The sequence below is a fragment of the Daldinia caldariorum genome (assembly GCF_022478825.1).
Source record: "Daldinia caldariorum strain CBS 122874 unplaced genomic scaffold F4812scaffold_28, whole genome shotgun sequence".
Classification (NCBI taxonomy): domain Eukaryota; kingdom Fungi; phylum Ascomycota; class Sordariomycetes; order Xylariales; family Hypoxylaceae; genus Daldinia; species Daldinia caldariorum.
The window spans coordinates 46,583-115,248 of NW_025953064.1; the positions used below are offsets into that span (position 1 = coordinate 46,583).

Genomic DNA, 68,666 nt, shown 5'->3' on the forward strand with positions numbered 1-68,666 from the left:
GTACCTCTTAATCTACCTCCTAAGTGCCCATAACGGAGATACCTAAAAACGTGCTAGATCTAGATCTGTACATGTACTTGGTAATGTATGCACTACCCTACTCAGTTACAAGTATCGTTACAGCTGCCCGTTAGCTCCAGATTTTTAAACACTGAACTACGACCCATTCGGTAGCCGTCTCCGGGCTCCAACTCGAGACCTTGTGGGACTTTTCTATCATCTTTCCTCCCTCCCTAGTTGAGGTCGCGTGTTCGTTACCTGAGCGCTAGATTTCGATTCAGAGTTGGATTCCGATCAAGCTCACATCTGGGTAGATAGCCCGAATAGTCATATGATGAAAGGATTTATTATACAAATTAACCAACTCGATAGGCTATCCCCATGTCTCCATATCTTACCTGAGATACCTCCTAAGGTAAGGTATGTAATACTTACATTATGTATGTATTATATACATAGTAGTTGGTTTCCAACGTCCAACCTCGGTTCCTCGCTTGGTGTCTGGTTGTGTTACCCTCGCTGCTTATAGATACAAGGGTATACCAGGTAGCTTGGTGCTTTAACCTACTATATCAAGTATATCTAGGTAGGTATCTATGTAAGACATGGTCTTTTGAGGGCGGAAATAAATGAATTCCCCAGACTCGAGAGATAAGATGCTGCTGCTGCAGCATTATTGTCTGCGCTCAGAGGGTCCGTCAAGGCGCTTGGACCCTCTAGTATATTGTACCTTTGGAGTTTTACCTATTAGACGGTACGGTGTAAGTTGGGCTGCACTACGGATGCATTGTAGGTACTACGGTAAGCCGAGGCGGTTGGGAAATACGTACATTAAACAACCAGCCGGAAGTTATCCGCATCAAAGTCGTGCACATCCAATTTCTATCGCAAACGTCAAATATTTATGCGTAAGAATGGCGATAGAGGTATGGATGTATCTCAAATGTAATTGTGGTGTACCGTCGTATACCGAATCACTAAATTGGGTCATTGTCCGCTGCATGTTTTCCTTGCCATTCTTGTTCACGCGATCGATTTGGAGACAAACCCTCTAACCAAGTGAAGCAGTCAGACCTGGAGACTGGAAGTCGAATATAACGTGCAACCCCACTCGGCCCTATTAATATAGCAGGTCTGGCAGGTAAGCTGGGTAAGCCAGTAAGCCTCTTGAATTCATTTACTTGTGCAGATAAGCTGATGGTACAACTATAGACAACCATCCAATCAGAAACGAAGGCTTTCCCTTAACAAAGTACTATACTAATAGTAGGGCGGCACAGCTGGTCTAACAGACAAGATAGGTAGCTGGAGCTCAGCCCTCACTTGATTTTCCTAACGTTCCGGTTCATTGGACCCCTTAAAACCGAAGATTAGGTATTCTTTCTTCTTCCCTGCGAATTTATAAGCACGCAATCGTGGGTCTCAAAGGTTAAATCATCGCCCCTTGCCTTACAAGGTAGGTACTTAAGAGGTAATTGTAGGTACGCATCACATCATTAGTTGTCCCTGGCATGATAGTTATCCGATATATCAGTGGCAAGATATCTAACCTAGCCCTGATACCATCTCAAGAGTTGGATCCTAAACGTCGCATGTTCTCCTACATATCATCGACGATGTCGATGTCGTCTATTACATCATAACTCATAGGCGTATCTGTGCGCATAGATCTTGGGACCATCTATCATCACAGATATCATTTTTTGAAGATCGCTTCAGCGTAAATCATGTAAGGTCTACCTGATATCAATCCATTTATCTAGATGTACCCCTAGATTCTCGCTGGTTAACCACGCCAGTCTGGTGTAGGTAAGAGCATCGCCAGAGATATCATGTCAACCCCAATCTCTACCCGCAGTCTTTTCGCCTCCTTCCGTCACTCAACAGGCCGAACTTTCTACTAGATATGTGATAGGCTCCGCTCTGATGTATTCTCATTGTATCATTCGCCTCATGGTTCACCTTATCGTCCCAAGGGTACGGTTCAAGCTTTGATCGGCTTGTCCCAATTGGTTGAGAAGCACGGTGCTTTCCTAGCGTCGACGCGTAGCGTGTACGTCGACAAATAACTGCACGATACAAACAAGAACAATGAAGCTTAAGTTGACATATTGGCAAGCCTTCAGCCCTGTCGCCAAGATTCATCCGTCCAAATATCAACAATGATAGGTATTAAACTACCCCTTAATTCAACTAGTATCCCCAAGGTTAACTGGCTATCATCATAATGCTATCACCACGTAACTAGCACGAAAAATATTGCGTCGGGAAATTTAAGGATTAAACTCCGAGATAGCCACCGGATTTCTGCTGGAAGAGGGAATGATTAAGTATGAGGTGATTCGCACTATCACGGCAGTCCCACATGTTGCTCGGAGCATACCAGCCACCTGGATATATAGTAATTCGAAAAATTCCCACACGTTTGACCGCCAACGTACGATTGCCGAGGCCAGATAAACTGATGGATAAGTGCAGATACACCGCGTCGGCGGAGACTTCTTAGCGTCGGGCTTCGAGGCCGGAAACGGATATTGGAGATTGCGTTCAATGGCTAGCGCGCCGGTTCCCGCATCTCCAGTTGTTTAACATCGAACTAGGTCAAAAATTTAGCAATTGCAAAAGAATTTGCAGCTAGGGCAAAGTAACTGTCAAAATCAGCAGAGACCATATACCGAACACTCCGAGGTTCCGAGCTTGAGAAAACCTTATATGACTATCCAGCGAATTCGGCTTGAGATGATTCAGACGATATAACAAATCGAATTGGCCTTCGCCGAGCTTCCCTTGCGGCATTTAAATGTGTTTTTCGCTCTTGGGCCTCTGATGCGATCCATCGTTGAGAAAATACCCGAAACGTCGTCTAGAGCGCATAAATCTCTTCTGGGACGCGTATTACCATCTATACTCTACCTAAAAAGAGAAGTCTATAATCTTGTTCAAAGTCCGAGTTGTTATAGACAATCAGACTCCAGAGGCAGGTTTTAAGTTAAAGCTTAACACTTTAACCAAGTACCTAGGTAGGTACCTAATAAGAGACATATTTTGTGAGTAATAATATACGAAAAACACTTCTAATGTATATGCACTTTTTGATGGTGAAAATAAACTCTTGGATATACGTGCGCTTAAGAGTTGGTGATTGCAAGAAGCTCAAACTACATGAAGTCGAGTACCCAACAAGTCTCCAGATTTTTAAAAACAGCCTTCAAACTATATCTCAAATACCTACATGTTAGTTACACTTTTTCCTCTCATATGGCATATCTTTCGAGGATGTAACCGGCCGCAGGTCCTGCGAACACGATAGTCGTGGTATTATTTCAAGACTCCTTCAAAATTAGTGAATGTCACGTCGCAGAGCATGCAGTAGGTAAAACAACTTCGTTGTTCCGCGAGGAACTCTAACTACAGTTGCTTTGAAGCCAAAGCTATATACAGAATAACTCCTTTGTTCCAAGGGGTCTCAAGTGAAGACTCCTGACAGTGAATGAGCTGAACCAAGCCTCGCGTGTTGCGCACACTGCTGTCGCAGTAATATTATTCGCTGATTGCCTAGGTGTCAGGTACCTACCTGTAGGTAGAGGTAGTCAGTTACTAGAACTGCCGAACATATCGACAGAATTTAAGCATAACTGATCCGGAGCCGGACGCTAAGGGCTAGAGCGGCATTAGCTTCAGGAGAAATACTCTAGGCCATGCGCCCCGATTACGGTCGACGAAGGAGAGACTATTACCAATGATGGGGTCTAGGATTTTTATGTTAGATTGCCTGTTGGAAATGGCTGGTCCCTGAGTCATAGGTAGACATGGCGGAGTTCGAGGAACTCATGAGCACGAAGATTCCGTGATCTTAAGGGTGAATATCATGAATGTTGACTCGAAACGTCGAGCCATGGCATTATACATTGTGCGTTATCGGTCAATAACTCCACTGGGTTCATGAGCAACATCGAGGCGAAAATATCGTACAATCGTGCTCTGCGATCTTGTAGGTTAACCATAGTAAACGAAATTTCTCGACCCAAAAATGAGTTCTCGGGGTGTCTCCCGAATAAAGCAAACCTAGCATAGAATAATCATGTGAAGGAATCAAAATCAACAAGATCACCAAAACTAAAATAAGTCGTTTACCATAGGAAGTGCAATATAAATGGCCATATAGGTAGGTAGGTAGTTTTCCAGATATGGGGTATTTTGTAAGACATGTAATGAGGCACACCGATTAACATAAAGCACTTGATAGACACTTGTACAATGTTGAGTTTACTGCATAGAAAGAGACACATCAAGCTTTGATTAGAGGTAGTTTAGTTGAAACAAGACTTAGACAGGGGTATATCACTACGTAATGAAATATATATCTTGAATAAGCTAATTAGTGAAAAAACTCTCTGTATCTATACTAAGACCTGTTTTGTAAACCTTGGTGAAAAGGGGAACAGGTAGCCTGGTGAAGATGAAGGATGTTTTGGGCCCGAAAATACTATTGATAATATTGGAAAATACTTGAATACCTCTCAAGTTCGGAAGTCGTTTTGATGGGACTGTGCTACTTGCAAAAAGGTCATGTCTAAAGCAACTGAAACTGGGTGGTGTTATATAAGTTGACATCTAACTGTAATTTATTGATTATTATCAGGGGCAGGTTTCATAAGTGTAGGACCAGTTGGATTTAAGTAGGTTTCCAGCATTCATTTAATGATATCTGTAGCAGCTGTCCTTGATGACATTTTTATAAGATCGTCAAACCGTATAGATTCCAAGAATACCTAGACCTGATAACTCTTTGCAGTTTCCTATGGTTGATGGTTGGTGGTAAACTGGATTCAAGTTATTAACAAATGGGAATCCATTGTGACAGCGAATCATGTAGTTTATGCATCTTACATTCTCCTCAATACACTTACTCGTGGAAGAAGATGCTTGTTGTACAGTGATTTTACGTTCAAGAAACTCATAAAGCATCGCTTTTAGTTAGATTAGATACCTACCTCATAGATAATTACCTACCTACCTACCTCGGGTTTCTTACAACTGATTCAGGAATATTTTCTTATAAAACTCAAAGTTCAAGATCCACATGCTTACTCTTGTGTTAGCTCCGTAAGGCCATCGCGGTCCGTTCCTTCATGCAGGCCGCAACTTGGGGGTTTGTGGCGTCCACCCATGATGCAAGATCCCGAGAATGAAACATGGTAAGAGTCCCCGCTGCAATTCATACTGATTACGATCTCCGAACGGAAGGCAACCTTAAAAGAACCTCCGAGGGAAAAGATATTGGGTTAATTAATGGATGCATGAGATGAAGGATAACGGACATAGCGAACATGCCGTGCTTTGAGAAACAACTCAGCAACCCCGCACCGACAACAGGACGAATTGCCGAGGCGTTGCCTAGCAACCAGCTCATAGGCTTGAATTGTTCATTGTCTTACAAACTTGGGACAAGGCATCAACTTACACTATCAAAACCACACAAGTTACTTGGCTGCTTGGACATCAGCAAATAGCATCGTAGATATTCTAGAACTGACAGCAATTAACAGCCTAACGCTTAGTAATCAGACGAAAAACAATTGACTCGGTAAGATCCAATGTGACGGACAACCATAAACACGGAAGCGGGGGAGTCCTCCGGTGATGGTCGTTCAGTTCAGGGGATATACGGTCTGTTTACAAGTGGCTTGCACACAATTCACCTGTGATTCGTTATGGAGGTTGACAGCGGGAGTGGGGACTCTTGTGATGCTGTGATGAAAATTCGACGTTATCAGACTGAAGAGATTGGGCAATTTGGCCTGGCGCTTTGCTGACCGTTGTGGTGCTACGCGAGCCAATTGACAGCATGTACCATGTAGAAGCGAGGTCTTGGAGCGCCGTTTCAACGTCGTTTATTTTTTTTCTTTATTTTTTTGAGAGGTGAGCGGTTGACCGTTGCGGAGCAGCGGGTGGGCAAGTGAGGGAGATACAAGTAAATAAGGGGAGGGGGGTTAACTATTTTAGCTTTATCGCTCCGCCATATTAATAAGTTATCAAATACCTACTTGCTTTCCTTGACTTCGACTTCGACTTCGATTTCGATTTCAAATTCTGTAATATAATAAGGAGTTGAATTGGATAAGTCAAACATGAAAAGTGAATCATGATAAAAAAAAAGTAAGAATGTCCTTGCACAGTTGTACAAAGTTAATAAGGATGAAATAATTGTGCATTTGCGGGGGACGCTTAAGGTACGCTTAATAACAAAACATACAAACACTATACCTATTGTAGTTATACGCTATGCCTATAATTAACATAGCTACGCCGCGCTCAGACCTTCTTCTGAGAAAGCGCGTAATATCATTGGTTAAAGTATCCTTTAGTACGACGCAACCATTTTCACAAAATTGTGATCTGTCAAACTAGGTCTAGTATTACTTTAGTACCTGCAGATGGTATTCTAGCTGTCTACCTAGAGCTAGAGGTAGTCTCCCCTCTCTGTGCATCAACAATTCACAAGTAAACAGTGAACGCCAAGGATAAGGACAAAAAAAAAGAGGACTTGCCTGCTTGCACAAACGCTTCATGAATTTCATGACCGCCACTTTGTTCCACTCCTCTTTTTTTCTTTTTTCTAATTAATGACATCCTACATACATGGTGAGAAAGCTACCTAATCCTGTCTTTGCATTTTTTATGCGATTGATTTGCGATAGGGTAGATACCCGAAAGTGCTTTCTATTGTCGTTGTTTGCTTCTTCATCTACGTGCATGGAGCTCGGACGTTGCGCTGTTTGACATCTGCCTTCCAAAGTTCTTTTCTCTTCTGTCAACGGTACGTACGTCACTTTATATCCATTATAATCTGTCTCCCCTGGTCCGTCTTATATGAGCTTTGGGACTTGGCAGAGTCTTTTTTTCTTTCTTTTTTTACCTCACAACTTTTCGTCCCATATCTTTTTTTATGATACCTGTCCTTCTTATCACCCTCACTCCCCCTTCAATGTAACGATGGCAATAACCTAATCTATAATAGCGACAGCACCTTTTACGACGTCACGATCCTTAATGGCCTTTCCAAGATACCCTCGCTTTTCACCTACGTATTCTTTATAATCCTAAGTCTTCTATTTTCTCAACTGTATTCCACGTCAACCTTCCTTTTGGTCGCGATTCCAACAGGTTTACCGCCTGGCGGGTAGACCGTCGTCGCGATGGATCAACCTCCTCCGCCGCCGCCGCCGCATGGCAACATTCCCCGTCCCCCGAATCCTAACCTACCACCTGGCAAATATGACATATTCATCATACCGCCGCACTCTTCGGGATCGGGGTTTCTCTACCTCCCTTCCTTGAAGCCGAATCTGAACAGCTTTGCCGCGGGATTCGCTAGTGCTCTGGTCCTGGTTGTTCTAGGTCAGACCATGGCACCGGTATTCCATGTGTGGTGGGGTGGTTTCCAAGGAATGGGGAATATGGGCATGTTGTTATTGGTGATCGCAGTTGGGGTTGGAGCATGGTCTCTGGGAAGAACGCAACAAGGTGGCGGTCCAGCGCCGGGGGGGAATAACGGAAATTCTTGGGGATATGGTCCCGGAACAGGAGGCTACCCGGGCGGCCCGAACCCAACCCCCGGACCAGCCCCCAACGATGATACTCCTCCGCCTCCTCCACCTCACGCCTCACCGCCACCGCCTCCTCGTCATGGGCAAACACCTGGGACGCCGGGTGGAGAGCGCCCTAAACAGTCATGGCAACAACATCATGCGCGAGGTAAGGGACCGGAAGATGCACCGCCGGAACCACCCCCGGAGCCTCGACGACGACCACCGCAGCAACCACCACAGGAACCAGCGCGTGAGCAACCGCGAGAGCAACCGCGAGAACAGCCGCGAGAGTCGCCACGGGAACCGAAGCGAGAGCCAAAACGACAGCCGAAAAGACAGCCACACCCAGAGCCGCGACCTGAGTCACCTCGCGAACCACACCAGGCTCGATCTCCGGAACCTCCAAAAGAGGCCCCTCAGGAGCCTCCCAAGCCAAAGTCGAAGCCAAAGCCTAGGGATCTACCTAGGGAAGCTCCCAAGGAAGCTCCCAAAGAAGTTCTCAAAGAAGCTCCCAGGGAAGTCCCTCGAGAAGTACCCAAGGAAGCCCCTAAAGAGGTTCGCAAAGAAGTCCTGAAGGAACCTTCCAAGGAATCCCCGAAGAAGCCATCTAGAGGGCCCAAAGAGGCTCCCTCAGAACCCCCCAAAGAGACCCCAAGGGAGCCCCCTAAAGAGACTCCTAGAGAAACTCCTAGGGAAACCCCTAGTGAGATCCCTAGAGAGACCCCTCAAGAGCCTCCTAAAGACCCCCCTAGAGAACCTCCCAAAGAGCCTTCTAGGGACCCTCCCAAAGGGGCGTGGGAAAAGGCCAGAGAAGAGACACGACGAAAGGAAGAGGAACGTAAAGCTAGAGAGGAGGAGCAAAAAGTCAAGGAAGCTGAAAGGCGCAAAAAGGAAGAGTTGGCGAAACGTCTAAAGGAACTGCGTGAAAAGGATGCTCGTGAGAAGGCCAAACGTCAGCAAGAAGCGAAGGAGAAGCAGGAACGCGAGGCTCGCGAAAAGGAAGAACGAGAAAGAGAGCAGCGTGAAAGGGAGCAGCAAGAAAAAGAGCGACGCGAAAAGGAGCTACGAGAGGCCAGAATAAGAGAAGCGAGGGAACGTATCCTGCACGAGCGGTTGAACCAGGAGAGGGCTCTAAGGGAGAAGCTTGAGAGAGAAGTTAAGGAAAAGGAAGAGATCCGAATCAAGGAGGCAATTGAAGCGGCTAGGCTGAAGGCAATAGCAGAGGAGGCTCGATTAAGAGAAGAAGAAGCTGCTACGTTAAGAGCAAAGCTGAAAGAAGCAGAGGCTGCCATGCAGAGAGAAGCAGAAGCTGCTGCTAAGCTGAGAGAAGCAGAGGCTGCTAAGCGGAAAGAAGAAGAGGCGGCTAGGGAAAGAGAAGCCGAGAGACAGCGAGAGGCCGAAAGACAGAGGGAAGCTGAAAGGCTGAGGGAATTGGAGGCGGCCAGACAAAGGGAGCAGGCTGCTAGGTTGAGAGAGGCCGAAGAAGCCAGGGTAAGGGAAGCGGAAGCAGCCAGACTGAGGGAAGCTGAGAGTAGGCGAGGGGCATATGCTTACTCGTCGGTCGGGGAGAAGACAAACCCTTGGCCAAATGGAAAGCCACCAGTTAGGCCTCCATCCCCTGCTAGGTCAAGTCCCGCCCAGCCAAGTTCTCCTAGACCAAGCCCCAGTACTACATCCAGCAGGCCCAGCAGTACTTCTACCAAACGACCGCCTCCAGCGGCCAGTGCAACATCAAAGACTTCGAGCGGCGTTAGTGAAGAAACTTACTCGTTCCGACCATACGACCAGCCTAAGAGTCATGCTCGAAGAAGATCGGGCGAGACAACTTTCACAGAGTCATCTTACGCGCCATCCCATTCAACGGCGAGGACAACACCTCCGCCCTCTGAGCATCCGCCTTATCAGACCAATGACCCAGACAAGATCGTTATCAAGGCCGTTTATAGCTTCCTGAACCAATTCTCTAAAACCCCAGCTTCTCAACTCATTAATGGTATAGCACCAGTCACAGACGGTTTGATCCTTCGCATCTCGTCAGCCGGTATGTTCATTGATGATGATGTTCGTAACGAGCCGCAACGAGATTGGGACGTCAAAGCCTGGACACTCAAGACGATGGAAATATGGTGTCCGGCGCATTGCGTTGCCGAGTCTAATATCACTCCCAAAGCACCACCGCCTAGGGGTCGATTCCGATCTTCAATTCGTGGTGACCCGAAAACCCTAACAGGTGAAGATGCCGAGACGTGTGTTGACGAACTTCTGCATTCATGCGGGGACATTTGCCGCCATGCAGCCCATAGGAGACGGGATGCAGCGTCGTCAAATATTAGCAGCTCACGGCGCAACGGCCTCCATATCCTTCGCGCCACGATTCGGGACCAAGATGGGAGAAGGCACTTGTTCATCATCGACGAGGAAGAGGGTTGGAAAGTTGCGCAGGGCCTGCGAAAGCTCTTCCAGGGCACTCAACATAGGCAACTGGGTATCCAATGCATGTCGAAGACAGAAGCACAAGGTATTCTCAACATGTTTGGATGGTGATTCCCGGCAGCATCGATTCAGCTCCAAGTATTTATGGGATATCCTACGGGCGTGCGTAACTAAGCAGACGCTGGAATGTGAAAGATTTGCAGCATTCCACCGATACCCCATCTCCACACTAGTCTAATTACCTACCATGCCTCTGGCGTGGGCCTCGATTATTTACTTTTGTTATGCATGGCGATGCGCGCGGTGTGGCGTACATAGGGGGGTGAATAAGTGAATTTGGAAAGCATCACAATTCATGTCGGTTGAACAAAAGGGTCTGCATGTAGAGTTGGAAATTGCCACCAGTTGGTCAGATAGCCCTGAATATACCACCACTGTAAAACACGAGTCTTCTAACGCGTTGCTACATATAACTTGTGTGAGTTTGTCCCTAGTGAAAATATGATCACCGCCTTTGTACCTCCCCAAAGAGGTATTCAAAGTATGCAAGGGGGTAAGCTTCTCCAACTAGCCGTATAAGCTGACAGGGCTATGGTAGACAGTATGGTCCCAGCCTTTAGTTTATTAAATCTGCTTAGGTACCTCCTGTCATACAGAAGTTGTTTGGATAAGAATGTATGGTGAATGTGAGGTTTAGTGTAGCTTTTCATAAATAAGGATCCACTTCCTAAGTGTATTACAAAAGACAAGTCTCCGAGTTGATTGCAGTAAGGTGAGCTTATAGAGTTGTGATAATGGTGATAGGTTGGTTCTTCAGTCATCGGATCTTCACGCTATCATTTAGGTCGGACGTCTGAGCATAAAAAAACAATATCCCGAACAAGTTCGGGCACAGGTTCGGGCACGGGTTCGGGCATTGAGAAGTGGGGCCGAAATTCTGAGAAGTGCGAACAAACCCACAGCCCCTGAGCCCCTGTCTGTCCTATGCCTGACAAACCCAAATGGATAGAACCATCAGCAATCGCGTCTTGAAATTAAACACATAGTGCAGACATCGGAACGTGCCGGAAGACGTGCTGAAGGTAATATGACCCAACCTAAGTTAGGAGACGCGTTACGGGGCTTGGGTACAAGAAACGGCCCTAAGCGGGCGTAGGCGGATATGGACGGAGGTAATAGACGGCATTGCACGATCAAGTGAATTTCATTCGGTGATACTCGCTTTTATATAATGTAGAGTAATTAACCTCGACTATATAATGCTCGGCTTCTGATGGACTTAGATAGTTCGACTGAGGTTCGATTTTGTGATAGTAAGCAACATTTGCCTACACTCCTAAAATCTGGGCTTATTGATAGTCAACGACATGAATAGTTTCCTCCCAAATCCATCCATCCTCATCAGGGTCACAAGGGGAAGAAGAGTACTCATCCCAAGCCGACACCTTAGCCAACACATCCTGCAGTATACCGTTCGATCCTTCGCCACGAACGGTTCTCAGTACAGTTCCAGCTACAAATATAACAAGACACTACACTCGTCAGTCGGGATGTCTCTAAACATCTTGATCGTAGGCGCAGGTGTCGCCGGTCCAGCCCTCGCACTTCTCCTACAGAAATCTGATCCTAATTACAACATCACCATAGTAGAGCGGTTTCCCTCGCTACGCGTGGCGGGGCAGCAAATCGACATCAAAAACCAAGGCGTCGACGTCTTGAAGAAGATGGGACTTCTAGACGCGATCAAAGAAGCCTGCGTCAACGAAACCGGTCTCGAGGTTGTAGACTCGGCCGGGCGGCGAAAGGCACTCATGGGCATTAACCCCGCCGGCCAAAGGCGCATAACTTTGACGTCGGAGTTCGAGATCATGCGCGGCGACATGGTTAAGGTGCTCTACGACGCGAGCGTCAAGCAAGACCAACAATTGAAGCAGCTCGGGGGGAAAGGGGGGTTGACATATGAATTCAGCAAGGAGCTCACAGAGCTCACCCAGACCGATAAGGGGGTAGAAGTCACCTTCTCCGACGGGAAGAAGCAAAGCTACGACTTGGTCGTAGCGGCAGATGGCCAGGCATCGCGTACTAGGCGCATGGCTTTCGGCCAGGAGGCCAACGACGAAGCCTTCAAGTCCATCGGAGTCCACGCCGCCTACTATGACATCCCCCGCGCCGAAGACGAGGAGACCCTTGCGAGGGTCTACATGGCCCCGGGAAAAAGAATGCTGCTCACGAGAACCAGCGGCCGCCCGGCCACGCAGGTGCTGCTCTTCACCATGGCGGGCGCGGAAGACCTGAGGATGTCGTACAAGGAGTCGGTCGAGAAGCAGAAGGAAGCGTTTGACAAGGCATTCCGAGGCGCCGGTTGGCAGACCGAGCGGCTGCTAGACGGGATGAAGACGACGGGCAACTTCTGGGCGCACGAGCTCGCGCAGATCAAGATGAAGCAGCTGTACGCGGGGCGGGTCGCGCTGCTCGGGGACGCGGGCTACTGCCCGACGCCGTTCACGGGGATGGGGGCGACGGGGTGTCTGATCGGCGCGTACGTGCTGGCGGGGGAGCTGGCGCGGCACAAGAACGACGTGCCTAGCGCGCTGCGGGGGTACGACCGCGTGGTGCGGCCCGGCGTCGACGAGATCCAGAAGCTGCCCACGGAGCTGATGGGCGTCTTCTTCCCGTCGTCCAAGCTGGGCGTCTGGATCCTGCAGAACGTGATGTGGGCCGTGTCCAAGATCGAGCCGCTGACCTACCGACCAAAGCCGGACGGCGCATACGTGTGGCATCTGCCGGAGTATCCCGAGCTTAAGCTGTAACGCGTTGCCTGCCTCGTGGGTTGGACTAGGGCTGGAGCGAGAAGTAGGCATAATTTAAGGGAATGTGTGCGCCGGTGGGCTCCGATGGCATAAAGAAAAGGGTCCTAAGACTGGATGAAGGGGTTCAGATTGCCTACCTATTCTATGAGAATACCCCAGCTGTATATTTTCAGTAGGCATTAGGTATTTTCTGACACTAATTTACCATTTCTACTCTGCGTTTCTGAGTATCGTTTTAATCCACATCTAACCTTGGCCTTTACGTGGTTTAACTGTATCGTATCGGGTCCTTCTAGGTGCTAAGGCGTCCTTCTGGACGCATCGTCGTCGTGTAGAGACGGTAGTTACAGTCACGGGTTTACCTATCAAGTCAATACAGTTGCAAAAGCAATGGGCTCGACCCTAACCTTGCTCTCAATATTTGCAGACTCATATTAAGTTCGTAAATTGCATGTCATGCTCTGGTATATTTATTACCTATTGCCATCTCGTGATCTGTGTCTTCATAATAGTGTTTTATGATCATACATCCAGGATTAGACTAGACTTAAGACTAGTACCTACCTCGCAATAAACCCAACGGCTAGACCATCTCCTATTCGTCAAACGAATTTGTCATGCTATATGAAGCGGTGGCAGGGTTCTCGACCATTTAGGGGTATAGGGGCAGCTAAGGGAGGGATGTCATAAATGAGGTACCTAACCTAAAGTTAGGTATGTACAATACCTATCCATATTGGTGTACAAAATATTAAAAATTTCCTGATCCGGCAGATTTATAATGGCTTATAACAGGTCTCAAGTGATATTAAATTGTATATGCGTTCTACACGTGCGCGGCTCTCCTGTCTCGATACCGCTACCCAAGAGAATATCTGGTCTAGGTGGTTGCACTTCTGTTTCTGCTCTTAGGGTGATATACCTAAATAATTTTGGGAAAGGGTTCTCGGCACGTAATCGTATCCGCCTGCTCTCGTATGTGCTAAGGAAGCCCAGCTCCGTATCATCCAGAAGCGGGTTTTGCGCGGTGCTGAGCTGATGTTCAATGACGTTGGGCTACAAGGAGAAAGACTTGATTCGGCCGCTGGAACACTACCGAGCCCTCTATCCCCGCTTAATATGTCGGAATGGGAATGAGTCTGTGATAGGTAATTTGAGCTTCGCATCAGATTTGCTGTCCGGCCCTGCCCCCCAGATTCTAGGATTATATTACCCGGCAAGGCTACGTCGAGCGGCAGTTGGATTGCTGTACTTGCTGTACCCGGATAAGCACAGATTCCGCCGTCTCGGCGAAGAATATAAGATTGGTGACCTGCCCTGACCCTTCGGCCTTCCCTAAGCACCTTTTCGGCCTCAAGCAACTTTTTCATATTCCGAGGCAACATGCTGATGAAATCTCTTCTGACAGCGGCGGCAGCCGTCCACATCGCTGCTGCCCAAGAACTTATGCGTTTCGGATGTTCCCAGCTTACCATTGACCGAATCGACCCCCTCGTGGAGCCGGGTAGTGCGCCCTCCGCACACATGCACCAAATCATCGGAGGAAACTCCCTCAACGCTTCCATGAAACCCGTCGACCACGACCCGCCTACCGTCTCTACTTGCACCAGTTGCACCTATTCCGAAGACTTCTCAAACTACTGGACCGCCAACTTATACTTCCGCGCCCGGAACGGCACATATAAGAGGGTCCCCCAATTTGCCAACCTAGGATTGAACGTCAAGGCCGGCATGACCGTCTATTACATCCGCGGCTATCAGGCCAACGCTAAAGTTACCGCTTTCCCGCCGGTGAGTGTGTCCAAAACGCCGTGAAAAGTTCCCGCTTATTTTTTTCTTTCTTTTCGTGATATTCTAGGGTTTCCGCATGCTAGTTGGCGACCCGATGAACAGACAAGCCAGCACGATGCAGCGGGGCCTCTGCTATAGATGTGAGGCAAATATGGCCCAGAACCCGTTTGGCGGGCAAGTTACATCCATCCGAATAACCTTATTCATGTCGACCCAGACTGACCGTATATACCCAGAGCACCTTGCACGGGATCCGACACACAGGCATTCCCTAAAGGTGCCTGCGGGGGAGGCTGGCGTGTCACTGTACATTTTCCAAGTTGCTGGTAACGTGGCCTGTTCCTTTCGTGCTGATAAACAAAGATTCGAAGAAACGATAATAAACATAGCCGTGTTATGGATTGTCTCTTACTGACGCGTTTATTAGGGACGGCAAGAACTTAGATTCGCCCGACCACAAGAGCCACATCGCGTACCCTGCTTCAGGAACGTTTGAGAGCGGTGGTGCTTGTCCTTCGACTCACCCGGTCAAGATCCCGCAGATCATGTACGAGATTATGTTTGACACGCGGGCCTTCAACAACAAGGCCGACTGGCCGGCGGATGGCTCCCAGCCGTTCGTCTGGAGCATGAACGACACCACGGGGTACGGTCTTCACGGAGACTACCTGTTCGGCTGGAAGGGCGACGCCCTGCAGCGAGCCATGGACGGGAAATGTTCGGGGGACCGTTGCTCACCGCTAAAGAGACAGACAGACCAGGCTGCTATAGACTGCGTCAAGTCACAGAGCGTTAAGGAAGACATTGGCGACGACTGTAAGTGGTTTTACATATTCTCGCCCATATGAGATATTATGAGACAAATACTGATTCTTCTACCTATCTAGGGCTTCCTACCCTCCCGGGCTGGTAAACAGCCTCCGCCTCGCCCTCTCCCGCTCTCCCTCCAATTTGGAGGGAGGCATTTGGTGCGAGAAGAGATATTATGGTATAAGTCTGGCAGTTATTATATACACGGAACGAGGTACCTGTGTACCTAGTGAATTGAAGATGAGACGTTGTGGTACCTGTATTAGGTTACGGGGGTGGATCTACGCTAGCGTCCCCAGAAACCTTAAGTTTAATTTGGCTTCATACCCAGGTATACAACGTTTGTCAGCAGCTACTTTAATCAAAGGTACCTTCCAAGATTCTAGAGACCGCAAGTGCTACCTATAAAGTGCTACTCATAATTTTACATCTTAAGAACCGTCTCTCGTCAACAGGTATCTATGTACCTACCTTCCCAATTACACCCTTCACGCCATCACATTCAATGTCAATCTCTGGGTTTCGACATCAACTTGCACCAGGGATTTACCTGCTAAGAGACACTTTTTATACGTTGCAGTCCAAGAATTAGTATTATAGATTATATATACAAGACTTATTTTTGTGTCACCATTGCTACAGATAACCAGCAGTTCTGCTAACTATTATATGGTGATATTTGATATTTGATATTTGATATTTGATATTTGATATTCTAATGTAGCGGGGCGCTTAGTGGCAACTTGCGACTGCTGGGACCGACAAACACCGTCTTGGGGGAACTAGTGATAACCCAGTTCTGGTATTCAACATCCCAATTGCTGACGTCCCGTCGCGTCAAAGTCGCCGAAAAGACCGCCGTACAGCCGGGTTCGATCCGAAAGCGATCGAAGCCACGAAGAACCACCGGCGGATCATCCTTTCCGCCCAAAGACACGTAGAGCTGCGGGATCTCGTCACCAACCACGTCGCCGGTGTTGGTAATTTTAGCGGTCACCGTATATAACTTGTCGAATAGTTGGGGGTTGCCGCCCGGTTGATCCGTGAGACCCGGTCCGGCAGGCCCGAGATTTTGCGCGCCGGAGTCCAGAGCCCCGGGAGGAAGGAAATCTTTCGCAGTCTTGCCGAACTCGGGGTCCATGGACGCGTCTTCGAGAGAGGAAGTAGTGTTCACGTACGGATAAATGTACTGCCAGATGTAGGGGAAAGAGGATTTCGGGAAGAGGTAATCGTCAAGCTCTGTCGAGTAGTTGCCGAATGTTGGGGCTTCTGCTCCTTTGCCGGTAGTGGGCTTATAAATCTCGGCATTGATCTTCTCAACTCGGATGTCCGAGTACTTGAAGGTTGTGTACGACAACCCGAATCCGAATTCGAATATGGGATCAATATTGGCACGATCCAACGCCCGGTAGTCGATGAAGACACCTTCAGTAAAATCCTGCTGCGGCGCACCGTGGCCGTTATTGGGCTCGTACAGAACGTCGGCGCCGTAGTCTTCTCGCTTCTTCGCCCACGTGAAGGGGGTTCGGGCAGCGGGATTAACCTTGCCGTATAGCACGTCTACGATCGAACGGCCGCTTTCTTGGCCGGGCAGACCAGCCCATAGGATAGCAGTAACGTTTGGCGAATCGTACCATTCCGATACGAGCGTTGGTCCGACCGAGTGGATCACAACAATCGTGTTGTTGCACAAGGCGGAAACGTTCTTGATGAGCTCGTCGCCGTTGCCCCAAAGCGTCAAGTTGCGACGGTCGCCTTCGTTGCCGTCTACATCAATATAGCCTTCACCGGAGTCGGCATTGACGAAGACCAGGGCAGTTGCTCCCTCTTGCTTGACCAACGTTTCGATCGTCGACGACGCGGAATTATTCAAAACGGCTTCGATACGGGTGCGGTCCTCGAGTGCTTGCACCTGTAACGCGTCGATAGGAGTGACGAGGTAGGGGAAGTCGGCAGTTCCGGAGCCCCATCCCATCGCAAGAGTTCCCAGATTACAACCTCGGTCCGCACATCCGTTCGGGCCTAGCGGGCTAGGACCGGCGTCCTCTCCGATGACTGCGAGGAACTTAGGCTTCTTCAGCGGGAGGGCGCCGTTATTCTTGAGCAGCACAGTTGACTTAGCGGCTATCTCCCGGATAAGATCGCCATGATCCTCTTGGGCATCCACATGCCAGTTTATCTGTTGATGTCCCTCGTTGGCGGCGAAATGGATAGGCCCAAAGGTATCCCGAGTCCACGAATCGAAATTAATTGGGGTCTGGTCCAAGGTCCTACCGACTTTGAAATACGCCGCCATTATTCTCATTGCCATATCGTCAACTCGGTACTGGGGGACTGTTCCATTTAGCACCGCAAGAGTAAGATTTGTGCCCCAGAAACTAAACCCGGAGTTGAATACGGTATCTCCGGGCATCGCCATATCCAGACCGGCGACAGCGCTGGCCGCGCCAGAATGTTGGGCTTGCCAATCGCTCATTACAAATCCCTGGAAACCCAATTCACCCTTTAGGAGGTTGTTTATGGCCTTGGAGCTATGAGATGCTCATGTCAGCAAGGAGATACAGCCTCAATCAACGACTTAGGACTTACTTCTGACAAGAATACGAATTGTTAATTTGCGTGTACGCGCACATGATAGAACCGACACCTGCACGGACCGCATCGGCGAATGGCCATAAATACAGTTCATGCATCGTCTTGTCGTCAATGTTTGATGAGAGGGCTTCGGTGATGTTGTAGCCACGGCCCTGAGATTCGCCGACTTGTCTGAAATGTTCTGCACTTGTGTTAGCAATTCTTCTTCAGGGCCCTTGCTTGTTTCTTACCTTGCTCGTTACCGACGAAGTGCTTAGCGCAAGCAACCACGCCCGCGTCTTGGATTCCCTTGACCGTTTCTGCTATAGCCACGCCGGTTAGGTACGGGTCGGGAGAAAATCCTTCCCAGTTACGTCCGCCGACCGGGGCGCGCCCGATAGGCCCTGCTACTGGCCCTAGAAGGACGTCGACACCTTTAATCTTATTCTCCTCGCCCATAGCCTTTCCTCGTTTATACATAAGGTCCCTGTCGAACGAAGCTGCTACGGTTTGACCAGATGTGAAAGCTGAGACGTAGTCCGCAAAACGTATGCCCAACGGGGAGTCCTGCATACAAAGACTCCGAAAACCTAGCCGGGGAATAGAACCGACTTGGCCGACACATTGTTCTCCTTGCCAGCTAGATTTTGTCAGCCGATATAATTTTATAACTGTCAGGGACACAACTACTCACCCGACACCGGTTGTCAAATTGACCTTCTCTGCTAGTGTAAGCTGGGAAACAAATTCCTTAGCTTTGGCGTAGGCCTCTTCCCATCCTAGAGCAGTAGGGTTCATCCAAGGTGAAGGATAGTGCGGCTCCGAGAAGGCGAGATCTCGCTTTTCGACCTGAGAATTATCAGATATTACGAACTGCGAAATCGGCAGTATTTGCGCCCAAGATCTATGAAGCTGCATGATGGAAAAAGCAATGACTGGGCTGTAATCGATTTACAACGTAAAAACACACACAAAAAGAAATGAATCCGAGCCGCTAGGCTTCAGATGAGATGCGGCCGGCGCGAACGAAAGATTAATTGATTTCAGCGCAAATTTGAGGGTAATTGATGACAGTTTACATTATACTATGGGAGACATGAAGAATAGGCTTCGAAGACACCCGAAGGAGATACAGGAGAATGCATGGATGGGGTAACTAACCGGATTCGCTTCTGCATACCTGGTCACTGCCAATAAGGCGACCCACGGAGTAAACTGCATCGCGGCTATCATACGGTGGTAACGGCGCTAGGAAGTTCGCTCGTAGGACCTGTGTTCGAGTCAACGGACCGTAGTGAGACGGCGGGAGCGGCCGCAAGTCTCTGGCTGTCCGATGGGAAGACAAGGTGATGTCCAAGAGGGATAGACCATCAAAGGATGATAGGATCGAGCACAGGTCTCCCTATTAATAACTTCCAAAAGCTATCCCCTTCCCCTGTAAGCCTGCGGATCAAGTGATCAACAGGTTTGTATGCGACTAGTCAAGGTGAGAGACCGGATTCTCTGGTCAGCACACGCTTCTCCACGTCGCAAGGTTGCGGTGAACCCACAGAGAGCAGGGTTCTCCGCTTGGGTAAGAGCTTGGATGAGGCCTAGGTACGCTGCTATGCCGTGTTTGGAGAAAACAAACCAGTAGGGGATCCGATTCGAAAAATTGGGAAGCTACATTAAATAGGTAGGATGGAGGTTGAGTACAAGCAGAACCCCTTTGAGTCGGAGTTCTTCGTAATAAGTTATACATTGGCGACTTGAATGAATGATACCTAGGTAGGCATTTAATATATCTACGGTAACAGGTAGGTACTTAACCTTGGTAGGTAAACTACCTTTAATCATTAAGAAATACGCGTGATGTGGCGTCATAACGACTGTCGAGACTTCCCAAGAACGGGTAATATTTACCAGCTAAACAAAGGGTGACTGGGCAGCCGTCAAAGACAAGGGAGGACCACATAAGGAAATACCTAGCTCTCTTTCCCGAGGGAATATTACGACGCGTTTGTTAATTAGAGCTGAGAGCTAAGAGGTACATTACATTAGGTACATGTCTATGACAAGTTGAGGAAAGATCTGCAGGGGAAGTCAGGGCTACCCAATAATCATATATTGTACAATACAGTACCTACCTCATAGGTACTTAACCTAAGGTATTTTTCGTGGTCCCATCTCTGAGTTGACGATATCTGGTAAATTCGTATGTACTACAGATAGTTTCATGGTAAAAGGAGCCGTTATTATAGGTACCCAGGAAACAATTTCAACGGTTGAACAAGAGTTTATGTTAAGCTAGCTCGCATATTCTCAAGCTATGATACGCGTTACTACCTGGGTCTAACGTTGCAAGGAGGTACTCAGTGGTCCCAGCACCTTGGCACCCTAAATTGTTTCTCCACCTGTTTTCGTTTCTTTCCGCCAAGTCTAGACGCCGACCTAAGAAAGCCTGATGTACGTACTAGGTAAGTGAATAGATTTGAATACCAGATACCTCTAGGTAGTCAACTTATAGTTAAACCAGCACAGTGTTGTCTTCTAGTTTATGTCATGGTATAAGTCATATAAGTGCTTACCTAAGGTACATTAATTTACCTTAAGTACCTAAAATAACTTCAATTCCATATAAATCTCATATCCAGGTTAGGTACCTAACCTAGGTACCTAGCAAATACATCATTTTCGTAACCACAATCACTCCATCCATGAAAGAATTACAAGCAACCAACCAGCAATGTTTATTATTTCTAATAATTTCCTTTGTTGGTAACAATCAATTTGCGCTCTCGCATCTTTCTATCGGCCCTTTTCTTTCCTTGTAAGCCACAACCTTACCTGCTTTAGGGGACGGGGGGCGGTCTAAAATTACTCGTGTTATGTACATACCTACGTAGGAAAAAAAGGCGTCGGAATTGGGCCTCGGTAAGCAAAAGAACGAATGAAAATTTACTATATGTCCAATGCCAGGTACTTGGCGTCTACCCCAGCGCAAGGTAACGTTGTCTCCCGTTGGGGAAGCTCCAGGTTTATGTGCGGGGAAGATCTCAAAAGGGTTAAAAATCTTATGGGGACTTACCCGCCTGTACCTTAGCTGCTTAGCGGCCTTACATTAGTGAATGCGGGGTAAGGCGGGGTAGAAGCCCTAAAGTCATGGCATGCTTAAGCCTCGTAACAATTACTTGCTTTAGTGTAGGTACTGTAGTAGTGGTTACGTAAGCTGCGAATATTACTGAGTTTTGCTGGGCTAGGCCCTCTACTAGAAACCGTTTCCGAATGCAACATCAAATTACTCTATCTTCAGTACCTATGACATATGCCTGTATATAGAAGAGGTTAGGTACTTTAGGTTAATAGAGCAAGTCACGTCATCAACAAGAGCAGTTCGCCCGTTGAAAGGCGTATACCCTTCTACCACCTTCATACTTACCTTCATGCTTATATTCATGCTTAATATGAAGGAATCGAGATGAGACTCAGATCAATTCCTCAGATCAATTGACTACCTCCTTATCTAGCAACCACTTTGTTTCTTGGGGAAGTTAACTTAGGTGTAGGTACCTAGCCTAATATTAAACCGCCCATGTTACAGTCTCAATCGTAACACTCCTACCCGTAGCCAATTGACGAGTGGTCTAAGCCGATGCGCCGAAGATTTCCTCCACCAGGGTTTGAATTTTTGGATGAGCCTGGCATGCGGGCTTGTGGATTTTCCAATGAGCCTTTTGGCACTCCTATGTTCTCCAAGAGTGAGCTAAACTCATAGACGTGTAAATTACGGGGAGGTAATAACTGACCTTGTCGCAGTACCATGGATGTTTGCATCGGCCGCAGCTCCTTAACGCCTTTCCGATATCTGCTTGGACTTTACCGCACTGCCAGCAGCTCGGCTCTTCGAAGTTTCGAGGCTCTCCAGGCTTATAATTTTCAAGGGCGGCAAGGAATTGGGCTCGGCCCGGCTCGCGGAAGCCTCGATCAGATTCTGGGACTGACGATGTTATATAGTTACAGCTGACCTGTGGGACCAGTTCGCGGAGGTGCTGCATGTCCGATCTTAGAGAATTATCGTCAGTATCTGTACAAGGCAACTACTTTTTGGGGAGTTAAGGGGCCGACCAACTCCTGAATCTTGGCGCCAGTGCGCATCAACAAGGCGCCGACAATGATGACGCGGTATTTGCCGTTATATTCGGATTCTTTTGCACGCCAGTAGTTAATCAATCTCTTCCCCAGACCTGTGTCCAGCTTCGTACGTATCTCGACGACGTACTTAGCAATTGCCTCTTGATGCTCGGCGGTCTGGTAGTGCAGAAGTGCTACTAGAGGAGCATTCAGGTCATGCTGATTGACCAAGTGGAACAGACCTAGACCGTTGGGGTTTTCGTCGGTGACAAAAGTTTTATCAATGCTCAATGCAAGATCAAGATCTCGACTTCCCTCAAACAGACCTGTGAATAGCGTCAGAACCAAGAGTAGAGAGTAAGTATTATAAGATGGGCCTAGATCTTACGCAGGCCCCAGCGGGTCATGGCCATCTTTGCTTATTTCAGGGGGTGAGAGGCTTAGAGACGTGACGCTAATATCTAGCAATGGTGATGTAAATAAGACCAGACGAGATATGTGGCTATAATAGATGGAAGAGATGATTTGGGGGTACTATGGTTGGGTTGGGTACCTAGGTGAAGTCAGATTGAATATTGAATTGAACAGGGTGAAGATTAACTGACTGATTGACTGACTGATTGACTGACTGATTGACTGACTGATTGACTGACTGATATTTTCAGAGTTTAAGAAAAATAAGCGCTTTGAAGCTTCCAATGCACCTACCAGAGGTAAGCACGCAGATTAACTCGAGTTGAAGGAGAGAGGTACCCTTTACTTTTCTTAGCTTTGCAGGTACGGAAAGTAAGGTGCGTTCTAGTTCAATCAGACATGTGATTGGTCCATTGTCAAAGATTACCTAAATACCCCTATTTGGGATGCGACAGCCGTACCTACCTCTAATAGAATCAATCTACCTAAAGAGGTACCTAGACGTTAGGTACCTAACCTACCTACCTAGGTAACCATGGCGTCGTAGACAGATACGTCACAATAAATCTTTACTCTCGCGCAACGCTCAAGACTATCCGCCTCGATACCCTACTGAATCCTTCTTCGTTCAAACGTCAATGTCCGCATAACAAATTCCTGTCTGTTCGAATCTTCCGAGGCGTCTGGATAGTCCCCCCATCGAATCTTTGTATAACCCTGGGCTTCGATGCGTCCAGGCACATTCTCGGTTGTGAACCAGTCCTGACCACGCTCGTACTTATACGACTGGGCGCCGCGCCACCGGACCGCTTCTTCTTTACCGTTCCACACGAGATGGAATCCATCTTCTAGCGGAAACGTCCACAGTTTGGCACACTGGGCGACATAATTTAGTTGATTCCTCTTGCAAAAAAACGTTTCCAGGATGAGGTCGAGCGTTGTAAGGTCTGGACAGTACTCTCCAACCTGCATGCCCCAGCGCCCCTGCTTTTCGAAATCGTCCAACTGGAAGTCTGGTTCCTCACCCGCTTTCCGCGCTTCGTACCCTTTTGTCATGGCTGTGTAGTTGCCCGGTCTTCCCCAGAGCCTTGTCACGTTAATCATGGGCTCTATACGGAGCCTTTCCTCAGGGGGAAGCGTATACTCATTGGGTCTGTCTTCCCAACCCCACCAGTCGGTGCGAGACAAGCGAACAGATAAATGAGTAATCTTCCTACCGATAAGGAGGTTCGGTAGAGGTGGCAAGGGCTTATCGGATACTTCTTTCGAGTCGGCCTTGCTAGTACTTTCTTCGGGTTCGACAGGCGATACAAAATACGCATAGCCGGTCATGGCGTAGCCTCGACTCTCCTGTCCGTGGTGCCGACCCTTTGTCCCAACCAGACGAGATACACGCTCAAGCCCACCTGGTATCCATGTCAGAAACTAGGCGTATAAGACATAATTAGTTTATTCATGACTGGACTTACCTCCTTCCAAGTTTGCCTGCTGGATTGTTATCTCTACGGACGATATATTCGCAAATTGCCAATATTTTAGCTTTCTCACTAGCAATGGGTTCTCCACCGTGCGCATGAGTGGCATCGCCGGGGGGACGTCGTTGCTATCCCCGTGGAATACCATTATAGGGTTGACTTGGAAGGGTGTAAGGTAAGCTTCGATGTAGACCGCTCGGCACGTTTCGAGTAGCTCAACCGCGACCCGTTGCGGAGCGGCTTGCCCGGGTCTAGCGTAGGTCCTCTGGATATCGTAGAGGCAGTCGATGTCCTCGTAGCGTGTTAAGGCGTAGCGCCAAACTAGGTCGCGTAACTCCCTCGGGAGCCTTCCGAAGAGAGGAGATTGCAGTTGTGAGTCAACTAAGTCTAAGCGTTGTAGAATCTCGCTTGCAAGTGGCACTCTCTGCTCGGTTTTGAGACGCGCAGGATCAATCGGCACGGACGCACGCGCTGGTCGTGCCGTTCCGTCCAGCGTCTTCTTCCGGCCGAATTTCAGAAACTGGCTGACTCCTCCTACCATGATTGTTGTTGTATTGATAATTTGTATTGTGGGATATACTCTCGCAAGATTGCTCAGGTCGAACAAAACGAATACAAGCCCCGCTTGGTTGGCCCTTTAAAGGATGCGAACGGACCAATGGGTGGTTGTCTGTCAGCTAAGGAGACAAGGCGGGGAAGATCTCGTCTGTCATCCCCCATATGCAGGGATACCTTAGGCCATACACTCGTAATAGGTAACAAAGTATTGCCAAGGAGTGCAATTCGGACCTTTGGGACAACTATGGTGGTTTCTCTGTGTTTGCCGAATAATTTATTAGGAAAGAATAGAGCGCAATAGGGGTATATACCAACAAAGCTGTGACACTGGTCTAAGCAAGTAAATTACCTAAGGCTATTGCCCCAAGGCTTCAATTGAAACCTTCCTCGCCTTGAGGCGCGTAACTAAAATTGACGACCCATTCGACCATCGGCGCTGTCTAACTTGAAACGCTTGAGCGAAATGATGTTCTGTGCCCGTTCCAGTCTCCATCGCTTCCGCTTCTCCTCCTTATGCTGTATCCTATCACCTGCTATTCTCAGCTTGGACAGCTGCGCAGCAAGTATCGCCTCGCTGCTGCGCACAATCTCACCACTTCCGCTTCCTCCGCGTTGGGCAACCTCGAGGCTAGGACTTGGGGGCGTTCCTGGGCGGGATGCGAAAGAGTCTAGATGTCGGTTTGGATGCCGTTCCGGTGTTTCTCGGCGAGCGGGCCTGGGTTTGGCGTGAGGCTCTTGGGCATCAGGATTCTTCCGGTGTGAAATAAGCTTTCCGGACGGTAGGCGCATGGGCATACTGCTGTCGTGTTGCCCTTGCTCAACCACGACATTCTCAGACTGTGGCATTTCGTAGAATTCTTCGGTTTCCGCAGATATGTCGAATCGGCAATGCCCCTTGGCTACCATGTGTTGCTGAACACCCTCAACGGTGCTCCGCCGCTTGCCGCAGCATATACATTCTCGATAGCCGTAGATGATAAAGTGCAAGTATTCCACCACCATATCGAGGTCGATAGCCAGGAAATTTTGGAACGGCACGCTGAAGCCATGCGCAGTAGCCATATGTGTCATATTGTCGTCCAATAAGTCAGACTCTTGAGCGCAAAAGAGACAAGTGCCGGGGCTAAAATCCGGCGCTTGGGGTTCTTCCAGATCATCTTCCAACCCGTCTTCTGTGTCGCTGCCAGTATTTTGGTCTTGGTCAACAGTAGCATCATCGTCGCTCCTCTTTTCAGCGCCTGATGAGATCGTGCTTTTTGTTTGACTAGCGTCTATTGAAGGATGTGGTGCACTTCCGGGCTCAGCAACCTTCAATTGAAGCTTATAGACGCTATAGTTAAAGTATTAGCTTTCAAGTGATTTTTTTTTTTTTGTGACAAGAGCAAATCACTCACTGCTCGTCACTTTTAAGATGGGCTTTCCACGTTTGTTGGGCACTCAATTGCACGTTACAGAGTGTACAGAATGAAGGGGCTTTCGCAATATTCAGGGCCGGTCTATGCACGGCAGCGCTTGTGTCCATTTCATCGGCCATTTTGTCTGTATATAAGTCCCGGTACGGGTTTCGTCGAGTTGACGGTGCGGATTATCGTTGGAGAGATAATAGGAGGTATACAAGTGTTCAAGTCAACTCCATCATAAGAGAATGCGACGGATAGTTAAATAGATACATGGATGCACATTTTGCCTTTCGGCACGCTATGCTATATCCAGCCATAACAATGAGATTTTCGTTTCGTAGGCGTAGGTTTTCCATTGAGACAGAAAATGTGACTCGAGAGATGAATTAGTGAGTTGACAAGAAGTGACAAGAAATGACAAGGGATGAGTGAAAATGAATCATAGTTTTAGTTTCCTCGGCTAAAAACCTTACCACTAACTTACCTGTACCTCTTATGTACCCAGGTACCTACCTATGTATTTGGTGTCTAAACAACGAACAAACAGCATTGTTCTACTGCTAGGTGTCATTAGATTAGTTAGCTATAATTCAGTGATAAGATATCCCAATTAACTTGTCTATAGACTCGATATATGCCAGTGGGGACTGTCGGATTCGATATAAGGAGTTTCATCGAATGTTATGGTTAATCAGTAGCTTAATCACACAATTCTACAGCATTGCAATTTTCAAACAATATACTTCTAATATATAGAGGCTAGGTACTACCAGTATGAGACAGCCTATAATCGGCAACCCTTCTTGATGAGATGAAAAAGAGGCGTGGTGGCAGCAGTTTAAGGAATGAACTTCCTAATAGAGGCGATGCTGACATATCTCACCCGAGTCGAGTGAGATATAACGACACCCTTGTGATCTACAGCTTACGTACTATAAGACGCTAATAGCGATCGCGCTCACCTTTCGTGTTTCTAAGTCATGTAAGGTCCAGTTCAATCTCAACTCTTAGGTATAGGTTTGGTACCTGTTATAGGGTTGGAGAATAGTTTGACCTAGTTGCTTACGCCGCTAATTTGAAGCATGACTGATCGAGTGCTTTGAAATCGTAAGACATTTCTACAATAGGGCCTATCCAAGCTGGTAACCTCTGTCCCTATAAATGCCACTTGTGGTTTGTCTCCTATAGATTTTTCACCTTTTTTTTTTTTGGCCAAGAGCGTTTGAAGCATGGCGCCTGAGAGTGAAATGCCTACCGAAACTCTCCCTTTACTCCCCAGTGAGGTGACAGCTAAATGGCTCGGATCCAAATTGGGACACAATATCAAGTCAGTCACCTTGACACGGACCATGTTCGGCACGGGCAGCAAGCTATTTTACGCCATCGAGTACGAAGATGAAGTAGCCAACCCGAGCTCACGGCCGTCGCATATATGTGTCAAGGGTATATTCGACCCTGCAATGTTTAGATCCCAGCCATGGACTCTAAGTCTAGCGCAGCGCGAAGCTGATTTCTTCGCGAAGCTTGCGCCGGGGATCAAGCACATGGGCTATCCAAAGGGCTGGTGGGGAGGCAAAAACGACCAGCAAGGTATTGCCATCATGTCGGATTTGGTACATGAAGGATGCACGTTTCCACCCGAGGCTGCGTCCTACCCCCTGGAGACGGTACTGAAAGGTGTTTACCAAATAGCCGGCTTGCATGCCCAATTCTGGGGGAAAAGTCAAGAGGACTATCCATGTGAGTAACACGGGGCGGAACCCAGAAGTTGGGCATTGATACGAAAAAACAAAATTGACAGAAACGCAGGGATCAATAACAATTACGACCCGGCTATGACGATGATTACCGAGGCTTGGGACAGTGTCGTTCGAGAACCTGGGCGACCTAAGTTACCCGGGTACCTGATGGACGGCGCACGTATTAGAAAGGCACAGAAGAAGTACTACGCTCAGCGAAATCCCAAGTTCCGAACGCTGCTACATGGCGACACGCACATGGGCAATACTTACTTTACAGCCGAGGGGCACATGGGTTTCCTGGACTGGTCGGCGTTCCACTTTGCTTCGTGCTTCCACGACCTTGTGTATTTCGTGTCGACTATGATGACCGTGGAGGATCGCCGAATCCATGAGATGGAAGTGCTGGACCACTACTTGTCAACTCTACACAAGCTGGGCGGGCCAAGGCTTGACAGAAATGACGAAGAACTTATGATCGAGTATAAGAAATCCTACTTGACCAACTTGATTTGGCCCGTCTGTGGGTATGTCTTGCAGAGCAAGGAGCGCGTAGATGCCTTTGCTGAGCGCACAATCGCCGCGTGGGTCGACCATAAAGTTATTGAAGTGGTTGAATCCCAGCCATAAAGGTACCTGGCAATAAGGACAATATTGGACCTGAAGTGTAAGAGCTGAGGGCTCTGGGGCCTCTAATCCAGGATTGGCCATTACGATATCTCATGAAGTGGAAAAAGAAAACTCCTTCGCCAGGAATGTAAATTTATAAACCAGATATCGACGGAATTTCTTGTTGAACTTGGTCAACCTATATTAAGGGGTACCTAATACCAACTATCCTTTGGCTCCGCTTGTAGGTACAGCTGTAGCTGACGATGCACTACTGCCTCCATTGCCCCCGTTGCCCTTTACGACAACAGCCTGAACTACTTGCCCAGCAGAATTGAACACGATATTGACGAGCGCCGACAGCGGGTCGTACTTATATGTCTTCTGGATGAGACCGCCGTCCAAGATCTCCTGCGCGCCCGTATACGTCATGTTCTGCTCGTAGTTACCCACGATCGAACCCAACAATTTGCCTGCCGTGCCCTCGACCTCCTGGACAATGTTTCCGAGATTATCTATCAGGAAGTTTATCTTCGAGTCCCCGTTGACGATCGAGCCGAGTAGGCCGTCCACAGCTCCGATCACGACGTCGACGAGGTCTGTAGCCTCATTAAGCACGTTGATGAGCAGCGGGTTCAGATTCAGCGATTCCAACGTCCTGTTCACTATATCGGCTAGGTTGCCTAGCCTAATTACCAGGTCCAAGTTCGCGTCGACGTTGGCGATCGTGATGTTCACTTTCCTCACCCCGACCTGAATACCGGCGTTGAGTTCCACCAGATTTGCCACTTGCGCGGCTAGATTAATGTCCGCATTGAGGTTGTCCACGTCCAGCTCGATCCTCCCAACATGTAGTTCTGGCACTTTCAGAAGAACATCCGGAGGCGTGCTGCCATACGAAGGAGCACCCGTTGTAGTCTTGCTTCCACTACTACTACCTGTTGTCGTTGCTGATGATGATATTATGGTAGAATCGGTCCTTGTAATAGTGTCCGTAAGTGTTGCTTGCGGTTGCGACGTGATCCCTTGAGATGATGTTTCTGTTGGACCTGCATCTGATGTCGAGGAAGCAGTTTGCGCCAAAGTGAGGGTGAACGGTATCAACAGCCTAAAGGCAATAACCTTGGAAATGGACGACTTCATTTTAGGGATCCAGATATCATTGATTTAAGACGAGGCCTAGAGGCAGCAGGCTTCTGTTTAGAAAATAAAACGGAAGTTCAAGAAAGAATTGGTTCAAAGCGCCATACAGCTCAGCGAGGATGAAACTAGAACCTTAAGCATGGAAGAAGTGCCTCTATCAAATGATAGGGAAATTGTAAGCACATTCAAATGTAATATTTCATATACATTACAGATACCTAGGCCCAATCTGCGCTCTGCTACTTAATTTCAACTATCCTTGTAGCATGTAGACGACGCTTATCACGGGAACCATCCTGGGATATTCTCCGTGCTAGCCAGGGGTTTCATGGCTTTCTAGTGGCTAGAGCCCTCTCCGGCACATCTTGCCAAACCGAAATCTGGGAATTGAGTTGTCATCGCATTATGTGCAATCTCTTAAAAACTTGGAATGAAGCCCCTAACCTACCTGGTATAAACAAGGGTATTAGGTATAATACAAGTGGTGTTGATGCTTGAAGCGCCCACCTCCACGATTCGGCTTTATATGAGGTCCGCGCGCCAGTCGTCCTTACTGTTTAGGTAGACAGCTTTGTGAGATGCTGTCGCTCCGTCTGACACTCGCTCTCCAGGAAAAATGTGTTACCACTTGTTACTTTCATTGCTCTGCAGCTCGTCGCTAGTAGCTTTTGGCATAGCACAAGGCGACGGCTATATAGGCTACGACCTCAGAAGGCGCGGAGATCCGGAGTCAGTCAATTACGAAACGGCAGATACGCCCGGCGTCGACCTACCCGAGGAACCAGATGTATACCTCAACGCTACCGTATCGGTAGGCGAGATCGATATCGAGGTTGATAACATAACCGCCAAGATAAATCTCGACGCCAGGGTTTTAAATCTGCTACATTTTACAGCCGGCGTGGCTGCTTCGATCGATAGGGTGTCTCTGAAGATCGAGAACGTGAGCGCGAAGGTGGAACTGGAAGCCAGACTTGGAAATGTTGTCCAGATGATTGGAGATGTGTTGAATACTGTTGACTTGAATCCTATTGTCGCGACTCTCGGAAAGAACGTTGGCAGCATCGTCGGAAATCTTACCGACGACCTGGGAGAGAGCTCAACTTCGTCATCAAGTACGGCTTCCGCAACCAACTCCAAGAGAGACGTGCTAGATTACAACCTAGCCTACAATATCCTCTACTCTGTTAACGACTATTCCGGCCAGACACACACTAACCGTATTCTGGCGCAGAACGGTAGCATCTACGATTCCCTGCTTGATAACGATGGAAACGAGCATGGTCGTCAAGTAGTAGGTTACTACAGCAGAGACATGAAGTTCACGGGACATAACAGAACCATTACCATTGATGGGAAGACAGAATATGAGCTTTCTTACGAATACAAGCCATTTCCGGGTCTAGATGCCGTTGCAAATATCTATGTGACGCCATCAGGACAAGTGGTGAGGACACAAGTTATAGCTGAAGGGCAAGGAGGAGGTACTAGTACTATTAGCGATGATGCGGCCGACGATGAGGGCGCTTAAAAAATTGGTAGATGGATAATGGTTTATGCACCTCTACCTCCTAAGTTAATTCGATACATGACTTATTCGTGAGATGAGTGAAGAATTCCAAGGTTGTTTGCGCTGTATGAAAAAGGAGTTAAATAGAGGGAACTTCCAGCGTGTTTCCCGCCTAGCCCTACCCCTGCCACTGCCCCGCTCACCGTCCTCTTCCCTGTACCACGTACCCACCTAGGAGGTACCTAACCTAAAGCTAGCCGGGCTAGTTCGATCTTGCAAACGCGAATTCCCCACAACCATCTATAATCCGATATCTCCGATCGAATCCATCCCCATTTATTTCTTTCCTTTTCACCTTCACTCTTTTTTACGCGTGACGTGATTCTCTTCTTTAGCATGGAATTCCAACCCGATAACGTTGCAATCCGGCTTACCGTCAGCATTGATCTTTTCTACATAGGGAAAGACGCGGTGCCTTGATTTTACCCGCTGTCCAATTTCACCGTGCCGAAGCGTCGAAGCTTATGCCCAAGTTCAACCTTCAAACGGGTCCTGCGTTAAACGCCTCTCCATCTCATAGGACGCAAGCATGAACGATCCAGCACCCCTGTGGTCGTTCTCAACCAGAGGTATCGATATGTAATACTTTGTTAAATTACCATCAGTATACTTAGTACCTAATACTTCCATTATATGCCGTAAGTTGGGTAGATAAAAGTGTATCAAAAGCTTACCTCGTAAGTTCCATTGCTGCCGAGGGAGCCAACTTCGACAGTCCCCTCCCAATTAAGAAGATCGTCCTTCTCTTCATCCACCTTCACGAAATTCTCCACGAGCCCATTGTACGCTTTGCGCGCCGGCTCGAGATACTCGCGCTCGTCGAGCAAGCCCAGCCGGATGCCCTTTAGCCAACCGAGGGTAAACATGGCCGAGGCGCTGCTCTCGATGTAATTTCCCGCCGCTCCCGGATAGGGCTGGCTCATGATAAGCCACCAGCCACCAGAATCGTCATCCTGCGCTTCCTTAAGACCGGCCGCAAGGGTCGTGAAATACTCGACGAGTCGTTCGCGGCCAGGGTGGCGCGGCGGGAATAAGGGGATCGCCTCGAGAAGACTCATAAAGTACCAACCGACGGCTCTTCCCCACACCAACGACGCGGCACCCGTCAGGGGGTCGGCCCAGACTGCTTTTTTGCTCTCGTCGTACCCATGAACCAAGAGCTGCGACGTCTTATTCCGCGTATGGGCGTCGATATTGTCGTACTGGCGCGCGATATCGTCCCACGCCGTCTCGTTATCCGCGTCAAATAGACGCGTCCACTTCGCGTAAAAGCTATCCGCCATGAAGATGCCGTCGAGCCACATCTGGTTGGGGTAGTTAGGATCGCGGTGCCAGAAGCCGCCGGTAGGGGTTCGCGGGTGCCGATCTAACTGTCTACGAATGACGTCCGCGGCGCTCTTGTATTTATCAAGTTGCGTGTGCTCGTACCACCACAATATATTGTTGCCAATTCGGTAGTTGTCTAAGGAATAGAAAGTGCTCTTCCAGTCCTTAATTGTACCATCTTCTAAGACTACGGGGCCATCGATCTGCCCCCGGTACCACTCTACATACGTCTCGGACTGGGTGAGGTCATACGCAGCCTCGTATCCTGAGTAGAGGGTTGCTTCACTGTATCCCTGCGTCGGTTTCACGCCGTGCTTAATAAATGAGTCCGCGGTCCATGTCAGATACGATCTGGAGGCCGCAGCCCCAGTAACGAAGGCAAGGAAACCCTTCATATTAACAGAAGCATAGAACTACATACCACTACACAAGTGATACTCGCCCAAACTATTCTATATATTTGACCAGGCCTATCGCCATGGAGTCGACTAATTTATCTACAAAAATAGCTATAAGGTAGGTACCTAACGTAGGTGGTAGGTATTCGCCAAATGGACTAGCTGCCTACCCCAACTTCGTAGCTAAGTTTCCACCTGTGAGCTCACTGGTTGTGGAGATGCCTAGCAATTTCGTGTGGTAAAAAATACGCTATAGGTGGGAAAATTCAAATCGGTTTTTTTCCCTCCTCCTCTTCCTCCGCCTTTACCTCGGTGACCTATTACCTACGATTGGTGCTGGCTACCAGGTAGGTACGTAGCAAATTAGATAAAAAGAACATACCTATCAAACTAACCTTTGGTTTAAGAAAGCGCAACTAGTGATGCATATGATGCATCATAAACCCCCAGCAGACCATCGACATCAGGTTAAGCACATGTACAATACGGTAAGTTATGTTGCAATAGGCCATACGCTAATAACATCTTGCTAGGTACAATCCAAATCTCGACGGACAAAAGCGTTTTGTGGATTCGTGCAACCTGTTTTCCTCCCTTTTAGGTAGCCTCCTGTTAGGTACGCCCGGTGATGGATGTCATATACAGAGTGAGTGTCAGGGCATAGTAAACAGTATATTATGGAAATCTAGTATCGCCTAGCCTTTTTATATTCCTCAATGGAGCTACTATAAATCCAATCATTAATTTATAAGTACATATCTCGTTGTTCCAATTTGAATCAGAGATACGTGGGACAACTGGAGTGTCGAAGATAGAGAGGAGAGAATGTATTGTTGATTTGTTGCAAAGAGGAGAAGAGAAATGAAAGAGACGGAACAATTTAATTATCTTCTTAGGCACGCATTGGCATGTAAGAGGTACCTCCTCTAACTTAAGTACTAGCCTTACTTACAATATACTTATAGAAAGTCCACCTCTAGCTTGACTCTTCTTGGAGTTCCTAGCTTCTTCCCTTCTCATGCGAACCTTATCCTTTACTATACAACTGTATAGGGTATCTTACTAATTCGTTTGATTCCTCCTAATACCTCCCAAAGTGCCCCTTCAACATCCTCATACACCGACTAAACCAGAACTGAGCGTAGAACCAATCCCTTGTCCCGTTAAACCTCTAGTACAAAGAAGCTATAGCTGTACGGTTGCCTTGTCTTATCCCATGTCTTATCTACCTGAGTTACACAATTCTTCGTACTTTAATATGGTTTATGTGCTCGCCTCTTGCCCGCATCCCTATGAACCCTGAAGGCAGGTTATAAAGTACTATATAAGGCTATGGTGATACCTTCCTACCTAAACGTAGCATAATCAACTTTATATAAGCGCTTGCCAATCGTCTCTACATAAAATCTACTTAACAGTTACACGTTAGGTAGTGACCATACGACCAATTTCAACCTGAAGGACATACGCGTCTGAAAGCCTGCATACCTACCTAAGGTACTTAGATTAATCAACTATGGTTGTTTGTTTCCTCGAGGCTGTTTGTTACATGATAACCCTCTGATTGCCTCAGGGGACACAAGGTGCCTTCTAGGTCGGTCATCACATATCAGGTATTCACGTAATATCAGATTAGTAGCATGTCCATAGCACGGATCGATATCCTGAGTTACATACCTAGCTAAGCATCTTGGGACTATATTCATATTGATTAGCGAATATTTTAAAGCTGGCACCAAGTTGACCGTTGACAACTAGGGACCTACTGACCTAGCGTACCACGCGTACGAGGTAGCATGTTTGGAATATAGAAAAGGTAACATTCAGTAGCACATTGCTAGAGGTACCTAGTTTCTGTCTTTATCAGAGCAAACACGTCCAGCAGCATCTCGGGATTTCCAAGGAGGGCCAGCTTCTTCGTTTTAAATAGTCGACTGCAACTAGACATCTTATTATTATTATTTTTGGTTCGACTTCAACATCATCCGCATCGCCTTCAAACATTCCCACACACTGACGCCAATATCAATCAACCAGATACGCATGCATACAACACCTGGCGCAATGAAAGCATTCACTTCAACGTTCCGCCAAAGCGGTTCGCGCCTCATTACTAGCTGTGGCATGACTTCGCCCCTATCTCTTAACCCCTCCCCCTTAGCGAAACTACGAACTATTCCCAAGACCCCCCGCCCATCTCAGCAAAGACATACCTCGTGGATCGCGTGGGAGCAGCCCGACCCTGCGCTCTACAGCCCGCCTCACGTGCCTCTGAGCACTGCGAGCCGGAAAGGAGTCAGCGATCCTGCTGCCCAATACCCTTGCAACATCGTCGAACAGAACACGACCACGACTACGACTACCGAAACAGTCGCCGTCGTCGTCGCGGGAGCAGACAGCCGGGAGATATCCCCGTCGGACACCATCGCCTCCTCGCCCATCCCAGAGTACACCAGTCCCAGTCCCGTCCCCGTCCCCCAAACCTACCACCAGAAGCGCTCCATGCAGATGCACACCGAGAGCCCCGCGCGTCCGCTGCCGCCAACCACCCTCCTCCGCATCCTCGGCGAAACCGCGACCTGGCCGAGCGACAAGCCCGAGCTCCCGCACCAGCCGCGAGTGCGCAAGTCCTTCGCTTGCGCGCGGGAGAGCAGCGAGTCGCGACGCGGCGAAGCCGCGCAGCGCCGTCTCCGGACTCGGGACGTCCAGGAGCGTCGGGGCGCTAGCGAGAAATCGGACTACCTAAGGTAAAGTCTGATTGGGGTTGCTGCCTCTGATTCAAGGCGCTCGTACGTGCACGGGAGGAGGTCTGGACTTGAGGGATGCGATCGACGAGTGGGTGAGCAAGAGTACCTAGACGTTGGGGGAAAGATATAGGGAGGGGAGATGTAATGCCGTTGAATTAGGGGGAAGAGGGGAGTGGGGGAGGGGTACCTAGATACCCCTGAATACGGATTTTCGTTACCCTCACGTTGGCTTCCTTATGATACGCGTCTGATTTTGTTTAGAGCAGGCAGGTACCTAATGTTGCCAAATTAGCGTTTTCTTTAGCGTATGAACTCTGGCCCACGTTAGGATGTAGTTGACGCGATGCGATAAAGATTTCAGACGAAATCATAATCTCAGCTAGAAACATATCGCGACAAATTTTACCAGGTGGGGAAAGGGGGGGGGGGACTTGGATATCCTTTGTAACTCGTGTCTGTAATTATCCTAACATGATGAATTTACACAGCTTTGCGATAATCACGCTCAGTCTTCTTGAATCAAGCCCCCCAAAACACTCTCGAGAACAATCATAACGTAGGGTAGAAGTAGTAGCCCATCCTCTAGTGGGTAAACGCCTATACTGTTGCGACATAAACGCTCCGGTAATCGTACAGAGCAAACTCTAGAAAAGAAGGAGTAAAGAAATGGTATGTAGCGGGAAACCCTCACCCTGCCCCTGATACACTTAGTTCTAAACCGAGCTTTACATTATCCCAACGCCAAGCGAATTAACCCTGCTAAGAGTTTCCCATGAGACGTAATGAAATAATCTATATAAAATCACTTCCGCGTTGCGGGAGCGTAACGAACGAAAAGACGGTCGAGAAAGTGCGAGTGCCTGATGCCGTTGGGCCGTTTAGCCGAGAACTCGTCTATGGCCTCCTGGACTCCGTATCCGCAGCGCTCGACAAGGTAGCATACGACGAAGTAGCCCGTACGGTTGAATCCGTAGTGGCAATGAACACCAATCATGCAGCGTTCATTCCCCGCGCGTTCCGCCTGCTCTTCCCGGACCTGGTCTACTAGTTTAATAAAGCTGGCTACTTCTGCATCTGTTGGCGGAATTTTAGATACTGTTGGGAATTTGTGATACTTGATCCCTTCCCCGAAACTCTTCGGGTCGTACACCGGATCCGCGTGGCTAATGTCTATAATATCCTTGATTATGTGGCCCCTGGAGGTGGGTTAGTAAGTTGCTGTGAATCAAGGATAGAAAGAATAAATTTTACCACTTAGAAGCGAAGACCTTAGGTGAGTGTTCTTCATCGACCTCGCGCAAAGTTTTCATAGCACGAAAGATGCCACCAATAGGCTCGGAGACGGGCTGGACGCTCTTCCACTTGGCAAGATTTTTAACATCCCACTTGCCATCGCGCGAAAGGTGTTGTAATTGCCAGCCGCTGTTTGGTATACGTTAGGAAGGTAATACTATTCAAATAGATAGACAGGGGTCAACTTACAGAGAAAATCGGCCCGTAATATGATCGTTCATAAAATCGCCTATCAACCCTGCTAAAGTGCGAACCGTAGTTGGCGTGTAAAGCATGGCATGTCCGGCTGGTAGAATTGCTGTCTTGACGACCTTGGCCGGATGTCGTGGCTGCGGGGGAATACCACCAATGGCATCTTCCCTGGGCGTAGTAGGATCTTCATCGTGATCTTCCACGTGCACGGTCTGCTGCTGTTTCCGCGCAAAATCGTCGTCTGTGATAGCCTCGATCGATTCTGGCATGTGCGCCCGTGGAGCTGACGAAGTATTTACCGGGGCTGCGGCATCTACGATGGCACCCGTCTCGCTGGCGCTCGACAAAGTGTCAGGGGAGCTATCTTCCGGGTGTGACTTTGAGTTTACGGAACGGGCCTTGTTGGGAGATGCGGCTCCAGAGCCAATTGCCGGTTGCGTTGTCGACTCGAGGAGACTGCGAATCTTCTCTATTTCCGTGGGTGGCGTTACTGTATCATACTCGCCACCAATGAGATAGACGGGAATACTAAGGCCTGTCCAGGTGGGTTCGTCAAACAAACCTCCGACAACCTTCCCATCTTTGGAATATTTCGGCAGCGCGCCCCATGCCATTCGACGGAATACGGGTGTCCGGCTCTGGCTATTGAATTTGTCTTGAAGCTGCCGGGTCTCGAGATCTGCCCCAGGACCAACGAAACGCTTAACGCTAGCGCTTTCGGGGCCACCCCATCTATCCCAAGCCCTCCAGAGATTAAAGATACAATCTGGAAGTGAGAGGAGCACGCGGATGTTACGCACGGCCTCCGGCGGTGGCGGCCCTGATACGGGGCATATTGCAACAAGTCCCATCACATGGGAGTGTTTATTAGCAATGCGGGCTGCCATCGCGGTCCCCATACTATGAGCAATTAGGACAAGCCCCTGGTCCTTTTCCCGATAAGAATCTATGACGGTCTCAAGCAAATCAATTAGAGCATCCGTAGTGTATGCGTCCCACGACTTTGGGGCAAAATGGGATAGACCGCAGCCGGGCAGATCCACGGCCAGGCAAGAAGCCGAATTAACAAGGCTAGTGAGAAGCGGGTGAAATTGGGCAATGCAACCTCCGAGACCGTGAATAAACACCACCAGAGGTAAGGGTGCTGGATCCTGAGGAAGCTCATCTGCTTTGGGGTGGCGACGATAGAAGACACGAATACCAGGGTAAGTAATCCCGCTCCGTTTAGCAGTGTATGATACTATCTCGGAGTGTTTCCGGAGTAGTGGGGGATCTATAGCGTCCGCATCTTTCGACTCGGCCCCGTTGGCTCGGGTCTTGGCCATTCGATTTCGTAAGTACAGAAACCATACACTACCCCCTAAGACGATGATGGCAGGGCCGAGGACCTTTCGCCTGGCTTCGACAAAAACGCTGGCTATGCGGGAATAAGTCATTGGGAACAATTCAATCCTGCAATAAGAAGAATATATGGGACGAAGAGGTAGTTATTAATGGGAAATGTGATGAGCCCAATGTGGTAATGGCAATGGACCTTGACCGAGTCGAAGGAATCGGTTTGCTGTCGCGCACCATTTCTGGGAAGCGAATAGGATGTAAGGAGATTGTTGAATAACGGTTGATGCGACTTACCAATTTTAAAGGCGCTGGAACAGGATATTGGCGGTCGAAGCGAAAAGCACGACCAAGAAAAAGAGAACAAAAAAAAAAGTAACAAGCAATATCAAGTAGAGCGTCGTAGTGGTTGATTTGTATGTAAGTGAGTGAGTGATAACTTAAAAAGAAAAAGATTGGGAATGTTATCGTACGTGGCGACCCGTGTTGATTACTTCCTCCTTCTAGAATAAAAGGAGAGATTGTATTTATTATATGCGACTCATGCAATATTGAATGCTTCTGCTTCTGCTTCCTCTCGATGGATCGCAGTTTCGTCTCGAGATGATTCGCTGGGCTGCAACCCACAAAGAAGATTTTTGGAATAAGATAACGATGTCAGCGCCCTTAGGGAAATATATAGCAATGTTTGGTGGTGCGATGCTCGCCGAGACAAATAAAAACCCAGTAATTGCTAGACACCATAAGATCTAATAAGAAGAATAAGATAATAACCCGTTTAGCTTGTGGTTGTACAGCATAATATGTGAGGTGAGGAGCGATTCCAAGTCTTGGAAATTGATTCGACTAATCAGATACGGCGGATATGGTACGGGCGAATGCTAAGCTAAACTTCCATTTTAGCACCCGAAGAGCCAAGACCAACTATTTCGGATGAGAAAGAAAATATGTCATAGCTCAAAATATCTCTTTCAGCCACTGAATCGTCATAGCGCCTCAACGTGCGTTCCAAGAAGGCTGCCATTGGACTAACCTGATTGACCCAATTAGGTCTTAGGGATTTATTGCATCAGCCACAGAATGCAAGGCTGAGCCGAGTTTAATTATTTTGTACGAATGTACTTGTTTCTCCTGGATCCGGCTTTGATTTGAGACATGATGTTGCTTAAGGAAACCCTGGAAGACAAAGATAGTCGTCCGTAAGTTAGGATAGGAAACTATACTAAAGTCATATATTTTTCGATGTTTAATACGAAACTAACTTTAGTAGGTACTTTCTAACTATTTCGCCAAAACGACCGTGAGTTATCTATCGAGATGGAACAGGTCTGCTAAACCATATTTGCACAAAACACTCGAATATGAAGTTTCCAGAAGTATGTCATTAAAATGACAGCGTTAACGATTTGACTTAAATCCCTTTCCTGCTTGGGTCATATTGACACATACATCCGAGTTGTGTTTCAGTTTTCGTCTAATATACACGCTCCATAGCATAATATAGTACAATGTTCGCTTTGGCCGCCCGTTGATTCTTTGCTTGTTAAGTCGGGTTTGCATACCTCTTAGACGTAAGCAATGCCATAGCCTAGAATAAGACTTCGTGTAAACAAATGCGCTGGCCGACCTTATTGCTTCATATCTTTTGCGTTCTTCCATCTCCAAGTACAGAGAGGTGTGGCGTTTGCTATTAACCATATGCATCTACTTAGGCAGCGCCTAGGCCTTCTCTCCAACCAATGGGTATTAGTGCGGCCGCAACATCGTCAACTCCTCGCTCCGTAGCTAGCAAGTTGTACTGCGCAGCCGCATTTCGTGTGTCCAAAATATCTACCCTCATTCCTAAGCTGCTAATATGTCTTCTTAGTTCCGGACTTATAGGTCGGATTTCCGGACCAAGACCGAGTATCAATAGATCTGTGTACCTTGTTTAGTGAACAAACTTCTTTGGATGTGGTCATATCACCCTCACCTGGTCGAGGCCACAGCAAGTTAAACAATCCGAACGTCTCATTAGGCACCTCCCATTGCCCCTTCTTATTTAGCAGTCGTTTCTCGCCGCGGGGTACCCACGGACGCCACGCAAATGCTTCGCCATTAACCAAGAGGACGCCGGAACTGTCGGTGATCTTTGCGCCATTGTTGAGGTGGAAACCATTTGACGTGCAGACGTCCACAGAAGTAGCAGGCACGGGCGTATTACCCAGCACATCTAGAGCCGAAAGGTCAGCACGGGACGACGACGACGACTCCTCGTCTTTAGGGCGCGAGGCAGTTGTGTGGAACTGCGAAGTCGCGCACGGGAAACCCCTACGAATCGTTGCATTGCGGGAGGAATTTGTTATAGGGAGCAGCCGGCGGCTTTGAATGCCCGGCTGTCGCAAAATCGTGGTAAATTGATTCAAAGGCCGACAAGCCCGTAATGCGGAAACCATGGCCGTAATTGATGTATGTTAGCTTTTAACAATAAGTTCCATTGCGCTCTGCTCTTCGAGTTACTTGAAGTTTTCTGCTTCTTTCATTTGGGGGAGCTGGAGCTTGCGCAAAAAGATGGTGGGTTGAACGTCATTATGTTGGAGAAGCTCGCACAGTGCAGTTATTTGTTAGATTTCACTGTATGACACTGTATAGGTAAGCACAAATTATAGCGTTGGTAGGTACCACTGGTATAAAAATAAAGTGATATTATTTCAGTAGTAGTGGTAATTTCAGTAGTATTCAATTTTAGCGCCGCTTTTCTTACCGCCTGCCGAAAAGGCTTTACTACTAGAGATTCCTTTACTTATTTTATTTTAATTACACCACTTTGTTAGCTATATATCGTGTTAAATTTAACGATTTAATATACGAAAATTATATTATTAGGTTTATTTTAATTAAAGCTTTTTAATAATATATATAAATAATAATAACGTTTTTTTTATAAAATATTAATATATTTAAATAAATATATATAATATTTTAAAAATTATTATTAAATAATTTCGTAATTTTTGTTACGAGCTAATAAGTAACGAAGCTATACCTAGTATAAAAACGGGGATGTTAACTAATAACGTTTCGGTTAAACCTCAAATATACGGATCTTATGGATTTTATGGATCTTATGGATTTTATTAAAAAACATAAGATCTTTAAGATCCTTAAAAACCATAAGATCTATAATGCTTTTAATAGAACATTAGGTAAGGAAAAAACTTATAGATATTTAAAATCATTATATATTTAAATACTTATTTATATTTCTTTAATTATTAATTTAAATTTTATATTTAATTTATATAAAAAAAAGGATTTTAAGTTTTTTTAATAAATATTTTTAATATTTTATTAATATTTAACTTATATTATTATTATTTATTTAAAATTAAAATCTTTATTATTATATTTTAATAAATTTAAATATAAATTTATTATATTTTAATAATTTTTTAATTAATATTATTATTAATTAAATATAATATAAATATTAATTTAAATAATAATATCTTTTTATTTATTTAAATTAATTATAATTTATTTATTTTAAAATATTTTTTAAATAAATTCCTTAAAAATTAACTTTTAATAAAAGTTAATTAAATAAAATAAAATAATAAATTTAATATATTATTTCTTAATTATATATTAAGATTTATTAATAATATAATTTTAATAGAAATTAAATTTTAAGTTAGATTATTTAAAAAAAAAAGTAAAAAAAACTATTAAAACTTTTAATAAAAGAAAAGAAAAAGTTTAAATTAAGGATAAGTAAATAAAAGTCTTAGGGGAAGGACTTTAAGGAATATATAATATTTATCAAATATTTAAAAAGGAAGTAAAAACTTTAAAGAAAGAATTAACTTAATTTAAAATTAAGAAGGGTGAAGATCCTAATAAAGATCCTGATAATAACCTTAGTAATAATTCTGATAAAGAATTTAATTTACAACTTATAAAGCAATAAGAACTTACAGTCTTATTATTATTAAATTAAAGATTTAGGCCTTTTTTACCACTTAAATATAATAATATTATAAATATAAAAGCTTAACTTAATACAACTAAACTTTACTTAACCTTTTATCGAAATAACTTTAATGAAAATAAATATAAAGTTCTAATTATATACTAGCATTTAAAAGGTAATACTTTTAAATAATTTTAACTTATTATGGATAATTATTTTAATAATATTTAAAAAGAAATGGAAGAATCCTAATATATTTTTAATAAATATTTTAATTTTAAAGATAAAATACAATTAATGTTCAACAATTTATTTAAAAAAAAAAACACTTAAAAGATTATTTAAAACTTTAAACAAATTAAAAAAGCCTCAAAATATATTATTAAATTTAAACAATTAACAGTTATTATTTAATTTTTTAAAAATATTTAATTCAATTATTTTTATAAAAGATTAACCATATAAATTAAAAATAAAATCTTTAAAAAAAAAAAATTTAAATATATTAATAAATATATTAAATATATTATTATTTATAATAAAAGATTATATAAAAGATTTTTAAAAAAAAGATTAGAAAACTTATTTTTATTTATATTAAAGAAAGAATTAAGGAAGTTAATTTTAATATTATTAAAATAGAAAAATTTAAGAAAAATATAATTAAAATTAAATATTATAATTATAATAAAATAGGTTATATATTTAAGAATTATAAGGTACTTTATAAGTAACTTAAAGTATTAAAGGAATAATTAAAGCTTTAAATTATAAGAATAATATTTTTAAAAGTATTTAATATTTAAATTTTTTAAATTATTTAAAATATTAAGAATTACGTTATTATTAATAATTATTATTTTTAGGAGAATATTTATAAGTGTAATCATTAGGATTATTTACGTTACTTTAACAAAAAAAAGAAAAGGATAAGAAATTAATTTATATTTTAATAATATTTATTATTCATTAATATTAAAAGAAGATGAAATATAAATAAAAATTGTTTATGAAAAATATTAGATTATATTAAAGAATAATGTAATTACAAACCAAAGGTTTAAATACTTTTTAAAATTATTAAAGATAATTTAAAGGAAAAACTTTAAGTAATAATTAATTAAAATAATTATAATAGAAATAAATTTAATAAAATAATGGATTTTATTAATAAATAGGAAATTATTATAAAATAATAAAAGAATAAATAGCTTTTTTACAAATTAAATAAAATGGAATAATAAATAATAAGTTATTAAATATATAATAACGGCATTATAAATATAAATTTAGGATAATTAATTAAAAATAATTGTATTTATATTTAAGAATAAATTGTTAAAAGAGAAAAAGAGTAAAATAAAGAGTTTTATATATTCTTAATAAATTAAATGATATTAATTCCTTTTATTATAGCTTTTATTTAACTGTAAAAACTTGAGATATAACATTTCTCAATTATTAAAGGATTGTAAGAACGAGAAATTGTATATATTAGAGGAAAATTTATTATATAAATTATTAATAAATACTTTAGAGCGTAAGGAAAAAAGGTATTAGCTATTAGAAATAACCTAAGGATTGTAAAAGTTAATATCTTAAGAATAATATATATTTTATAAAAAGTTATTAAAATTAAATAATTTTTAAATATTAATGGATAAATTTCCATCCTTAATATTAAAAAACCTAATTTAAGACTAGAGGTATATGTACATAATTTATAATAAAACCTAAGATATAAAAAACACTATAAAATATTTTAAATATTATACTTTTATAATTATTATAAAATATATAACTTAATTAAAGAAAATATAAGATTTTGGCTTAAATTGGTTAAAGGATATTTATTTATATATTAATATAAAAATATTAATAAAGTTTAAATTAAATTTAAATTAATTTCTTTAGGAAATATATAAGTAAATAATATGGTTTTAAATATTATATTTCCGACTGAAAATAAGCTTTAAGCTTATACATATTACAGAAAAATATGGGAAAATTATAATTAATATAAATATAAGGTATATATAATTTACAAATTTATTATTTTAAGAAAATATATAAAGTAATATAAAAATATAAAGATATTTAATAAATTTTTAATAAAATTTATAAAAAAATAATAAAAATAACTTAAAAAAAAGGACTTTAATAAAGAAAATAATTTTATAAATTTTAATATAATTAAAACCATTAATAATTACTTATATATTATAATAAAATAAGAAGATTAAAAATTCTAAATATTAATTAATTATTAAGAAAAAGAATTATTATATTAAAGATTAACGATTAACAGATAATTGATTAGATATAATGAAAGATAGATTAGGCGAAAAGTTATGAATCTCCCGGTCCGGATTTAATAAAAGGACCATTTAGTTTCTTTCGATATTGTGGACATTTAGTACAACATGGTTTTAGGAAAACCTTAGTTAGAAACTAATAACCTAAAGATAGACTAGCAGAAGAACATTATTGAATAACTATTATTGGAATTAGGTATTAAAGATTATAAACTTAAACATCGGAAAAAGGCCGACTTAAATGAACTTAATATAGTAGTAAAAAAGCACGTATTTACAGCCTTTAAAAAAGCTTATAAAGTAATATTTTTATATATATTATGATTTATAAAATTAATTAAAGAAATAAAATAATAAAAAATAATTAAAAGAAAAATTAAGGTAATATATAATAGATTTATTAACATATTTAAGAAATATTAAAAGAAATATTTAAAATTATTTATTAAAAAACCAAATACTAATATAGGAGTTTTAAATTACGGACCTTATAATTATAAAATAAACCTTAAAAAAGGATAATTATTTAAGTTAAATAAAATATATTTATTAAATGTAAATAAATAAAAAGCATTAATTAAAATTATTAAATAAAAGTTTGAAAAAGGATATATACGAAAATTAGATTTATTAATAAGGAATTTAGTTTTTTTAATATTTAAAAAGAATAAAGATAAAATATTAAAATTAAATGAAAATAAAAATATAATATATAAAGATATATATAATTATTAATATTTTAACTTTATTATTAAATAAAATAATTATTCCTTATTTAATATTAATAGTTTAATAGAAATGATAAGGAATATAAAATGGTTTATAATTTTAGACCTTAAAAAAGCATTTTATTTAATTTGGATAACTGAAAGTAACGAATAGAAAATAATAATACGAACCCTTTTTAGTTATTATAAATGTTTGGTTATGTTATTTGGACTTATAAATGCGTTAGTAATATTTTAGGGAATAATTAAAATTATATTACAGAAATTTCTAAGAAAAATAGTTTTTATTTACTTAAATAATATTTTAATTTTCTTTAAAACCTTTAATTAATATGAAAAATATGTAAATAAAGTATTAAAAGCCTTAAATAAGGTTAATTTATTAATAAATATTAAAAAAAATGAATTTTATATATAAAAAATTAATTATTTAAGATATATTATTATATTTAGATAAATTAAAATATAAAATTTAAAAATTATAATAATATAAGATTGGTTAATATTAAATAATATTATTATTATATGATAATTCCACGGCTTTATTAATTATAATAAATGGTTAATAAAGGATTTTAGCAAAATTATAAATTTTATTATAATTATCATATAAGGAAAAGAAGAAACTTTTTAATGGATATTAAAAGTAAATAAAGTTTTTAAAAAAATATAAAAAGTTATTATTAACGATTTAATAATAAGATTATTTAAATTAAATTAGTTAAAATAAATTTATATAAATGGATTTAATATAATTATAAGCATAATCTTAAAATAACTTAAAAATGATAAAATATAACATCTAATGGCATATTTATTTAAAACCTTTAAAAAAACTTAAATACAATATTAAATTTATAATAAAGAATTATTTATTATTATTATAACCTTTGAAGAATAAAAATATTAGTTTAGTGGAATTAAAGAACTAATTATAATATTATTTAATTATAATAATTTTAAAACGTTAATAATTATTTAGAAATTAAGATTTAAAGTTTAGAGATAAATAAAATATTTTAATAATTTTAACTTTAAAATAATTTATATCGTTGGAAAAGTAAATATATAAGTAAATATATTTAGTAAATTTAATAGCATTAATATAAAAGATATAATAAAAGAAAAAATAATATTTATATTAAACGGATAAAGAACATTTATTTTATTAATATTATATTTTATTGGAAAAAATAATACTTAAATAATATATATTTAAAAAACATTATTAATAAAAGAATTACCTTTAAATGTTAATATAAAAAAAGGAGTAATTACTTATTTAAATAAAGTATATATATTTAAAATTTTATAATATAAATTTATTAAAAAATATTATAAATATTTATTATATAAATATTAAGGAATTTTTCAAATTATATAATAAATTATAAAAGATTATAATTTTTTAAGATTATTTAAAATAGTTAAAGAAATAATTAATAATTATAATATGTGTAATAAGATAAAAGTAGTTAAATATAAGTTATACGAACTTACATAACTTACGGAAATTCCGGATAAAGCTTGGAAAATTATTGCATAAAATTTCATTATTAAATTACTATTATTAAAAAAATTAATAATTAATATATTATATGATAATATATAGGTAATAGTTAATAAGTTAATAAAATATAAATATTTTATATTATATAAAAAATCTAATATAATTAAAGATTTAATTTATATATTTTTTAAATATGTAATTAATAAATATAGATTATTAGAACATATTATTTTAAATAAAGATAAATTATTTATATTTAAGTTTTAAATTAATTTAATAATAAAAATGGGTGTAAAATAGAAATTGTTAATAATATATTACCTATAATTAAATAAATAAATAAAGCATTTAAATTAAATATTAAAATAGTATTTTTATATATATATTAATAAAATATAAAATAATTAAATAGAATTATTATTATAAATAAAGATTATATATAATAATTTTATAAATAAAAATATAAAAATATCTTTATTTAAGGTAAATATTAATTATAATTTTATTATTATAAAATTAATTAATATAAAAGAAATATTTATTTTTAAAGTAAAAATTATAATAAAATAAAATATTATTATGTAAAAGTATTTAATAAATAAGCTTAAATTTTTATAAATAAAAATAAAAAAATATAATAATTAATATAAAATTAAAAGATTAATTTTTAAAAAGGGAAATAAAGTTTATTTATTATAATAAAATATTAAAATTAAAAGATTAAATAATAAATTAAATTATAAGAAACTTAGATCTTTTAAAATTAAAAAAGCTATTTCGGAAATTAATTATAAATTATTATTATTAATAAGAATAAAATTATATTTAATATTTTATATTTTTTTATTAAAAAAAATACTTAAAAATGTGTTAATATAAATTATTTTAAATATTAAAATTAATTAAAAATATAAAATTAAAAAGATATTAAATTTTAAATAATTTAGGAATTAAATTAAGTATTTAATTAAATAAAAGGATTATTTATTAAAGGAAAATATTTAAGAATTAATTAAGTATTTTAAGAATGTTTAAAAGCTTATGAAAATATTTTATCGAGAAAATTTTGACCGCTTACGAACGTTAATGAATTAATCCTTAAATTAAAATTATTTTAAAAGGTAACGGCCTTATTAGGGTTGCTTTTAGAAGAATTAAAAGGTTTAAAAGGATTTGTCTAATTAAAAACGTTTTAATTCTTATTTTCCTCCTCTTTTAAACGCTTAAGCTTAACTTTATAATATATAATTTTAATAGCCTTTATTTTTATAACTTTTTTTTAAAAATAAAATTAATTAAAATATTTAATATAATTAAATATATTATTTTAATAATAGTTAATTTTTCTTTAATAATTATTAATTTTAACTTAATATTTATAAATTTTATTATAATATTTGCAAATTTTATTTAATTAATCTTTAATTTCTTTATATAATTAAAGAAGTTTTTTTTTAATTTTATAATATTTATTATATAAATAAAATAATTTAAAAAATATATTACTTAAAGAATTTATTTTTATTATGTTATAATTTAAATAATTGTTATTATAAATATAATAATTATAAATGGAAAAATTAGTAATTAAAAAACAAAAAGTTTTACTTATATAAGAACAGTAAAAATAAAATATTCTTTAATAGTTAAAAGACTTAATGAAGGTAGTACGAGCTTTACGAGTAACTTTTTAATTAAATTGATAATAAGTTTTAAAAGTTGTTTTTAATATACGTTTTAATATTATAAATGGTGGTTATGTGACATCGGCGCATAAGCACTTTATTGGGGATAAAGTGCCTTGCCACCGATACGGGAGGGAGAAACAGTGTATTTACTATTATTATATAAAAGGATATTATATTATTAATTAACTTTAAATAGATTCTTCCCTCTTTAAATATTATTAATATATTAATTTTACCCTTATTATTATTTAATTTACTTATTTATTATTTTATATTATATGTACGTACTTATTAATATTAATTAATGTTATTAAAAATTTAATAATATAAATTAATAAGGTTAAAAAAGTTATTATTATAATAATTATAAAAACTTTATTATAATAATATATGTAATATTAATATATTTTCTTTTATTTAAAAAAATACTTTAAATTTATAATAAATTATCGTTTTATTTTATTATTTAATTTCTTTAAATTTCTTACTATTTATTGCAATTCTAATTTATTATTAATATTATTAATTAAATTAATATTTATTATTTATTATAAATATTTTATAATATTTTAATTAGAAATTTTAATATAAGTATAAACTTGTATTATAATAATTAACCTGGTTGAAATAGAAAATATAAATAAATTATAAGCCTTAATAAATTATATATTTGAATAAATGACCTTTATTTAATATTTTAACTATATAATTGTAAAATAGGAGTTAATTAACCCCTAAATAGTTATTTTTAAATAAAAAGTAATTTAGGTATTATTTACGCTAATAAATTTGGAAATTATTGATATAAATGTATTATATGCCCGTATCTTTGAGGAAATAATAGATAAATATTAAAACTAATTTTGCAAATTTATAATAACAAACTTTATAAATATATTAAAACTTTTATAATTAATGTTTTAAATTACGTTAATATAATAAAATATTTATATAGGACAATATAATGTTAATTACGTTAAAATATTTATTAATTTTGTGTTATTACGTAAATTATTAATATAGAATTTAGATAAATTAAAGGTAATTAAATAAAAGTAGTTTAATATGTTAATATGGAAAGTATTAATGCATAATATTAATTAAAGATTAATTTACCCAAATGTATGGGCATTTATACGCATATTTATTATATTATAATAATAATAATTTACAATTTATAACCCTTAAACGTTAATACATATAAAATAAGTCCTAATATAATTTATTACCCTAATTAATTAACCCCTTTTCCACATATAATATCCATTATTAACCCCGTAAGTAATAAAATAACCCCCCCCTGTTCCCAGTAACCCGTTATTAATCTTCTACATTTTGCCACTTATTTAAATATAAAGGCTTATAATTTAGCCCCTTTAGCATCAAACCCCTGGCCCCCCCTTTACCTTCCCGCTTCCCCCCATTTACCAAAAAACAGCTACGCCCCCCCAAACTGCTACTAATACTTACCCTAATAATTTTACGTATATAACTTAATAAAAGTATAAATAAAAATATAATTCTATATATAGCAATAACTTAATATAAAGAGCACTAATTAGCCCACTGGTCCTGGGAAATATTTTTGGACCCTTTAAACCGCTATTAAATAGTCCATACATAACATTAGCAGCTCCTTAAGGCGCCGGACAAGGAAAAGGAAATTAGCTTATTAAAAATTACATTTCCTCCTCTTAAATAGCTTTATTATTTATACAACTAAATAATTAATAAATATAAGCCCTTATATTAATTAATAATTAGTAAAAAAATATTTATTATAATGTTTTTTTAGTAAAAATTCTTAACGAAATATATTTTTTAATAATTATTAGCTACTTTAAAAAGGTATAAAATAGTAAAAATAATTATATAAAAAAAATATATAATATTTTTAAGGATAAGTTCTATTTCTTTTTAAATATTTATTATATAATTAAAATATAATAAATTTAATTTTATATTATATTTTCTATTATTTTATTAAAGAAAATAATTATTTATTTCCTTTATAATATATTTTAGTTTTAATATTTTATAAATATATATTTAGTTATAGAACAACATTTTAATACGGAATAAAATAAAATCTAATATTATTATAATTAAATTTTTATTACTTTTTTTAATATTAAAATAAAAAAGTAAAATAAAGGGAAAATTAATATAAAAATACTTTAAATTTTATTTAATAAATTATTATTATGTTAAAAAGCATTAGGCCCTAATTTTAAAAGAAAATAATAACTTATTACAATTATATATTAAACTTGTTAAATTGTGCCCCAATTATAATATACTTTCTTTAAACCATTAATATACTTTAAAAATTTAATAAATAAATTCCAAATATTTATTAAAATATATAAAATAATAAAAGGAGTAAGGTAATTTATAATAAATAAAAATAATAATAATAATAATAATAATTATATTTATTATATTAACTGTAAATATTATTATAATAATAAAAAAAATAAATATAATATAAAATAATTTTTTAAAACTTAAAAATAACAATATTAAGTATATAAAAAAGATAAATACTAATTTACTAAACATTTAAAATATAAATAAAAAAAAGTTAAAGATAAATAAAAGGCTAAATAAAGCCCTTTTAAAAAGAATTATATAACGTTTTTAGCAAATTATAAAAGAATTAAAAACTTAAACTCGGAATCCAACCATAAAGGAAATAAAATAGCCCATTTAATAGTAAATCTAAATAAGAATAATAACTTATATATAATAATTATATATTTATCTAACCAAACGTTCTACTACCATTTTACGGCTAACCTTCCCTTAAACAATCCGAAATTTAATACTGTTTTTATATTAAATCGATATATAAAGAACATTTTTTAAAGAATTATATTAAATATAAAAGCAGCTTAAGTATTTATAATTAAAAAAAGATAATATTTAACTTTTATTAAAGAATACCTAAGTAAATAATTAAAGATGAACAGTACTTACGTTAAAAAGGCTAACATTTGGTTTAACAATGGATTACTTATTAAATCATTTGGTACAATTATAATAAATACCTTATTTAATAAAATAAACTTTTATATTATAAAATTAAACATTCTATTTTTATTATTATTAAAGGATATAAATTGGCTAAGAATATATTTTAATAATATTATTAATTAGTTTATATATAAAAACGATATGATAATTAATATTAAAAGAAAATAAGGATATCCGTAGTTTTAATTGGAAGATATTACTTACTTTATAAAAACAAAATTACAATATTTACATATATATTTTAATTACTTATTAATTAATAAATTATATAACTTATTAAATAAAATTAAATATAATGTCAAAATAAATAATTTTAAAAAAATTAATAAATTTTATTATTATTATTAAATTAAAAAGAAGGTTTTTTAATAATTTAAATTTACTTTAAAAGATTTGGATATAAAGTTTAATTATAAGGTAATTGTTAATATAATATACTTAAATAAGCAATTGGTCCTATATGTTATTAATGTAACCACCAGTTTTTAAATAATATAATTCCTAAAGAATATTATTATTAAAGAAATATAGGAAATGTTAAAAGAATATTAGATTAATACTTATTTTAAACCATCTAATGTTATTTCCCACAATACAGGCACGAATTTTAACAACCCCGAATTCCGCAATAAAGCACGGGTAACTGGGGTTACCTGTTATTAAGTATTAGTAAAAACCTATTAATTTATCGGAAAAGTTAAAAGATATTATAGCCCCATCCGTAAAATATATAAAATTATTATTAATAAACTTAAGGATTTTAATTTAAAAACGTTATGCTTTTAAATAACTGTAAAAGCAGTTAATAATATTATTAATCCGGATGGCCTTATCTTAACACTGCTTATTTTCAGCACTTACCTTAAGATTAACATAGATTTGCCACCCACTGCCACACAGATCCAAAAGGTATAAGTAATTTAAAAGGTAGTAACGGAAATTAAAAAGATTAAGTTGTAACGCTCCGTACGGAACGCTTTAAATACTTGTAACAACTTTAACACTAAAGTAACTTTCCTTATGTCCTTACTTATTAAAAACGAAATATTAATTTATAAAAAGAAGGGTAATTAAAGAGGATTATATAAAGTTATTACAGTTATTAAAAAAAATATTACAGTTACTTTAAATACGTTAGATAATATATTCACATTCCGAAGTTTATATATTAAACTATATATCCAACTTAAAAAGAACTTAATCCCATTAAAGGAAATTAAAATTAAGTTATTAAATTTCATTTTTAACCTTAATAATTATTAAATTATTTTAAAAGAAAATCTAATATATGCTAACAACTTATCATACATTATTACCCTATATATTAATATTAAAGAACGTAATAACCTTATCCTAACGTTATAATTTTGAATAAATAGTAAAATAATTACATTAAAGAAACCATATAAAACATTAAATATGAAAAAGTTAAATACCTTTTTTAATAAAGGTATATTATAATCTAAAATATATAACGTAATAATATATTAAAAAATAACAATATTTAAATTATAAATGGTCTAAGAAATTAAAGGTAAAAACACCTCCGTACTATATAAAAAATTACACTTAATAATTTAAAGATATAATAACTTTAATAAGGAATTTATAATAATATATATATTTACCATTTAAAGAACTAATTAATAACTAATATTAATATTAACCCTTATATTTTAATAATAAAAAATAAAAATTATAATAAAAAATATTATTATAATTTATACTTAATTAAAAATATTAATATAAAAAACAATTTTTATATAATTATTAACAAAATTAAAAAATAAATATCCTAAAAGGACGTTATTATATATTATTAAATTATTATACAGTCTTATAAAATTAAATATTTATTAATTCAAAACTTATTTACATTATTATTAATAAAAATTATATATAAAATTATTAATATTTAACCTTTGCCTATTAATAATGGATATAGACCCCTTTGGACTTATTAACCTTTAAATAGATAATATTTTAAATATAAGTATAATAGAATTTTTTATTATTAAAAATAAAGTATTTATTAAAATAAACATTAAAACACATCTTTAAAAAATCTTAAATAATAAAATTAAAGATTTTAATAGTTCTTATATTATTATTTAAAAAAAAGATTATAAAATTATAATTATTTAAAAGGAATAAGTTAAAAAGTTAATATTATTAAATATTAAATCCCCGGATATAATTAAACAATTTATAGAACAAAAGGCCCAAAAAGCATATATTTCCTTTATATACTAACCCGAAGCTACTTTTAATTATTTAATAGCAATTTAATACTTTAAGCTTAACTTAAAAGAAATTAAAGTTTTTAATATTAAGATTAAATAATAAATAAATAATTAATTATAAAGATTTAATTATATTAATTTAAATCTCCAAAACTTATAATTATATATTTTCGTTAATAAATTATTTACAAATAATAAAAACCTTAACTTATAAATTAATTATATTATTATTTTAAATAATAAAAGATTTACGGATCGAAATAATAAATTTTAAATTATTAGAAATATTATATATTAATTATTTATTAAATATAAATAAATTATTTGTAATATATTAATTAATAAAATTTATAAAATAGTATAAAGTTTTAATATAAATTTTATTATTTATTATTTTATTAATATTATTTTAAATTAATTATTAATCCTTAAAGCTCCTTTTATTTTATATATTAATTCTTTTTCCTTATACTAATACCTAATATAAATAAGAAATATTAATAAAAAAAAATTAATGATTAACTTAATAACTTTATAATAATTTTATAAAAACCGAAAGATAAATAATATTTATTAAATCCATAACACATATAACCCGGCTAACACTATAATAAAAGCATTATTAAATGAAGCCATAAGATCATTAATAAAAAATAATTAAATTAATTTATATTTAAAAGAATAAATAAAATGCAAATAACTTGAAAAAAGGTTATATGTTATTACAGTAACAGGCTATTACAACCAAATATAAGTACTAATACAATAAAAGACATTATACAATAACTTATTAATTAGCTTAAATATGAAATAGCATAACCATAAACCCACACAAGCTAACGCATAAAATAGCTCTTAATTTAAGTTATCCCATTTCCGATATTATACTATCATAAAAGAATATACTAAATTAATACAACTATATACTATTACAAAAACGTATTAACTTATATATAAAATAATTCGTATATATATTAACACACATTTAGACTAATACAGGCACATACTATCGTAACGCTTTATTTATTTCTAAAATTTTTTTTTATTACGTAAATTACTTTTACAATTAATTAATTACAAAAAAAAAATAAAATAAATAGTAATTATATAACATCAGCACATAAGTACCTTATTAGGGATAAAGTACCTTACTGCTAATACAGGAGGAAGAAATAATATACCCACTATTACTGTATAAAAAGATATTATATTGTTAATTAGCCTCAAATAGATTCTTCCTTCCTTAAACATTATTAATACACTAGTCTCACCCCTATTATTATTTAATTTATTTATTTATTACTTTATATTATATATACGTACTTACTAACAATAAAGAAAGTTAATTTTATTAAATTAAATAAAATAAGAAAATAGAAAAAAAGAATTTATTAGGATCTTTAAGGATAAAAAAGCTTAAAAAGAAGGAAATGGTGTTATAAGCTAATAAGCAATAAAGTTATATTTAATATAGAAGTAGGGATATTAATTAATAATGTTTTGGTTAAACCTTGGATATACAAATCTTATGGATCTTATGGATCTTATGGATCTTATTAAAAAACATAAGATTTTTAAAATTTTTAAAAATTATAAAATCTATAATACCTTTAGTAAAATATTAGGTAAAAAGGAGGTTTATAAATATTTAAAACTATTATATATTTAGATATTTATTTACGTTTTTTTAACTATTAATTTAAGTTTTATATTTAATTTATATAAGGGGAAGGACTTTAAACCTTTTTAACAAATACTTTTAACGTTTTATTAACATTTAACCTATATTATTACTATTTACTTAAAATTAAAACTTTTGTTATTACATTTTAACGGACTTAAGTGTAAGTTTATTACAATTTTTTAAATATTATATATATTAAATCGTTAAATTTAATATAATATAATAATTAATATAATAATATAATAAATAAAAATTTTTTATTTTTTTATTAGTTTTTTAAAAATAGTAAAAAAAATCGGCGTTAAAAATAACTATTATTAAAATAACATTATTACTGAAATAATAACACTTTAAATTTAATACGATATATAGCTAACGGAATGGTGTAATTAAATTAAAATAAATGGGGAACTATTAGTAAGTACGTACATATAATATAAAGCAATAAATAAGTAAATCAAATAACAATAAGGGTAAAACTGATATATTAATAATATTTAAGGAAAGAAGAATTTATTTAAGGCTAATTAATAATATAATATCCTTTTATATAATAATAATAAATATATTATTTCTCTTTCTAATATTAGTAATAAGGCACTTTATCCCTAATAAAGTGTTACATACTAATATTACACAATCACTACTTATTTTATTTTCTTTTTGTAACCAATTAATTACAAAAGGAATTTATATAATAAAAAAGAATTTTAAGAAAAATTAATTAAAAATTTTATAATAATATATATTTACGTTAATCCAAATATATATTAATATATATATAAGCCATTTTTTATATAAGTTAATATGCATTTATGATAATTTATAATTGTACTAATATACTGCATATCCTTATAATAAGCTAAAGTTGGAAATATAATAATTTAAATTAAGGGCTATTTTATACATTAACCCATATTAATTTATTATTGTACCATCCTATATTTAAATTAATTAATAAGTTTTTGTATAATGTCCTTTATTATATTAGCACTTATATTTTATTATAATAGTTTGCTATTATAATAGTATATAACTGTTTCTAAGCTCCTTACGTTTTACTTACCCTTCTAAGCGTAAGTTAATTTAATTATTCTTTATTAATAATCTTATAACTTTATTTAATAATGTTTTTATCATAATATTAGCTGGATTATATATACCATAAATTTAGCAGATATTATCTATTTCTTAATTCTTATAGGATTGCTGCAGGGCTATTAAGTTAATTATTAATCTTTTTTTATTAATATTTTCTATTTATATTAAATATTAATATAAGGAAAAAGAATTGGTGCATAAGATAAAAGAAGCTTTTAAAATTAATAATTAATTTAAAATAATATTAATAAAATAATAAATAACGAAACTTATATTGAAATTTTATATTATTTCATAAATTTTATTAATAAGTATGTTATAAGTAACGCGTTTATATTTAATAAAAAATTAATAAATAATATTTTTAATGATTTAAAGTTTGTTATTTTAATTTATAAGTTTTTTATTATTTAAGATAATAATATAGTTAATTTATAAGTTAAAATCTTTATTATTTATAAATAAATTATTAATGAAAATATATAATTATAAGTTTTAGGGATTTAAATTAATATAATTAAATTCTTGTAATTAATTATCCATTTATTATTTAATTTTAATATTAAAAGCCTTAATTTTTTTTAAATTAGGTTTGAGATATTAAGTTATTATTAAATAATTAAAAGTAGCTTTGGGTTGGCATATAAAGGTGATATACGCTTTTTGGGCCTTTTATTCTATAAATTGTTTAATTATATCTGAGGATTTAATATTTAATAACATTAATTTTTCAGTTTATCCTTTTTATATAATTATAATTTTATAATTTTTATTGTAAATAGTAATACAGGAACTATTAAAGTTTTTAATTTTATTATTTAGGATTTTTTAAGGATGTATTTTAATTCTTATTTTAGTAAGTATTTTATTTTTAGCAGTAAGAAATTCCGTTGTACTTATATTTAAAATATTATTTATTTAAAGGTTAATAAGCTTAAAAGGGTTTATATTTATTATTAATAAATAAAGATTAAATATTAATGATTTTATATATAATTTTTATTAATAATAATATAAATAAATTTTGAATTAATAGATGTTTAATTTTGCGAGATTGTATAGTAGTTTAATAATATGTAATAATATTTTTTTAGGGTATTTATTTTTTAATTTTATTAATAAATATATAAAAATTGTTTTTTATATTAACGTTTTTAATTAAATATAAGTTATAATAATATCTTTTATTATAATTTTTATCTTTTAATGTTAAAATATAGGAATTAATATTAATATTAATTATTAATTAGTTTTTTAAATAATAAATACATATATTATTATAAACTTTTTATTAAAATTATTATATTCTTAAATTATTAGATGTGATTTTTCATATGGTATAAAGGTGTTTTTACCTTTAATTTCTTAAACCATTTGTAATTTAAATATTATTACTTTTTAATATATTATTATATCATATATTTTAAATTATAATATACCTTTATTAAAAAGGGCATTTAATTCTTTTATATTTAATACTTTATATGATTTCTTTAATATAATTATTTTATTATTTGTTCGAAATTATAATGTTAGAATAAGGTTATTACATTTTTTAATATTAATATATAAAGTAATAATATATGATAAATTATTAGCATATATTAGATCCTCTTTTAAAATAATTTAATAATTATTAAAATTAAAAGTAAAATTAAATAATTTAATTTCAATTTCCTTTAATAAGATTAGGTTTTCCTTAAGTTAAATATATAATTTAATATATAAATTTTAAAATGTGAATATGCTATTTAATATATTTAAAATAATTATAACATTTTTATTAATAATTATAATAATTTTATATAATTCCCTTTAATTACCCTTTTCTTTATAAATTAATATTTTGCTTTTAATAAATAAGGATATAAAGAAAGTTGCTTTAATATTAAGGTTATTACAGGTATTTAAGGCATTTTATACAAAACATTATAACTTAATCCTTTTAATTTCCGTTATTACTTTCTAAATTATTTATATCCTTTAAATCTATATGGTAATAAGTGATAAATTTATATTAATCTTAGGATAAGTGCCGAAAATAAGCAGGGTTAGGATAAGGCTATCTAAATTAATAATATTATTAATTACCTTTATAATTATTTAAAGATATAATATTTTTAAATTAGAATCCTTAAGTTTATTAGTAATAATTTTATATGCTTTGTAAATAGGGCTATAATATCTTTTAACTTTTCTAATAAATTAATAGGCTTTTATTAGTACTTAATAATAAATAATCTTAATTACCCGTGCTTTATTACGGAATTTGAGGTTATTAAAATTTGTGCCCGTATTGTAAAAAATAATATTAAGTAATTTAAAATAAGTGTCAATTTAATATTCTTTTAACATTTCCTATATTTTTTTAATAATAATATTCTTTAAGAATTACGTTACTTAAAAATTAATAATTATGTTAATAATATATAAAATTAATTACCTATTTAAATATATTATATTAATAATTATTTTATAATTAAATTTAATATTTGAATTTTTTAAAATAAATTTAAATTATTAAGAAACTTTTTTTTTAATTTAATAATAATAATAGAATTTATTAATTTCTTTAAAGCTATTTATATTAACATTATATTTAACTTTATCCAATAAATTATATAATTTATTAATTAATAAATAATTAAAATGCATATATAAATATTATAATTTTATTTTTATAAAATAAATAATATTTTCCAATTAGAATTATAAATATCCCTATTTTTTTTAACATTAATTATTATATTATTTTTATATATAAATTAATTAATAATATTATTAAAATATATTCTTAATTAATTTATATCCTTTAATAATAATAAAAATAGAATATTTAATTCCATAATATAAAAATTTATTTTATTAAATAAAATATTTATAATAATTATGTTAAATGATTTAATAAATAATTTATTATTAAATTAAATATTAGCCTTTTTAATATAAATATTATTCATCTTTAATTATTTATTTAAATATTTTTTAATAAGAATTAGATATTATTCTTTTTTAATTATAAATATTTAAATTACCCTTATATTTAACATAATTCTTTAGAAAATATTTTTTATATATTAGTTTAATATAAAAATAATATTAGATTTTGGATTATCCGAGGGGGGATTAACAGTAAGACAATAGTAAAACGCTTAGTTAAATAAATATGCGGTTATTATATATAAGTTATTATCCTTGTCCGGATTTATTATTAAATGGGTTATTTCGTTTTTTTTATAATTAAATTTTAAATCTAAGTCTCTAATTTTTTCGTAATTTGCTAAGAACGTTGTATAATTCTTTTTGGAGGGGCCTTATTTAACTTTTTATTTATCTTTAGCTTTTTTTTATTTATATTTTAAATATTTGGTAAATTAATATCTATTTTTTTTATATATTTAATATTATTATTTCTAAGTTTTTAAAGATTATTTTATATTATATTTATTTTTTTTATTATTATAATAATATTTGTAATTAATATAATAAATATAGTTATTATTATTACTATTATTATTTTTATTTATTATAAACTGCTTTATTTTTTTTATTATTTTATATGTTTTAATGGATATTTGGAATTTATTTGCTAAATTTTTAAAATATATTAATGATTTAAAAAAAGTATATTATAATTAAGGTATAATTTAATAAATTTAATATATAATTATAATAAATTATTATTCTTTTTTAAAATTAGGGCTTAACGTTTTTTAATATAATAATAATTTATTAAATAAAATTTAAAGTACTTTTATATTAATTTTCCTTTTATTTTACTTTTTTATTTTAATATTAAAAAAAGTAATAAAAATTTAATTATAATGATATTAGATTTTATTTTATTTTATATTAAAATATTATTCTATTATTAAATATATATTTATAAAATATTAAAATTAAAATATATTATAAAGAAAATAAATAGTTATTTTCCTTAATAAAATAATAAAAAATATAATATAAAATTAAATTTATTATATTTTAGTTATATAATAAACGTTTAAAAAGAAACGGAATTTATTTTTAAAAATATTATATGTTTTTTCCATATAATTATTTTTATTATTTTATACTTTTTTAAAATAATTAATAATTATTAAGGAATATATTTTATTAAAGATTTTTATTAAGAAAATATTATAATAAGTATTTCTTTATTAATTATTAATTAATATAAAAGTTTATACTTATTAATTATTTAATTGTATAAATAATGGAACTGTTTAAGAGGAAGAAATGTAATTTTTAATAAGCTAATTTCCTTTTCTTTATCCGGTGCCTTAAAGAGCCGCCGGTGTTATGTATGGACCACCTGGTGGCAGTTTAGAAGGTTTAAGAACATTTCCCGGGACTGGCGGGCTGATTAATGCTCCTTGTATTAGATTATTATTATATATAAGGTTATACCCTTATTTATACCTTTATTAAATTATATATATAAGATCATTAAAGTAAATATTATTAATAATAATTTGAGAAGGCGTAGTTATCCTTTGATAGGCAAGGGGGGGCGGGGGGGCAAGAGGGGGGCCGGGAGTTTAATATTAAAGAGGTTAAGTTATAGGCCTTTATATTTAAATAAGTGGTAAAATATGGAAAATTGATGATAGGTTATTAGGGATAAAAAGGGGTTATTTTATTATTTATGGGGTTAATAATAAATATTATATATAAAAAAGTAATTAATTAATTAAAGTAATAAATTATATTAGGACTTATTTTATATATATTAATATTTAAAGGTTATAAATTGTAAATTATTATTATTATAATGTAATATATATATATATAAATATTTATATATTTAAGTAAATTAATTTTTAATTAATATTATATATTAATATCTTTTATATTAATATATTAAGCTATTTTTACTTAATTGTTTTTAATTTATTTAAATTTTATATTAATAATTTATATAATAATATAAAGTTAATAAATATTTTAATATAATTAATATTATATTATTTTATATAAATACTTTATTATATTAATATAATTTAAAATATTAATTATAAAAGTTTTAATATATTTATGAAATCTGTTATTATAAATCTTCGGAATTAGTTTTAATATTTATTTATTATTTCTTTAAAGGTATAAGCGTGTAATATATTTATATTAATAATTTTTAAATTTATTAGTACAAAAAATGTTTAAGTTATTTTCTATTTAAAGGTAACTGTTTGAAAATTAATTAATTCTTATTTAATAGTTATATAGTTAAAATATTAAATAAGGGTTATTTATTTAAATATATAATTTATTAAAGCTTATAATTTATTTATATTTTTTATTTTAATTAAATTTATTATTATAATATGAGTTTATATTTATATTAATATTTTTAGTTAAGATATTATAAGATATTTATAATAAATAATAAATATTAATTTATTTAATGATATTAATAATAAATTTAAATTATAATAAATAACAAAAAATTTAAAAAGGTTTAATAATAAAGTAAAACGATAATTCGCTATAAATTTAAAATATATTTATAAATAAAAGAAAATATATTAATATTACGTATGTTATTATAATAATAATTCTTTTAACTTTATTAATTTATATTATTAAATTTTTAATAATATTAATTAATATTAATAAATATATATATATAATATAAAGTAATAAATAAATAAATTAAATAATAATAAGAGTAAAACTAGTATATTAATAATATTTAAGGAAGGAAGAATCTATTTGAGGCTAATTAATAGTGTAATATCTTTTTATATAATAATAGTAGATATACTGTTTCTCCCTCCAGTATCGGCGATAAGGCACCTTATCCCCGATAAGGTGCCATACGCCGATGTCACACAACCACCAGGAACCTTTAATTTTTCTGCCAGTTTTTAGTACTACTGAAATACCACTACTACTGAAATAACATCACTCTAAAAATATACTTGTTCATAAAGCTATAGGTCTAGGTACCAATTACACATGTATACTGACTTCAAAATGATAAATTAGAATACCTTGTTTACCACTTCAAAACGTATTATATTCAATGATATACCCAGTTTCGAATAAGAAACAAGGGCTATCAGACGTCTCGTGTGTTAGAAAGTACTACAACATAGAAAGAGCGCCTACGTTCTCCATACAGGGACAAGTGAATGGCATAGTAAACCCAATCCAGATATTCTCACGGTTGAAGCGATGCCCTCACAATAAGACAGGGACACAAGAAAGAAAAAAAATTACTACCATGCCCATTAAGTCGGCAAATTCGTATCACGGCGAAGTAGGTACGAATGATAGGAACTAGTGATAGTCCTGATGTCGTTTATACCATTCCGATCATCTAGACCATGAGAAGAAGCCCTAGAAGCCCTAGAAACAGATACGGGCTATTCAGTAGCCGTTCGCATGACATGCAGCCCTGTCCCTCTGAACACCAAATCAATGAAGGCCGAACCATTCCATCCCAGAGTCATTCGGTAGTTTATTTCTTCTTGGAACCCTCGCTTTGCTCCTTGAGCACCTTCTTCACGATCTTCTGCTCCTCAATCAGGAAAGCGCGCACGATTCTGTCTCGCACGCAGTTACCGCATCTTGAACCACCGTACGCTCGCTGGACGGTCTTCTTGGGGTGGGAGATCTGAGAGTATTCGCGGGGTCGGAGAGCGGGAATCTATCATTCACGAGTTAGTATCGATTTGCCAGACTCGCGTGTAACTCAATTATTGCTTTCATAGATAGCCCATCGAACAAGGTAGAATCTATTTCTCCAGTTGAAAAAAGAGCTGCGCAAATTCAATTCTTCACTAAATTGCCGAATCGTTTCAGGCGATATAAGCATTGGTTGGCAGCTCTTGTTGCAAAATGTCGATGATGGTGCAGATCTTCTAGTCTCCCTTCCCACTTTCCTCTAAATACAACCTGAAGAAATGAATCTACTTACGCCGGGCAGCTTGACACCACAGTCACCGCATTTCGGGGCGGTTCCTCGCTTCTTGATGTGAAGAGCTCGCAACTCACCACCGGGAGTCCTGATGACACGGATCTTGTTGGAGGTGGTGTTGTACCTTTAAAGAAACACATTAGCTCTGCGCGTTCCTAGGAGCGGGGAATTTATTCGATTTCGACGAATATTTCAATGGGATCTGTAGACGTACGGGTTGCGACGGCGGTAGGTGATTCGGTTGTCGGCCATTGTGACTGATGTTGCTGATGGAATGGTTTAACTTCTTCCTGTGCAACTTTTTTTTTGTGAGGGATGTGGAATTTTGGTGTTTTTTACGGAAGAGATGTGTGGGATGGATCTTTAGCCCGCTTATTGACTTGAACCAATGAGAATTCTTGAGTGGGTTTTTTTTTGTTTTAGCCACATAGCCACATCTTTTCACATCAATCAATGATGTACCTTTCAAGCCACTTGAAGTTTTACCACGTGACCACCTGCTGGCAAAAAGCTAGTGTCCCTTATGTAATCATTCAAACTTCTCACCCCCAGCATTTGCCAATGGAATCTTGGTCTCCACCCAAAGTCTTTGGCCGAACTGGGTCATAGGAAAAATTGCCCCTAGGCAATACTATCATCTCATCAACTTCAACCTTTACAACAATTTTTTCGCGTTGGTCAATTAAGGAGACGACGCGCCCGACTACCATCTTAATTATAATTTTCTATTTCGGGATTTCTAGGAGCTAAAGTTTGAATCCGGCTGTATTTGGCGTCCGTAGCATCCTTGCGCGACAAGATCGCGCCGCGATAGCGACAGCATCGAACAAGTCGCGTAATATCCGATATCTATCAACTTCGAGATGTCGTCTTTCCAACCCCCTCCACCTCCTCCCGGATGGGGACCTCCGCCGCCTCCTCCTACTCCTCCTCCTCCTCCTCCGGGTCCCCCGTCAGATTTTCTTCCTCCACCGCCCGGAGCTCCAGCTCCTCCTCCCCCTGGATACCGGCCTCCAACCGACCTGCAGACCGCGAAGTTCGCGCAGAAGAAAAAAGAATGGCTTCGAAACCAGCGAAATCGCTTCGGTGAAAAGCGTAAGGGAGGCTTTGTGGAAACTCAGAAGGCTGATATGCCCCCCGAGCATCTTCGTAAGATCGTAAAGGATATCGGAGATGTGTCCCAAAAGAAGTATACTAGCGATAAGCGAAGTTATCTTGGTGCTCTGAAATTCATGCCACACGCGGTTATGAAGTTGCTAGAGAACATGCCTATGCCGTGGGAATCGGCAAGGGAAGTTAAGGTGTTATACCACGTCAATGGGTGTCTCACGCTCGTGAACGAAATCCCTCGAGTTATCCCGCCTGTGTTCCACGCACAATGGGCCACTATGTGGTTGACTATGAGGAAGGAAAAGAGCGACCGAAGATTATTCAAGAGGATGAGGTTCCCGCCGTTTGATGACGAAGAACCTCCGTTGTCGTGGTCTGAAAATATCGAGGATGTGGAACCGTTAGAACCCATTCAGATGGAGCTTGATGAGGAAGAAGACGCTGCCGTATATGAATGGTTCTATGACCATCGGCCCTTAGTCGATACTGAGCACGTCAATGGGCCGAGTTATAAGCGGTGGTATCTCACCCTGCCGCAAATGGCAGCACTTCACCGACTCAGTCGACCACTACTAAGCGAGATGGTTGACCAGAACTATTTCTACCTTTTTGACCTAAAGAGTTTCCTTACCGCCAAAGCGCTAAATGTCGCACTACCCGGCGGTCCTCGATTCGAGCCCTTATACAAGGATATCGATCCGAACGACGAAGATTTTGGAGAATTCAATGCCATCGACAGGATTATTTTCCGCTTCCCTATCCGGACCGAGTACCGGGTTGCCTACCCATACCTCTATAACTCCCTTCCCCGAAGTGTGCAGTTTAACTGGTACTCTCACCCCCAAACTGTGTACACTAAGTCTGAAGACCCTAATTTGCCCGCTTTCCATTTTGATCCCATGATTAATCCCATCTCCTCCCGCTCGGTTGCCCCGAAGAATATCACCATAAGCCACGAAGACGAGATATTTGGTCCCGGTAATCTTGAAGAGCCCGAAGAAGACGCGTTCGAACTACCGGCCGGCATTGAACCTTTCTTAGCCGATGAAGATCTTTATACGGAAGATACGTCATCTGCCATCGCCCTCTGGTGGGCTCCCTTCCCCTTCGATCGTCGATCCGGCCGTATGGTTCGTGCGCAGGATGTTCCGCTTGTGAAGCAGTGGTACCTTGAGCACTGCCCTCCGAAGCAACCCGTCAAAGTCCGAGTATCGTATCAGAAGCTCCTTAAGACTTACGTCCTCAATGAGCTGCACAAGAAGAAACCTAAGGCGCTTAATCGCCAAAGCCTCCTGAGGAGCTTGAAGCAGACCAAGTTCTTCCAGCAGACGACGATCGACTGGGTTGAAGCTGGTCTTCAAGTTTGTCGGCAAGGATTTAATATGCTGAATCTCCTGATCCATCGGAAGAATCTGACGTATCTTCATCTCGATTACAATTTTAATCTTAAACCCGTAAAAACGCTAACGACCAAGGAGCGGAAGAAGTCACGTTTTGGAAATGCGTTCCACCTGATGCGTGAGATATTGCGTTTGACGAAGCTTATAGTCGACGCGCAGGTGCAATATCGTTTGGGCAACATTGATGCTTTCCAATTAGCAGATGGTATCCTCTACGCCTTCAACCACGTTGGCCAGTTGACTGGTATGTACCGTTACAAGTACAAGCTAATGCATCAGATCCGATCATGTAAAGATCTGAAGCATCTTATTTACTACCGGTTCAACAGCGGACCCGTTGGTAAGGGCCCTGGATGTGGCTTCTGGGCGCCCGCCTGGCGCGTCTGGCTTTTCTTCATGCGAGGAATAATCCCCCTTCTTGAGCGGTGGCTTGGAAACTTGCTATCGCGTCAATTTGAAGGACGTCACAGTAAAGGTGTGGCCAAGACTGTGACCAAGCAACGTGTTGAGTCGCATTTTGACCTTGAACTACGAGCTTCTGTAATGGCCGACTTAATGGACATGATGCCGGAGGGTATCAAGCAGAACAAGGTCAACACTGTTCTTCAACACTTATCCGAAGCTTGGAGGTGCTGGAAGAGTAACATTCCGTGGAAGGTTCCCGGTTTACCCGCTCCTATTGAAAATATCATCCTACGGTATGTCAAGTCGAAGGCGGACTGGTGGATTTCCGTTGCTCATTACAACCGTGAGCGTATCCGGCGAGGTGCGACTGTTGATAAGACAGTTGCTAAGAAGAATGTGGGCCGTTTGACGCGTCTCTGGCTCAAAGCGGAACAAGAACGACAGCATAATTACATGAAAGATGGGCCATACGTATCGTCCGAAGAAGCTGTAGCAATTTATACAACTACGGTGCACTGGCTTGAATCTCGAAAATTTACGCCAATTCCCTTCCCGAGTGTGTCGTACAAACACGACACAAAAATACTAATTCTTGCTCTCGAACGACTACGAGAAGCATACTCCGTGAAAGGTCGCCTAAACCAAAGTCAACGAGAAGAGTTGGCTTTGATCGAGCAAGCTTATGATAGCCCAGGCACCACTCTGGAAAGAATTAAGCGATTCCTGCTCACGCAGCGAGCATTCAAGGAAGTACAAATCGACATGAACGACAATTATAGCACTATAAATCCTGTTTACGATATAGAACCTATAGAGAAGATTAGCGATGCCTACCTTGACCAGTATCTCTGGTATCAGGCCGACCAGCGACACCTTTTCCCTGCCTGGATCAAGCCATCAGATTCTGAAGTCCCGCCCCTATTAGTGTACAAGTGGGCTCAGGGCATCAATAATCTGGAAAAAGTCTGGGAGACTGCGGACGGCGAGTGCAACGTCATGATCGAGACAGAGCTTTCTAAGGTCTATGAAAAGATAGATCTTACCCTCCTAAACAGGCTTCTGCGATTAATCATGGACCACAACCTGGCGGATTACATCAGCTCGAAGAACAACGTGCAGCTCACTTACAAGGACATGAATCACGTTAATAGTTACGGCATGATTCGTGGTCTTCAGTTCTCGGGCTTTGTATTTCAGTACTATGGACTCGTCCTTGACCTCTTACTCCTTGGTTTAAACCGGGCTAGCGAAATTGCTGGGCCCCCGTCTGCCCCTAATGACTTCCTTCAGTTCCGCGACCGAGAGACAGAGACCAAGCACCCTATCCGTCTATATACGAGATATATTGACAAGATATGGGTCTTCTTGCGTTTCACCGCGGAGGAATCGCGAGATCTCATCCAGCGGTTTCTCACCGAGCAACCAGATCCGAACTTTGAGAATGTTATCGGTTACAAGAGCAAGAAGTGCTGGCCGAGAGATTCCCGCATGCGGTTGATGAGGCACGATGTCAACCTTGGCCGAGCCGTCTTTTGGGATTTGAAGAACCGCCTCCCTCGATCTGTTACGACGATTGAGTGGGATGATACCTTCGCCAGTGTCTACAGCCGTGATAATCCAAACTTGCTCTTCTCTATGTGTGGATTTGAGGTTCGCATTCTGCCGAAGATTAGAAATCAGAATGATGAGTTCCCTATCAAGGATAGCGTCTGGTCTCTTGTGGATAACACAACCAAAGAGAGGACGGCGCATGCTTTCTTACAAGTTACAGAGGAAGATATCCAAAAGTTCAATAATAGGATTCGTCAGATTCTTATGTCTTCTGGGTCTACAACTTTCACCAAGATCGCCAATAAGTGGAACACGGCCCTCATCGCGCTCTTCACCTACTACCGTGAGGCTGCTGTATCGACAGTTAATCTGTTGGATACTATCGTAAAGTGTGAGACCAAAATCCAAACTCGGGTAAAGATAGGATTGAATTCAAAGATGCCATCACGTTTTCCCCCTGCTGTTTTCTACACACCAAAGGAGTTGGGTGGTCTCGGAATGATATCTGGTTCACATATTCTTATCCCAGCTAGTGACAAGCGATATTCGCAACAGACAGATGTTGGAGTCAGTCATTTCAGAGCTGGCATGACACATGACGAGGAGACTCTCATACCAAATATTTTCAGATATATCATTCCTTGGGAAGCTGAATTTATCGATTCACAGAGAGTTTGGACTGAATACTCCCAAAAGCGATTG

The 68,666-nt window shown here is 37.6% G+C and overlaps 16 protein-coding genes across 16 annotated transcripts in view; 7 read left to right on the forward strand and 9 right to left on the reverse strand.

The window, feature by feature from the left end:
• Window positions 1–6,487: 6,487 nt before the first annotated feature.
• On the forward strand, window positions 6,488–10,473 carry F4812DRAFT_447255 (uncharacterized protein). The gene has a single exon (XM_047935721.1). The coding sequence runs from the start codon at window positions 7,200–7,202 to the stop codon at window positions 10,134–10,136; it is 2,937 nt and encodes a 978-aa protein (XP_047785608.1). The 5' UTR covers window positions 6,488–7,199; the 3' UTR covers window positions 10,137–10,473.
• A 916-nt stretch (window positions 10,474–11,389) lies between these two features.
• Window positions 11,390–12,835, forward strand: F4812DRAFT_468770 (FAD/NAD(P)-binding domain-containing protein; the record flags this gene model as incomplete). The annotated part of the gene is made up of 1 exon (XM_047938816.1): window positions 11,390–12,835. One exon carries the CDS (start codon window positions 11,393–11,395, stop codon window positions 12,833–12,835), a length of 1,443 nt encoding a protein of 480 aa, XP_047785609.1.
• Window positions 12,836–14,186: 1,351 nt separating this feature from the next.
• On the forward strand, window positions 14,187–16,151 carry F4812DRAFT_447258 (uncharacterized protein). The gene is made up of 5 exons (XM_047935722.1): window positions 14,187–14,626; window positions 14,694–14,800; window positions 14,863–14,952; window positions 15,054–15,442; window positions 15,514–16,151. Exons 1-5 carry the CDS (start codon window positions 14,219–14,221, stop codon window positions 15,537–15,539), a joined length of 1,020 nt encoding a protein of 339 aa, XP_047785610.1. The 5' UTR covers window positions 14,187–14,218; the 3' UTR covers window positions 15,540–16,151.
• On the reverse strand, window positions 16,152–18,928 carry F4812DRAFT_453630 (glycoside hydrolase family 3 protein; the record flags this gene model as incomplete). The annotated part of the gene is made up of 4 exons (XM_047936512.1): window positions 16,152–17,967; window positions 18,026–18,212; window positions 18,262–18,650; window positions 18,705–18,928. The coding sequence occupies 4 exons, from the start codon at window positions 18,926–18,928 to the stop codon at window positions 16,152–16,154; spliced, it is 2,616 nt and encodes an 871-aa protein (XP_047785611.1).
• Window positions 18,929–21,217: 2,289 nt separating this feature from the next.
• Window positions 21,218–22,771, reverse strand: F4812DRAFT_447264 (uncharacterized protein). Its single transcript, XM_047935723.1, has 5 exons — window positions 22,738–22,771; window positions 22,509–22,673; window positions 22,119–22,446; window positions 21,796–22,051; window positions 21,218–21,732 (listed from the first exon to the last, which is right to left on the reverse strand). Exons 2-5 carry the CDS (start codon window positions 22,531–22,533, stop codon window positions 21,634–21,636), a joined length of 708 nt encoding a protein of 235 aa, XP_047785612.1. The 5' UTR covers window positions 22,534–22,673; window positions 22,738–22,771; the 3' UTR covers window positions 21,218–21,633.
• An 18-nt stretch (window positions 22,772–22,789) lies between these two features.
• F4812DRAFT_250668 (uncharacterized protein) lies at window positions 22,790–24,761 on the reverse strand. The gene is made up of 2 exons (XM_047930722.1): window positions 24,004–24,761; window positions 22,790–23,940 (listed from the first exon to the last, which is right to left on the reverse strand). Exons 1-2 carry the CDS (start codon window positions 24,548–24,550, stop codon window positions 23,144–23,146), a joined length of 1,344 nt encoding a protein of 447 aa, XP_047785613.1. The 5' UTR covers window positions 24,551–24,761; the 3' UTR covers window positions 22,790–23,143.
• F4812DRAFT_250627 (C2H2 type zinc-finger-domain-containing protein) lies at window positions 24,762–26,183 on the reverse strand. Its single transcript, XM_047930721.1, has 2 exons — window positions 25,962–26,183; window positions 24,762–25,897 (listed from the first exon to the last, which is right to left on the reverse strand). Exons 1-2 carry the CDS (start codon window positions 26,099–26,101, stop codon window positions 24,973–24,975), a joined length of 1,065 nt encoding a protein of 354 aa, XP_047785614.1. The 5' UTR covers window positions 26,102–26,183; the 3' UTR covers window positions 24,762–24,972.
• A 660-nt stretch (window positions 26,184–26,843) lies between these two features.
• F4812DRAFT_250832 (kinase-like domain-containing protein) lies at window positions 26,844–28,438 on the forward strand. Its single transcript, XM_047930723.1, has 2 exons — window positions 26,844–27,707; window positions 27,777–28,438. Exons 1-2 carry the CDS (start codon window positions 27,197–27,199, stop codon window positions 28,334–28,336), a joined length of 1,071 nt encoding a protein of 356 aa, XP_047785615.1. The 5' UTR covers window positions 26,844–27,196; the 3' UTR covers window positions 28,337–28,438.
• Window positions 28,439–28,540: 102 nt separating this feature from the next.
• On the reverse strand, window positions 28,541–29,599 carry F4812DRAFT_463836 (uncharacterized protein; the record flags this gene model as incomplete). Its single annotated transcript, XM_047938272.1, has 2 exons — window positions 28,541–29,370; window positions 29,566–29,599. 2 exons carry the CDS (start codon window positions 29,597–29,599, stop codon window positions 28,541–28,543), a joined length of 864 nt encoding a protein of 287 aa, XP_047785616.1.
• A 106-nt stretch (window positions 29,600–29,705) lies between these two features.
• Window positions 29,706–31,245, forward strand: F4812DRAFT_250840 (uncharacterized protein). The gene has a single exon (XM_047930725.1). The coding sequence runs from the start codon at window positions 30,075–30,077 to the stop codon at window positions 30,987–30,989; it is 915 nt and encodes a 304-aa protein (XP_047785617.1). The 5' UTR covers window positions 29,706–30,074; the 3' UTR covers window positions 30,990–31,245.
• On the reverse strand, window positions 31,246–32,869 carry F4812DRAFT_250839 (glycoside hydrolase family 105 protein). Its single transcript, XM_047930724.1, has 2 exons — window positions 31,703–32,869; window positions 31,246–31,613 (listed from the first exon to the last, which is right to left on the reverse strand). Exons 1-2 carry the CDS (start codon window positions 32,747–32,749, stop codon window positions 31,503–31,505), a joined length of 1,158 nt encoding a protein of 385 aa, XP_047785618.1. The 5' UTR covers window positions 32,750–32,869; the 3' UTR covers window positions 31,246–31,502.
• A 1,947-nt stretch (window positions 32,870–34,816) lies between these two features.
• F4812DRAFT_463839 (uncharacterized protein) lies at window positions 34,817–35,503 on the forward strand (the record flags this gene model as incomplete). The annotated part of the gene is made up of 1 exon (XM_047938273.1): window positions 34,817–35,503. The coding sequence occupies one exon, from the start codon at window positions 34,817–34,819 to the stop codon at window positions 35,501–35,503; it is 687 nt and encodes a 228-aa protein (XP_047785619.1).
• A 798-nt stretch (window positions 35,504–36,301) lies between these two features.
• Window positions 36,302–38,420, reverse strand: F4812DRAFT_463840 (alpha/beta-hydrolase; the record flags this gene model as incomplete). The annotated part of the gene is made up of 3 exons (XM_047938274.1): window positions 36,302–36,695; window positions 36,751–36,921; window positions 36,982–38,420. The coding sequence occupies 3 exons, from the start codon at window positions 38,418–38,420 to the stop codon at window positions 36,302–36,304; spliced, it is 2,004 nt and encodes a 667-aa protein (XP_047785620.1).
• Window positions 38,421–39,478: 1,058 nt separating this feature from the next.
• On the reverse strand, window positions 39,479–41,005 carry F4812DRAFT_447280 (uncharacterized protein). Its single transcript, XM_047935724.1, has 2 exons — window positions 40,292–41,005; window positions 39,479–40,236 (listed from the first exon to the last, which is right to left on the reverse strand). Exons 1-2 carry the CDS (start codon window positions 40,752–40,754, stop codon window positions 40,028–40,030), a joined length of 672 nt encoding a protein of 223 aa, XP_047785621.1. The 5' UTR covers window positions 40,755–41,005; the 3' UTR covers window positions 39,479–40,027.
• Window positions 41,006–62,515: 21,510 nt separating this feature from the next.
• F4812DRAFT_447282 (ribosomal protein L34Ae) lies at window positions 62,516–63,854 on the reverse strand. Its single transcript, XM_047935725.1, has 3 exons — window positions 63,713–63,854; window positions 63,499–63,622; window positions 62,516–63,228 (listed from the first exon to the last, which is right to left on the reverse strand). Exons 1-3 carry the CDS (start codon window positions 63,748–63,750, stop codon window positions 63,040–63,042), a joined length of 351 nt encoding a protein of 116 aa, XP_047785622.1. The 5' UTR covers window positions 63,751–63,854; the 3' UTR covers window positions 62,516–63,039.
• A 242-nt stretch (window positions 63,855–64,096) lies between these two features.
• Window positions 64,097–68,666, forward strand: part of F4812DRAFT_447283 (NUC071 domain-containing protein) — a 9,102-nt gene continuing 4,532 nt past the window's right edge. Inside the window, exon 1 of the mRNA XM_047935726.1 lies at window positions 64,097–68,666. This exon is cut by the window's right edge and continues 4,532 nt beyond it. Within this exon, the coding sequence (XP_047785623.1) occupies window positions 64,362–68,666 (4,305 nt within the window). The 5' untranslated portion in view covers window positions 64,097–64,361.

What these genes read in the sequence shown, in the direction of transcription:
- F4812DRAFT_447258 (XM_047935722.1), top strand. Translation starts at nt 14,219, where the DNA reads ATGCTGATGAAATCTCTTCTGACAGCGGCGGCAGCCGTCCACATCGCT. An exon ending in AAGTTACCGCTTTCCCGCCG is followed by an intron (nt 14,627 to 14,693) that starts GTGAGTGTGTCC and finishes GTGATATTCTAG; the next exon opens with GGTTTCCGCATGCTAGTTGG. An exon ending in GGAAGACATTGGCGACGACT is followed by an intron (nt 15,443 to 15,513) that starts GTAAGTGGTTTT and finishes CTACCTATCTAG; the next exon opens with GGCTTCCTACCCTCCCGGGC.
- F4812DRAFT_250840 (XM_047930725.1), top strand. Translation starts at nt 30,075, where the DNA reads ATGTGTTACCACTTGTTACTTTCATTGCTCTGCAGCTCGTCGCTAGTA.
- F4812DRAFT_250832 (XM_047930723.1), top strand. Translation starts at nt 27,197, where the DNA reads ATGGCGCCTGAGAGTGAAATGCCTACCGAAACTCTCCCTTTACTCCCC. An exon ending in AAGTCAAGAGGACTATCCAT is followed by an intron (nt 27,708 to 27,776) that starts GTGAGTAACACG and finishes ACAGAAACGCAG; the next exon opens with GGATCAATAACAATTACGAC.
- F4812DRAFT_250839 (XM_047930724.1), bottom strand. Translation starts at nt 32,749, where the DNA reads ATGAAGGGTTTCCTTGCCTTCGTTACTGGGGCTGCGGCCTCCAGATCG. An exon ending in GCAGCAATGGAACTTACGAG is followed by an intron (nt 31,614 to 31,702) that starts GTAAGCTTTTGA and finishes AATTTAACAAAG; the next exon opens with TATTACATATCGATACCTCT.
- F4812DRAFT_250668 (XM_047930722.1), bottom strand. Translation starts at nt 24,550, where the DNA reads ATGGTAGGAGGAGTCAGCCAGTTTCTGAAATTCGGCCGGAAGAAGACG. An exon ending in GCAGGCAAACTTGGAAGGAG is followed by an intron (nt 23,941 to 24,003) that starts GTAAGTCCAGTC and finishes CATGGATACCAG; the next exon opens with GTGGGCTTGAGCGTGTATCT.
- F4812DRAFT_250627 (XM_047930721.1), bottom strand. Translation starts at nt 26,101, where the DNA reads ATGGCCGATGAAATGGACACAAGCGCTGCCGTGCATAGACCGGCCCTG. An exon ending in CATCTTAAAAGTGACGAGCA is followed by an intron (nt 25,898 to 25,961) that starts GTGAGTGATTTG and finishes CTTTAACTATAG; the next exon opens with CGTCTATAAGCTTCAATTGA.
- F4812DRAFT_447282 (XM_047935725.1), bottom strand. Translation starts at nt 63,750, where the DNA reads ATGGCCGACAACCGAATCACCTACCGCCGTCGCAACCC. An exon ending in ACCTACCGCCGTCGCAACCC is followed by an intron (nt 63,623 to 63,712) that starts GTACGTCTACAG and finishes GTTTCTTTAAAG; the next exon opens with GTACAACACCACCTCCAACA. An exon ending in GTGGTGTCAAGCTGCCCGGC is followed by an intron (nt 63,229 to 63,498) that starts GTAAGTAGATTC and finishes CGTGAATGATAG; the next exon opens with ATTCCCGCTCTCCGACCCCG.
- F4812DRAFT_447280 (XM_047935724.1), bottom strand. Translation starts at nt 40,754, where the DNA reads ATGGTTTCCGCATTACGGGCTTGTCGGCCTTTGAATCAATTTACCACG. An exon ending in CTTGCTGTGGCCTCGACCAG is followed by an intron (nt 40,237 to 40,291) that starts GTGAGGGTGATA and finishes CAAGGTACACAG; the next exon opens with ATCTATTGATACTCGGTCTT.
- F4812DRAFT_447264 (XM_047935723.1), bottom strand. Translation starts at nt 22,533, where the DNA reads ATGGCCATGACCCGCTGGGGCCTGC. An exon ending in CATGACCCGCTGGGGCCTGC is followed by an intron (nt 22,447 to 22,508) that starts GTAAGATCTAGG and finishes CGCTATTCACAG; the next exon opens with GTCTGTTTGAGGGAAGTCGA. An exon ending in ACTGGCGCCAAGATTCAGGA is followed by an intron (nt 22,052 to 22,118) that starts GTTGGTCGGCCC and finishes TAATTCTCTAAG; the next exon opens with ATCGGACATGCAGCACCTCC.
- F4812DRAFT_447255 (XM_047935721.1), top strand. Translation starts at nt 7,200, where the DNA reads ATGGATCAACCTCCTCCGCCGCCGCCGCCGCATGGCAACATTCCCCGT.